The sequence below is a fragment of the Eleutherodactylus coqui genome, chromosome 6, assembly GCF_035609145.1.
Source record: "Eleutherodactylus coqui strain aEleCoq1 chromosome 6, aEleCoq1.hap1, whole genome shotgun sequence".
NCBI classification, from domain to species: domain Eukaryota; kingdom Metazoa; phylum Chordata; class Amphibia; order Anura; family Eleutherodactylidae; genus Eleutherodactylus; species Eleutherodactylus coqui.
The window spans coordinates 134,620,787-134,692,875 of NC_089842.1; the positions used below are offsets into that span (position 1 = coordinate 134,620,787).

Genomic DNA, 72,089 nt, shown 5'->3' on the forward strand with positions numbered 1-72,089 from the left:
CCATGTCAGCTGTAAAGCACCGGTACTTGGAGGGTTAATGCAACAAAAGACGGGATCTTTACTTAAAACATAAAACACTGCGATGAAGCATTGCTAGCTAGGATAACAGATGGTTATTCATAATAGGCATGGAAAACACATTTTGGTAGCTGGGGGTTAACAGGAAACTCATCTAGCAACTAAATCAGTTCCTCCTTTGCTTTCCAGGGGTTAATAGCTCCATAAAGCAGCTCTGTGCCATGTGACCAGCAGCTGTCAGTCTCCAGTGGGGAGGCTGAGGACACCCCTCCCTAAGCCGACTTCTGTACTTGTGCAGACTTATGGGGAGAGGTATAGCTATCCCCAAGTAAGTGACAAAGCTGCTATATTCCGGCTGGTATTTGTTTTCCTAAGCAGTCGCCTGGAGCTTTTCTTTAGGGTTTCACATGTACCCTTTTGATGCCAAAATTCGGGTTCGGATTTAAAAAGAAAAAAAAGAGAAATAGAATATTTCCCATATAATTCACTCCCGGCAATGGCTTGCCAAACTGCCTGAAATCGCAGTGTGTGAAGCAGCAGCAGACACACACACATGCCTGCACACACACATATAATCAGCAGAGAGCACAGCCAGGTGACACATGCCCGTCCATGTGTACCTAACCCTCATCAGCCCGCCCAGCCTCGCCGTTCATTGGTTATAACTGGGTCAAGCCCCTCCTGCGCCGAAGCTGATTGGACAAAAATAGGTCAGGGTCCACCTGCCTCTCCCCATGTCACTGCCACATGACTATCCCAGTGAAACTTGGAAAACACAAACATATTCAGGCAGGCAGCACTGACAATACAGTGGAGGGAGCCGCGGCTGAAATAAGAAAGAACAAAATAAATGGTGCAAAGAAAAAACACTGCAAAGCTCGGAGCTCATTGGCTGCCCAAAACGTCTTGTTACATGGATGTAGCTGCCGCAGACTCCTCCTGTGTATCCACTGCTGGAGAGCAAAAGAAGAAAATAACAAAACACTTTTCCATTGATCAGGAAATGGGGGAACTCCTGTCCTCTCCCCCTTCCCAGCACATCCCATGCCAGCTGCGACCTTGCTGAACTGCTGCCATCCTGCCTGCTAACCCCTTGGAGACAGGATTCGGATTTATTATTTTTTTTGTTCCTTTCTTCTAAGTCTTTCTGATTTAAAAAACAATTAGCGGCTGCACATCTGGAGCAAAGAAGACATCTTATACTAGGAAATATCATTTGTGGTCAGTGTATTCTTCAGTAAGGGTCAGAAGAGGAGATGGCACGGCCAACAACCCAGCTGGCTGGCAACGAGAAGCTCCAGGGCCAACAGCAGCTGCATCCCACGCCTCCTATAGGGGTACCAGGGACTGGGATGGTCAGCTTGAAGAGCTTGCTACAAGGGCCCATCAAGGGGCAAGACCGCAGGGCAAAGGAGCTATCCAATTGTAAGTGTCCTACACTATAATATATCTCCGGTAATCTGTGTGAAGACTTCAGTTCCACCTTTCTATTTGTCATTCTAGCAGACCTGTCAGTCCCACTTCTGTGTATGCACACTGGATCATTGGCTGTATTCTAGCCAAGTGTCAGTTTTTAGCATGTGACACATTGGTTGATGTGGAAGCTGCTTCTGTTTATTTTGACATTTTGTATCTTAGCCTTGTTTATAAGATGTGTTAGTAAATTCTTCAGCATTCTCTGCTCACATCCCTGCCTCTTTCTCTGTGTGCTGTAGCAGCCATTTGAACACTATATGAAAAATCCACATTTTAATTGAAATGTCTACAGCTATCTGTTTATTATATCGATATGCAGATTGAAAAAAGCTGCAAATGTCCTCATAGAGTCAATAGATTACAATATAAACCATAGGATGGGTCTAGTATTTGCAGAGCCTCTTTTCCTTATTCTCCTATGTTACAGAATATTTGTACGTGCAAAATGTAGTTGATCATTTCAGAGGGCTAATTGAGTAGCTGCAGGCAGAATTTGCACTAATTACTTAAGATATGAACATGTATAATCCTTATGTGCTAAAACATGGTCACAGATGTAAATATTTGAAGGAGGTACCCCTGACCAACCACAGAAGTCTATGGATGGACATAGTTTGTTGACTGTCCCCACTAAATATCTAGGGCCATTATTCGCTATGCCCTGGACCTAGCTCCTAAGAATTGAATGTGTATAATTTATGGGACCAGCACATAGGAAAGGACAGGGTTGTTGGTATGCTTTATACCTCCACCCTCCACCCCCCACCAGGATGCCACCCAAAGATTTCTGTTCATCTTGATCTCAGTTCATAGTAACAACCCTTACTTATTAATATTAATTATTACTTATTAATATTTCAGTAACATTTAGATATCTCTTGGCCTTTCCCAGTACGATGGAGCCTACACACACCATCTCACATTATATACAATAACGACAGTTGGCCTCATATTCCAGTGGTAATGGCATCAATGTTGATATGAAGCCTATAGATACAATGGGGCTGGTAATAACCATAGGTAGCAATGTAGAAACTGTAACATGAACAAACTAAATTTCAAATTTTAACTGAATTCATCTGATCTTTGCCATAATTACATTTTTAATGTACACAGCACCATCTCAGCTAAATATAGTGCTGTTTGTACGTAGAAGGACGATTGGAAAAATATGCATAGAAAAATTCTGCCATATACATGTACTATGACTGTAGCTTGCTTTTTTTGCATTCAGATTTGGAGTTTCCATGCAATTGAAATGGGGAAAATCCACAATTTATTTTCACAGCATGTGAATGGGATTTTCAAAATCCTGTTCACATGCATTATGGAGTCTTTAGTGAGAATTTTCAGTGCACATCTTGCCTTAGGACTTTTGCATACAAGCATATTTAGAAACCGTATCAAATGGATCCCAAATATGGTGGTAATGCATTTCACTATCATGCAATATAAAAATATTTTCAGCTATGCAGTTTTCCCATTTAAGCAGTATTTTCAGTGATTGTAGGGAAAACTCTCTGAGATATGGCACAGCACATGAAATGTAGTGGTCCATAATACAGGGCAAAATGTGGTTCCGCATTGTGAACAATAACACAGGCTAAAATGCACACAGTTGTGTTCACAAGGCCTTTAGCCTCAAGCACACGACAATCACATGCTTTCATACAAGTTCCAAGTTGTACAGAACCACAACTTACAATACAATACAGCAGCTGTTTCATACTATGGGCCCATATTATACCAATATATGTCTCTAATTTCTTATTGAGAGAAAAAAATCATAGTGTGCTTCTAGATAAGATGATATTCTCTATATGGTACCATATGAAGGCAGCATACTGAATCCCTACTGCTAGTAGGGACTCTGTGCGCATGATACCTTCACACTAGGTTTCCCTTCGCCCTGTTCTCCGCTACATGGTTCTGTCTCATATGCTGAAGATGGCATTGATACAGAACCCTTGACAGACCACTGGGGTTTAAAGTGTCAAATGGAGACCACGTTGGTCTCCATTTCACAAGGTTTTCGCCCCGTCAAGTCTTTTTAGCTGGATAGAAAAGCACTATGAAATGCGCTTTTTTTTATCCAGCTAAAAAGACTGACGGGGATGGAGATCTTGTACAACGGGACCAAAGTGGTGTGCGTTTCACACGCTAAAACCCTATGATTCTGTCCAGGGTTTGACCAAATACCATTTTCAGTGTAAAATTTGGAAATACGAGATGGAGAAGGGGAATGGAGAGGAAAACGTCATCTGAAAGAATCCTTAGGCCTCATGCACACAACCAAACTGAGTATATGGCGGCGTGCAGAGATCCTTGCAGCTCCATACTAAGGAGCATTAGGCGCTCTATGTGCAACATTTTTGGGGTTACTCTCCCCTAATTCAATGCTTTTATTTCTATCATGTTTATACAAAATCTAAGAGAAAACTCAACTTATGGAGTTGCAGTAAGCAGCCATGGAAGTCCTAACTCAGATTGTACAAAGCCATAGCAGAGCGATATGCATGAGGCCTTACTCTGTAGACAGCCTATGTACATGCATTTCTCTGGTATACTAACCATGGATACTAGGATGTGTTTGGTAAATGTTGTATAAAGTAGATTGGAACTCTTTTCCAGGTTCTATTCTGCAGCATTATTTTTCACAGCATCATGCAGAAATCTCTGTCCCCATAAGGACATCTCTCCTTAGAACACTTAAAGGACATATACATTTGAAGCTGAATCTCCACGTTCCAAAGAAAAGGCATGCAAATATGGCAAAGGGTTTTAAAATGATTTGTAAGGTCAGGTTCACTTTTTTAAAGCCAAGCATTGAGCTGGACACAACAGAGAGGGGACATATCAGTCTTTCCTTAATTCTTCTCCTCCCTTTGGGAATCATTCCTGGATTTGGCTTCAAAAATCTCCTAAGAGCTGCCACAAAGACAGCATGTACAATTCCAGCCCTGTGCTGGAGCACTCGCCTGCTTTCCAAAAGGAAATCTTTATCCTCTGGGATTAGTTCCTGCTTTTCCTAAATAATTTAAAAAAATGAATCTGTACAGCAAGCACAGTGTCCAAGCATGGCTTCTATTTCCACCACTAGATACACACCATATTGTTTTATGAAACTCAAAGAGATCTAAAGAGAAGACGTTTCCTCCACTTTATCCCAATAAACTATGTAGTTGCTTTCCAGTTGTATTGATCGTATATCGTTAAGAATCATATTGCATTCCCACCCCCAAAAAACCAACAATTTTGGACTTGCACTTATGGTAATTTTTAGTTGCTTACACAAATTGGTGACATTGAAGTTTTTAGCATTTATTAAAATATTCCTTATCCATTGGCTGTGAGTCCATGACATGTTAGACGAACTGATAGTTCACAACATAACATGCTCAACTGTTTTCAGCTGCCCAGTATGGACTACCTTGTCATTTGCAAATTCACTCTCTATATCTATTTCTCAGAATTTCAGAGATTACAGTGGAATATTACATAGAATAATCTCGGAATATGTTCCCTGGATTTAGGAAGCCTGTCTCTACTTAATATTCATCGTGATCTGTCTGGAGTATACAGGAGAACTTTATTTCACAATTACATGGAGCACTGCCCATAAGCCATAGAAGGTAGGGCGTAGGTAGAGGGCATTCCAGGTGAGACAGGAAGCTGAAGCTAGGAGCCATGTCCTGCCTGTCTGACACCTGGCTGGATGACTTGCTGCATCACGTGTAGCGCTAGGTGCTTACAGGACAAAGCATGTGGTGACTGTTATGTGCCTCGTAGATAAATCTGAGCATTGTTTACAGTAGCATGCATTTAACAAGCTAGTCATGTGCGGCACAATATCCGTAGAGGAGGTGTCATTATAGTAACCATAGAATAAAGCTTGGTTACGTTAAAATTACTAACTATTCGCTTTTGGAGTCTAAAACCTAAATGTACAAGATGCCTAATAACATAATAAAGTTTCAAAATGGGAAAAAAAGTAAAAATATTTGAATCTGGTGAAAACGTTCCAGACCAAGATGTGATAAAGCAATTTCACTTCCCAGCAATATAGAATAGATATGGTGTGTTGTATTTTTGCATTCTGGTAAAGGTTCTAATTTGAAAGAAACACAAATACAGGTACCCTTGCAGACAGGTCAGCATGAGATGGAGGGGGTTTCACTGGATATTTATAGGTTAATATATTTTGGGGCAGAATCTTTTGCATTAAATATAGTTTAACTTCTAACTGGACTTGGACAGGGACCTTTAAAGCTAGGACTACATGGCAACTTGGGTCGTGCGACACAAAGATTGTGGTCTAAACTAATTGGAAATATCATTGTGTTGGACCACAACACAACTGTTGCAACAGTGTTGGATTTTTGGCCACAGGTGACTTTGCCAGCACAGACCACAACGTGCCTATAACCTTGTCTGTAATTTGGCCTTTTTTTTTTTTTTGTTACAGCCAAATCGCAGCAATGTTTTTGGTCACGCAACCCGAGTCACCATATAGCCACAGCCTAAGTTTGGCTTTCCCACCTAAAGCTGTCAGTTATGCTAAAGTATTGCACCATATTGAGAAAAAAAGACACCTTTTAGTCAAATATTGGGCACATTATAGAATATGGGTAAGTTCGGTGTATTTCGTGAATGTTCATTATAAACTTAGTATGGACCTAATCTATATATCCTCATGTTCACTGCCATGATCTCAATCCTATCTATCCTATTTTGCCACAGACAGGGTCAGTATTAGATAAATTGCTGAACCAGGCCAGTTGATGCTTGTGGTTCCCCATCAGTCCCGTGTAGCCAGTCACAGCCACATCTGACACTTACTGTATACTCTACTGCTAAGTACACCACAACTCTCAGAGGCGTGTAAAGCACGCCTGATCTCTGACCTCGCCCTCTATGGACCATGTGCTGGGCCACGCACCAACATCCACACCCATATTCAGAGAATGGTGTGACCTATATGTCCACGTGGAAGCGTACCAGTAGCATAACCAACTGTGAATTATTAAAGGGACAGAGCACCTGTGAGGAAAAGTGGTTACAACATCCAATAATGCACAGCACACAAAATAATAACACAGAAGGAAAGAAGTTTATGCAACGTATCTCAGTGATCTTCACTGGAACAACTGCAATCCGTTACACAGTAATATCACTCAGTTCAGAAATCTACTTGGTAAGGAGGTCCGGTTCATAGTTGTTGGCGGTTCATCTCAGGCACTTTACTAGCAGACCCAATAACCAGATGTAGGGGAAACTCTTTGACTGCATTATAGGAGCTCATGCGGTTAGGCATGTTACTGTTGACAAGATTGTTTATTGTCTCCAGTAGTGACCATTCCGAATGCAGATCTGGTGTACTGTAACTCGGATCAGTTCAAGACAGGTAAAGCAGTTTTTAAAGTTACTTTGAAACAACTGCAAAAGTTAGGAGCTAAAAAATATGGTCGGATTAGTTTTGCATAACCTGGTTGAGGAATGATTGGCACATACTAAAAAATGCCTAGCAAACATGCTGAAACTAGAGATGTGCAAGCCTGGTCTTACATGGGTTTAGTCTTCCCAGTAGTTGGAATAGCGTACACAGGAGCCCCCCCCACTCCCCACTTCTCAAGTACGTATAGCAGGTGACACCCTTCAAACTTCCCCAGTAATCATAGCAAGCTCTCCACCCAGATTCTCCCAGGAGTTACAGCAGGTCTTCACCAGCACTCCTCTGGGAATCCCAGAAAGTCCTTTCCACTGCTAAGCACCCCATAGCAGGACTCGTCTGAGAAGTAACCTGTTGCTGACTGCTGTATGTAGCTTATAGGGGGGACAACTCTTGCCGAATGATACTGACATTTTATGGTTGGCACAACAACTTTTGGAGTGGCCGTTGACCGATTTACATGAACACAGCACCCTGACATGCATTGGCATATCCTATTTCACGAAACGGATGGGAATGGGACATGCCATGAGTTTTTTCATGTGGACCATCTGTATGTGTGAAAAAACATCAACGTGTATAGCCTCAAAGGCCTATAATAGGTCTGTGTGCTATCCATGGATGAACCCAGAGAGCACATGGTCCCAAATATGTTAGTCTGCACCAAGCCTTATGGTCATATAAAACACAGAAATAATCACAGTCTGGGACCCTGAGAATAGTGTTCAACATTTCTACCTTGCCAGTGACCTATCTGCTGCCCACCTGCAAAACAGTTCTCACCACGAACCAATGAGTGGCAGCAATTTTACTCCACCCAGGGTAGTGGGGGATCTGCCAATTCTTGCCCCCCTGTCTAGTGCTACTATCGCTCCAGCCTCTTCAACAGGCAGCATTGCCCCTCCACCCATCAGTATTGGTAGATCAGACTGGATATCTTCCAAATGTCAAAAAGTTGAAAACTTCTAATGTTTAAAATGATGTTTGCATGTGCATATAATACTGATTTGCTGCAAACTAAGATAAGATCATTTAGAGAGAGAATTACGCCTTTAAGACTTCGGATTTAGTTCTTATGGCCTTTACAGCCACTATAATACATACTAGTAGCAAGTGTTTACTGACTGAGCCATTTCACTGAAATCTGAAAAGCGCCTGAGCCACGACATGGAAAAAATGAACTAGAAGGAAAGCTGGAAGCCTTTGGTGTTCCAAAAGGAAGATGGTGTTTCCAGGCACTAAATACAAAACAACCGTCTCATAGGTGACGATAAACCAAACTGCAGCGCTTCTACCTGAGCCAGAGTTATAGTATTGCAAACCTGGCCGGATTACTACGATCACACAGCCCCATAGCATTTGTCATGAAGGTGTTCGCCATGTACGACACTCTGAAATGATAACTTCATCTTGGACATATGAGCCTTAAAGGGGCGGTGGTGCTTTATGAAGGCACGTTGATTGCAATATCATAGGTTGTTTGTAGACCCCATTCACATGTGGTGTAAAAAATGTCATTTAGGCTGCATTTACATCACTGTGAAAATCTTACGAGTTTTGGCAAGTTGTGCGGTGCACAGAACCTGCACAATGCATTAACCCATTGTTTCCAATGGGTTCATTTACACACGCTTTCTCCCTCTGAAGGTGCCTCCACACAGACGCTAAAAAGCTGCATTATTTGCTTTATGCGAGAGTGAGTAAAAAAGCAGATTTATGAAGCCAATGTCTTCCAATGGTTTCAGTTACATCTGCGATGTGTTCTCTGTTGCGATGCTGCGACAGCAAAAAATTGTGGCATGTTCTATCTTTCGGCTTTTTTTTTGCCTTTTTATGCACCTATGTTTCCATATGAAGCCATCATTAGTTCGATTTGAGTAAAAAAAAGGCACGACAACACAACTTATAAAGGAGACACATATTTGCCCTATTGCTGCGTTTTTCACCCGCCCAAAACTGCAAATGGCCGTGTGAAGGCACCCTGACAGCGATGCTGCAAGATGGAAAGACTGCAGCATGAAAACTCACCCCCTACTACGGGTGAGTTTAAAATCGCATCACACTTATGTGAGTACAACGTGTTTTTAAAAATTTTCGTGCGCATGAAAATTTCAATGTACTGTGATCCCAAGAGATTTTTTTGTGCACATAAACGTTGCACTCACATGGAAATCACAGATTTAGGGCTTATTCACACGAGCGTATATCGGCTGGCATTTTCACGGCCGGCCAATATACGCTACTATCTGATGCATTGGATTCCAATGCATCAGCTCACACAAGCGTATTCCTGCGGTGTAAAAGCACCCGGCCGAAAAGATAGTCCTGGAACTATCGTCCTGGCTGGACTACGGCCGCAGCGATAGACTCCTATGGAAGCCAATAACAGCGGCCGGAGAATGGAGATGGGAGGGAGTTTAGGAGCGTGACTGTTAACCTTCCCCCCCTTCTCTTCTCATCTATACCCCTTGCCCCTATTTGCTAAGCTGTCCCCACCCCCGCCCGACGGCATATACGCTGAGCCCGTGCATCAGATGGTTGCGTATATTGTCTGGCTGTGAAAACGCCGGCCGATATACGCTTGTGTGAATAAGCCCTTAAGAGTATAATATCAGTCTGAGTTTCTCAAACTCCTATTGCACTCGCCTGTGTAAATCCAGCCCTACTAAGACATTTCCACAGATTTCACCCATTGTGTTCTAAGAGGTGAATACTTGATATGTATTTAAGTAGATTACAGTTATTGTGTTACACTAATTAGAATATTATATGAACTGGAAATTTCCAGATAAAATCTTCGACTACAGGCAGGCTGAGCACACTACTCCACTGTGTCTGCATTAAAGGGGTTTTACCTATCATGCAGACGCCCCAGCCATAGATCGTCCATTAATATATGGCAGCAGATGACCATGCTGTAAGGCAACCCCTTTAAGGTGTGGATGCCATGGTCAAATTAAAAATACACATGCTAGTAAGCCACAAAGAAATTGCCATTTCTTTGTCAGTGACCAGCATGTGTTGTTTTTTTTATTTGTGATATATATAGGTGTGAATTTTAATTAGCATCTCCCATGAGCTGGATCAACACGTTTATTTTGCATGTGGCTTCACCATCTCAGGTCCTGGTGGGATCTGTGCAGCAGGAGTACTACACAAAGAGTGAGCTGGTTTGATTTTCGTTGGGTAGCAAAGTACCATATATTCTGCTGCACATTAGCGTAACTTTAGGGAATGCAAGGGATGCGGTTACACCCGGGCCCAGGACCCATAGGGGGGCTCATAAGGCCTCTCTTCTCAATATAGAGAGCTCAGTACTATGAATAAAGTATTATAGTTGGGGTCCTGTTACAGATTTTGCATTGGGGCCTCCGAATTTTCAAGTTACACCTCTGCGTTAAGGGGTTAAGAGAAGTTGGGGGGCCCCACGATAAACATTTGCACCCGGGCCCATGAGCCTTTAGCTATGCCCCTGCTGCTGCACAATACTTAGTGTCATACTTCGAGCTCAATTCAATCACGTATGGACTTGTAATGGATCATTCACATTTCCTTCAGGTTTGGTTGGTGGTTTTTGCAATGGAAACCTGAGAGTAGTGGAGGAATATGCTGAAAACTGTTAAGTGGTAACCATTTTTATTTATTTACTTTGTTTGAAGGTATCGCAAAAGATAAAGAGAGAAAACTGGAAGATGAAATGGCTGGGCCTCGTCCTTCTCATTGTGCGTTCCTTGGATCACTTCTATGGGAACGCACTTTGCCATACAATGAAATAGAATATGTTGATCTGGATGAGTTTTTATTAGAAAATGGCCTACCATCAAGCCCATCTCACCAGCCTTTTTCACCAGCTAACTTGACTCCACCACCATCTAACCAGTCAGTTGTTGACCTCAGTCGACCAGCCTCCTGCGCCTCCTCTACCTCTGCTTGTTCCTCGCCCGAGCAGAGCATGATCGGTAGTGAATACGAACATCCAAGTGGCAAAGCAGGTACTACTAAATGAACTACTGTGCTGTACTATATTGCATAATATATACAAAGTAACTGGTGAGAACAACATGTTTTCTAGATTGTTTTCACGCCCCTTTAGCAGTTTGCCATGTTCAAGTAGCAGCGCTATAGCTCAGCGGGGTTCTTTTTAGAGATGGTTTAGCAAGTATGCACTGTTTTTAGCCCCATGGCTGTATTCCCTACTATGTTATATGGACATAATAATGAGGCCGGCTTCACATGAAGAAATCATGCAAGATTTGAGCGTTGCGAAACGCACAAATATGAATCCCTTTCCTTTGAATGAGGTCATACACATGAGCAATGTTTTCCCACATGGCACTGCAATACGATGCTATGCGGGAAACAAATCACGGCATCTTCTATCTTGTGCGTGCTCTCGTATTGCACCACCTATTGTTAAAAACATTGGGAGAAACTCTGCTATCCTCCGCTGCAGCTGACAGCCAAGAATACGGCGATGAAGTTTTAATTGTGCAAAGGTAGTTACGGCCATGCCAACAACATATGGCTCTTGCAATGTGATGATAAAAATCGCTTGGTCCTTTAGAAACAAAATATGCTGGTCACAAAAGGTTTAAAGATGAGTATTGCCTGTTTTGTTATTTCGTGCCATGGCCAACTTTTAAAAAAAATGTTTTTAAAGTTGGACAACCCCTTTAAGGCCCATTTACATTGTTCAATCCCTACCATAATTCGCTGATTTGTAATCAACAATCAATGTCTCAATAATTGACCGGTCTAAATGAGAGAGAACATAATTCATTACACTATAAAAAAAACTAACTTCAAATCCATGTAAAAGTCTATGTAACATCCAAGACAAGGGGTCAGTTTTTCCCTCCTACGGGTCTCTGTGGAAGCTGAATTTAAAGCTTCAGTGACCAGATTAAGTTTCTTCTTCGGATCATAAGGTGCCCACACTTTTTAGCAAAAATGTTGCTTGCTAAAAAGTGCGTCTTATAATCAAAAAAATAAGGTACTTTATGAGATGGGAATAGCACAATTAATCTTTTCTTGTACCCATGAACTTGGCTTGTTTCTTGGACTAATACCATGCAGTGTAGCTGACCATAATCTGAATTCTGAAGTCATTATCATAACTAGCTCAGTATATCTTGTTAGTTTTACGTACACATCCAACAGTTGTTAGGACTGGCAGGGGCAGATGGACAGAGGATCCCTACGCCAGCCCTCTCCCGTAAAATTTGTAATCTTACTTTATTCAGTCATATTTAAAATTGCCAGGTATACAGATTTCTAACCAGACGCGTATCGGCTGCACAGAGCCTTCGTCAGTGGCCCGTGACCGTACCTACTTGCCCCCCTGGGCTAGGCCCAAGGGCGACAACTGGAAGACGATCCCTGCGCTGCACTAGTGACAGCGACCCCTAAGAAGGAGGGACAGGGAGACCGGCAGGTGAGCACCGAGTAGTAGACAGGAAGCAACAACTGAGCAGACCAGAGAGTAGTCGTGAAACAAGCAGGGTCAAACCGGAAGACACGTGCGGAGTACAGAAGGGCAAAACAGAGGCAGAGTCAAAGGAAAAGGCCGAAGTCAAAACGGTCAGGTCAATGATAGCGGGTGTAGGCAGACAAGTCAAAACCAAACACTGGCAACCAGAGTCTGGGCCAGCAAGGTATATATGCAGAAGTCACATGACGACCGGAGGGAATCATAAAGCCACCTCCTCCCCCCCCCCCGGCAGCGCGCACCAACCCGAGCACCGTGTGGCCGACCAGTGGACAGGCGCGCACGACGCGGGACGCGCCACCAGCTGCCGCGACCAACCACCATAGTGGGGGAACCCCGGACCGAGCCGCCAGCCCGGGCCCCCCCAGCGCCAGGACGAGCAGCCGGCACCAACCGGACACCGGCGTCCCCAGTGGTAACCCTATATCTAACAGCAGTTTTTTTGTACAACCTTACCTTTTGTATTCAAGCATATGCCCTAACTGATTGTAATCTGTGTTCAGGACTTGGCCAGTTATTGCTATTTATTTCTCCTTAGATGGCATGATCAGGCTCCACAGCACTGTACACAAAATGCGTCTACTCACACCAGTTCCCGACTTTATCTGGGACCCAATTGGAAAGGTCACTGTGACCACCAGTTTTCACTTGGTTTTGCTCATAGGTTGATCAGTGAGTTAGGGACTTTTAGATAATGGTACAAAAATGTCACCTTCTGTTTATTTTTTTTTTAGACAAAGTTTGATTTTACCAGTATTTAGAAACTATATTCCATGAAATGCACTATAACCAGACATATAAACTGTTAAAACTGGGTTGAGATAGAAGTGAAACAATTATCAATAATTGTATCCAGTTGCAGTGTGGAGGAAACACTGTGTGTTCCTGTTCCCCTGGCAAGCACATGTAGAGGGGAGAGAGGCCAAAGCGCTCTCCCTCTTTTGAGTTTAAGAGAAGGACACCCGCCCCACCCACAAACATGTAATTGGTTTGCCATATTTTTCCAGCCATACGTATGCTGGTTGAGAGTCTAAGAACTTGAATAGGCACATGAACAAAAGCCATATTCTTTTTATGGTTCTAGAAGGATTTATTTGGAGAGCATGCATCCACGTAAATAACAAATATCAGTGTTCAGTCTAACAAATAGAGAGGTACCCTTCTGCAATAACAGTTGTCATGAGAAATGTCATACAGAACCTAGTTTATGTGAAATACTGATAAGACAACAGCATATCAAGGAATAGAAGATGGGTGGGTGAGGTATGGTACTCTCGATGGCAGCCATATCCTTTCTTTTAATAGTTTTTGATCTTATATTTCCAAGTTAACAAAAACAACCTTTGACCACATAGCATTAATATAGTATAAATGAAAGTCAGTTTGCATAGCTACGCAATAAAGTGGGAACATATAACAATTGTATTGATGTTAAAAGGGTTTTTCGGGTAAAAACTATTGATAACTAATTCTCTGAATAGGTCATCAATAGTTAATCACTGGGGACCAGCCAATCGGGATTCTCAGTGATGAGCTGATCGCCCAGCCTGCTGTCAGTGCAGTGGGCCGGATGCGTGTCATTGGTGATCGGAGAGGAAGTGCCCTAGCTGGCTTCACTGTCATTGACATCAATGGGAATAGAAACCAGCTATTACCCTTCTGGCACTTTTGCCTCCAACCCCAAGGGCGGATGCAGTAGTTTAACAGCCACTTCGGCTCCCATTGATTTAAATGAAAATGAAGTCCGCTTTCAATAATAATTTTAATCAATAATTTCAGTGCAAAGATATTACCAAAAAGTGTAAAAAAGAAGATATACCTGATGGAAAAGCAATTATGGTGTGGTTCCAGAAGTTTCTCGCGACTGGAAGTATTCGAAAATGATCTGTGGGAGCTCTTTGAAGTGTTTGCAATGAGCAAGTGGAAGAAATTTGAGCAGCGTTGTAGGGAAGTCCAGGGATAGCAATTTGCCAAACATCAAGACAATTCAACATACTGCCAACGACAATGCATCGAGTACCGTATAAGCGGCTTTGTATGTATCTTTTATAAAGTGCAAAATTGTCCAACAACTGAAGCCAGACGACAAGCTGTGTAAACTGGAATCTGTTACCAGAATGCTTGACTGTATCAACACCAACAGTCCCTTTCTTGGAAACATCTTGTTCTCAGATGAGGCCACATTTCATCGGTTAGGATATGTCAATTGGCATACTGTGTGGCTAGGGGAACTGAAAATCCCCATGTCTACAAAGAACATGTCTTAGATAGCCCAAAACTGAATGTTTGGTGTGGTGTAATGAAGGAGAGGATTATTAGTATGTTTTTTGAATGGTGAACGTACAATAACTGGCCTCATATACCTTGACATGTTGGAACAGTTCCTGTATTTCCAAGTAGCCGATCTGCAACCTAACATCATCTCTCAGCAATATGGGACTCCCCACAATGCACTATAGATCTTCAGAGGTCCCTCAATGACATTTTCAGAGAGCTGGATTGGACGCGGCAGACCACTTTGGTGGCCACTCCATTCACCAGATCTTACTCGACTGGATTTCTTCCTCTGGGATTGCATGAAGAATCATGTACTATTGACTAAAGTGATCTACCATAAGCCTGTATCCATGATACAATTGCTATTGTAACAGTGGACTTGTTAGAACATGGCAAAAAATTGTATAGACAGGAAATTGTTCATGCTGCCAATGGGGCACATGTAGAGGTTTATTGGTGTGCCCAAGAGAATTTTTGAGTTGTTGTTACATTCCATGTAGTTTGATTTTACTACCAGTCGTATTTTCTGTTCTGCCAATTGATAAAATGTGGGAGGTTTGAACAGAACACCCTGTGTATGCAGCAAATAAGCAGCATTGCTATAGCTATTTGGGCATTTAGCCAGCGGTTCCATATTATGTTAGCTTATAAAGAGAGGTTTAAGTATCAATCAAATATACCCAATGGGATACAGATGGTATCATAGGAGGTTTCCAGTTTAAGAGAATGAATCTCCTAGCATAAAACATCAGGATTCCTCCATATTCGGTAGCGATCAGATCAGGCACTAGACTGCATAGATTGACCTCTGGGGAGCAGGCTGCTGGGAAACTTAGTTTAGTGTTCAAAAATCAATACACATTGGACCAGTAGCGTTTTATAATTGGACATTCTCAAATCATGTGTTTAATGTGACAAGGCGATGTTTTTCCACTTCAACCAATTTAATTTTTGTGCTCTTTTGCCCACTGGAGTCTTGCTTTTGTGTTTCTCTTGAACTGGTCATCTACCTGTTATTCATGCTACTGAATGATAAGTTGTGCATTCGGACATGTTAGTTGGAGCAGTAGTATGGTACTTGGCTGAAATTTCCTTGACGGCACACCTGTTCATCAGAATGATTCTTGACACCCTCTTCTGACCCCTTTCTTTGTTGTTAAAGTCCCCAAGATCCCTGGATATTCTTCCTTCGTCACACTAGTCTCAGTTTATTCTCAACAGCACTGCATGAGAAAAGCCCACAAGCTTGGCAGTTTTTGAAATACTGTCCCTGCTATTGTGGATTTACACGGAAACCGATTCACGGAAGGCTTGCTCACTTAATTTAATGCCGCACTCCAGGGTCAAGTCTATCATTTTCATTTCAAAAATCTCCAATCGTGAAAGGGTCGGTGTCTTTAATAAGGTGGCCGTTCAGTGTATATAGTCTAATGGACTTTCCGCTTTTGAAGTTAGGTTAACGATGTCTCACAAGATTTACTAAGGGTCAATGTGAAACACTGGTTTATCCAATTAGGTGAAACGTGCAAGTAGAAGGCTGGTATTATTTGGCTGTTGCTTCTAATGTGTTATTGAATTAACTCAGAAAATGCTTCCCCTTGACTCCTCCCTAAACTCGTGTCTAAAACGTGAAAGAAGAACTTAGAAGACTCCTGCTGGCAGCAAGAGTGCACAGTACACGTGCCGTCTCCGCACTCCTTCTCATGATGCAACTCCGAGTCCCAGCCTGCATTTATAGTCATACTGCAGGGTGGAACAGATGGCAGGAGGCTTACAGCTGTGTGTGTGTGGAACTTCTCCCTGTGTATACTTTTTTTACATACTTGTTTTTCTCCCACAACGAATGTATGTGGAACACTGAATTAATGTTTGGCACCATGCAAGTATCTACCTGCCAGCCTGAGGTGCAGTGTATGCTTTATGCTTCCTTTTTAATATCCAAGAAAATACTTCTGCAGAGGTGATGCAGGGTGACTTGGCAGAAGTAATGCTCACCAGTTGGTAACCAAAATCGCTCACAAATATAGCTTTATGGGTGAGACTTGCATTATGCTTATAGATGTTCCCAGCTTTCTAGTCAGTTCTGAACATACTAATAACATACTAGGTAAGGTGAAGTCCCCTGGTGCAAGTACCGAGTCATGGTGACGTCCCATTGTGACGTTTTCTTGGCATACTGTTTTTGAGTCGTGGTTTGCCATTGTCTTCCCAAGTCATCTTTACCCCCCAGCAAGCTGGGTCTCGTTTTACCGACCTCGGAAGGATGGAAGGCTGAGTCAGCCTTGAGCCGGCTATCCTGGGGGGATTGAACCGGCAACCTTCAGGTCGTGAGTGAGAGTTTAGGACTGCATACTGCTGCCTTAACACTCTGCACTTGATAAAATACTAAGAGTTCCATTATTATCATACACTTAAAAAAATTGAATATATACCAATTAGTCAGACATTAAAGCCATAGACAGGTGAGGTGAAGAACATTGATTATCTTGTTACAATGGGATTTAATCAAAGGGTGAAATATAGGCAGCAAATAAAGTCTATACTTGAAGGGGATGAGTTAGGAGCAAGGAAAATGGTCAGGTGTAAGATCTGAACGACTTTGAGAGTTGTCAAATTGGGAATGGTCGACGACTGGGTCACATCATCTCTATGGGTATGTTCACATATAGCAAAATTGCTGCAGATTTTCCACAGCGGAAAATTCTGCAGCATTACTGCATCAAAAACAGAGTCAAAATCCACACCATTGGTGCAGAATTTGACTTGGAATCAACTGCTCTTCCTCTCAACTAACAATGAGCAGCAGTGCTCACATCCCTTACCAGTCAAGTGATGCAGAAGTGGGTGCATCACCTGACCGGCTGCTGTAGAGCTGAGTAGCGCTTGCCAGGTGAGGGCTCTTTATGCGCTGCAGTAAGGGGCTGCTGATTGCCAGGAGATTTGTCTTTTTTATGACTGCCAGGACTTAGGATTTGAAATGTTGTTTGGCCATTTCTAGGGTTTTTTAGTGTCATAGTATCCAGTTTATTGTCACTCAGTTGCTAACTTTCCTGCCACTTATGCTTTGGATTTCATTTCTTGCCTGACTGTGCCAGTAAAATGCCCTGATCATACCCCCAAGGCAACTTCTAATGCACAGCTGGGAAATCCAATAGGCCAGGTAACCCATGTGCTCAGGAGTGGATATGTGAAATTGGTCCTCTGGGTCACAAAGCCTACAATATTCAGTCCCCCACTATCCAAACCTCATCACAATGAGCATCTATTGTTTTACTGATCCAGTAGGAATTAGCTTTCAGTCCATACTTGAGCAAACAAGAGCACCAAGTCCCTAATGACCTTGTACAATAAAATACAGTCCCAGGTGATCCAGTAATTTACTCACTAGTCAATATATGAGTCTTTTCCAGATGATCCAGGATAGGATTTATTCTAGTTTTGTTTCTAACTTATGGAGATTCAGTTTGTAATAGACAACAATCATCATAGACAACACCTTTCAAAAAGCAGCAGCCGGGGCAATCTGCTGATCACACTTGGCCGTGCCATTAAATGGCAGATCATATACTCAAGGCCTACATAAGAGCCCTCGTGTTATTCTTTCATAACAGCTACAAACTATACTGCAATGTGTGTATGTGTATACTGTATATGATTCATGTGGATATTCCGCATGCTATTTGTGCTGCTCAGCATTACATAAAGTTTTAAGTGCCTTGTGGTGAGAGATTTAATATCTTACTCATTTAGCAAAGCTATGTAATTGGAAAAACTGGTAGCGTCAACTAACTATTCTGGTAGTTGCAGGTACTGATTTTGAGTACTGGTTCCATCCATGGTCTCCAGTGTCTAATTAACTAGTGGTTAGTAGAACTTTCACCATTTGTGACCGGTTGAACGGTAAAGCCAGCATTACACTACGAAGTGCTTGAGCCCGATGACAGTAACTCATGTAGTTATACAGTAGCAATACAAGTCAATGACTTTACATAAAGGACATTACTAGACGTGACCGTTTTACAAACCTTATATATCAGAGGGCTTATTCAGACGAGGGTATATCGGCCGGGTTTTCATGCCTAGCCAATATACGCTGTCCCTCCCACTCACCAGCTCTCTGCTTCTTTCCTCCTTTCTGAGCGATTTGAAATGGGAGTGGGCGGGGAGCGGAGCTAAGCTCCCACCCCCTCCCCTTGTCTATAGCCAGCAATGGAAGTGGGTTCCCGCCCCCTCCCCTTGTCCATAGCCAGCAATGGAAGTGGGCGGGACAGAGCGGAGCTTAGCTCCGCCCCCTGCCCCCCTCCATTGCAAACACAGGAGTGGAGGAGAGAGGCAGAGAGATGGTCAGTGGGAGGAAAGGAGGGACTGTTTAGATGGAAGCGTATATCGGCCGACCGTGAAAATGCCGACGTATGTACACTCGTGGGAATAAGCCCTTAGGAATAGGAAACTGTGGTCTAAAAAAATGGAGCAGTTGCTCATATCATCCCAACAGATAGATCTTTGTAGGGTGAAACAAGTATCCCCCAAGTGTTCCTTAATGGGAACATCATAAGGCAGTTACCTACTACCAAGGTTGTTGGACACTTTTGAATAACGGTTGGAAGTTGCTGGAATCATCACAATCAGCCACTTACTAATATATACACATACTATTACAAACTCAAAGCCAATGTCCCCCGATGAGCAGTGACACTCCGTTATTTATTATAGTCTTCACTGCACACGGATCCCAACATGGACATTGATGGAGGCGCACGTGACCAGACCTATCCATCTGTAGCCTCCATTGAAAGACACAGCACAGTAGACTACATGGTGACAAGCATTTTGTGACAAAGCCATTGGGGAAGCAGAAGAGAAAACCACAGGCAGGATGGATCAGAAGAGGACACCAGATCTGTCTTTTACATTAGCAACGTATAGTCATTTTAAGCTGGAGGGTTACTCTAAAGAAACAATTTTGAGGTCCATCTCCTAGACACTGCCGAGCAGCCCTTCAGGATGTAGAGGCATTGATAAAATCAGATGGGCTGGATATTAAATGGGCGGACCGACGTGGTTTTAAATAACACGGGTGCGGCAACATGTGGAATTAATGACTGTTGTTATATATAGCAGGTTCCATATAGCTTAGCACGTGTGACTCGTTAATCATGTTTGTGCACCCATGTATAATATTACTTTAGTGCTAATACAATAACATATATTACCTAGTGACTTCCTCTCGCATTACCAAATATCACACAGTTTATTCCAACCTTTGCTTCACATTTGGCCCATACACCTGCATACCTGGCCAATGACTTCTACCAGTAGCTTCTAGCTTTCCGTGATTTTTAAAAAAGCAGATATTAACTTGTCAATATGGGATCCTATCTACGTGCAAACCAAAAAGCTGAAGTGTGCCGCTCACTTTAGAAGAGGACTTAAGTTATACCTTGTAATTGCTAAAGCCGTGTGAACACTGCTGTGGTGCGCCTGTTCCAATGGGGTAGTTGGGCTCCGCTTGGAGCTGCCGGCACAAAACCTGGGATGAAACAGTATTTCATCTAGTAAAATGCCAACTAGCATAACGAAAGTCCGACAGACCCCATTATAGTCAGTGGGTCTGTTGAACACCATTCATGGCAGTCAGGCCGGGCTCATATGGCTGTATGGGCTCCCGCAGCGTCTTACAGCTGTGAACCCGGCTGTGACCCTGGATATGGTGGCGAAATTGTACTGCACATGACCGCGTACACATGCAGGCGGTCATGCGCAGTACAACGGTTTTGTTTCTATTTCCCACGATGATAGGTATACCCGCTGCCCGTACACAATATAATTGTGTATCGGTATGGGCTGCGGGTATACACACAAGAATAGAGAACAATGGGCTCTATCTCACGTATATATGCTGCAAAAGAGAACACACTGCGTTCTATTTTGCAGTCGTGGATTACACAATTCCAATGCACTAATGTATGCAGAACTGCATAAGGCAATGTAATTGTGATGCCTGAGAGCTAGTGTATCACATGGCTTACAGAGCCTGCGTAATATGCAATTCCCATGCGGTTGTGGGTGCCCACCCTACTATGCAGGCTATAGGTAAGTTTTGCTATGAAATTTGCAGTGGAATCCCCCCCATTCTGCATCGCATTCAATTGAATGGGAATCCGCACTGTACATCTGTATAGCCGCAACAGAAATCAGCTTTTAGAGGCGCAATCCATACAGAAAAATCTGTTAGATTCCGCCCTACATGCACTAAGACAATCCCATAATTTTGTTATTTACCCTCTATGACCGACCTGAAAAGTGAAAACAACGCAAATGTGAACCTTGCCTTAGAGCCCATTCAGACAGCTTTTTGTTTTGGTTGTGTGCTGTGGGTGTAATCCAGACATCACGTGGACCCATTGTAGCCAATCAGGCTAAGCGCACCAATAGTCTGTGCGTGTCCTACTCCCATTCATTATCACGGATGAGCATAGCGTGTGCGAGACGCAGGGTCCATAAATATCAGACAGCCCTCTGCGGATTTTTTGCGCCCTGTGGGTCGTGGTACCCTGCGAGTCTCGCTGTGATTCCCCTGATCTCCATGAGTGCAGGGCTACACGGTCATCTTTGGTCATGCAGCCATAGTCGCCTTGTACCTTTAGGCCGCTGTCACACTGGCCACTTCTTATGGCGATTATCGTGGCGTCCTGAGCGTCTCGCTAATTGCGGTACAATGCTATTGATTTAATTGGGGCCTCACAGACCTGTGCTTCAATGCGCCGCAATTTGTGAGCGCTGTCTGCTCCATTTGTGTTTGTTTTTATACACCTTATCACCCATCACAATGATGGGGTGTGCTAAAAAGCGCTGTCAAACCCAGTGACACGTGTTCAAAAGCGCAGCTCAAAATCACAGTAAGGCTGGGTTCACACAGGGCGGATTTGCTGCGTTTTTTTCGTTGCGGTTTTGCCGCAGAAGAAATGCTTCTGCGGCAAAACCGCTTCAAAAGTTAATTTTGGCTTGCAGATTTTTTTTCCGCAGCGTTTTTTACTTTTTGCCGCGGATTTTGCTGCGTCCATAGAGGTCTATGGACAAAAATGCGCTGCGGAAAAGACAGAAGAATGGACATGCTGCATCTTTGAAAACCGCGACGCAGTTGCATTTCCGCACTGCGGCTGTGCGTAAAAAATCCGCCCTGTGAGAACAGCTTTTTTCCAAAACTCATTTGAGCTGCATTGCACTGCAAACGCAGCGGTTTTGCCGCAGTGCAGATATGTAACGGCAAACCGCGGCAGAACCGCAGCAAATCTGCCCTGTGTGAACCCAGGCTAAAAATGACGCTATTTCGAGCAGCGTTTTCTGAACGCATGTGTGACTTTTATTGCGTTTATTGCATTTTGTCCCCATTTTCAGGGGACGGGTTCTGTAAGTAATTTGGCCATGCAGGATAAATAGTGTGACCAATTTACTGAAGGGGGTTGCTGCAGATGTGACGATAACAAACATGTGGGGGTTTATTTTCTTTAGAATTTTTTTTTTATAAAGCGGGGAAAGTGTGCAAAAAAGGTTTGCTTTGTTCCTATTCTTTGCATGTTCCCGTAGGGGACCTGAACCTGTGAGGCTAGGATCACTACGATATGATACACTCATTGTCAAAAAAATCAACATTCTAGGAGTTGTCAGAAAAAGTTTTATTTGATTCCATTTGTGATTGTAACATGGATAGAAGTGATATCAGAGCAAAAGGATTCATTACAGAAAACTGAACACTGAAGGGAGGCTCTAGTACCCTGTTGGGCCGCCTCTAGCTAGGATACAAGATGTGATACGGGTGGGCATGGAGGCTCTAGTACCCTGTTGTACCGCCTCTAGCTTGGATACAAGATGTGATACAGGTGGGCATGGAGGCTCTAGTACTCTGTTGTACCGCCTCTAGCTTGGATACAAGATGTGATACGGGCAGGCATCATGCTCTAATACCCTCTTGTACCACCTCTAGCTTGGATACTAGATGTGATATGGGTGGACATGGAGGCTCTAGTACCCTGTTGTACCACCTCTAACTTGGATACCAGATGTGATATGGGCAGGCATGAAGGCTCTAGTACCCTGTTGTACCACCTCTAGCTTGTATACAAGATGTGATACGGGCGGTCATGGAGGCTCTAGTACCCTGTTGTACCGCCTCTAGCTTGGATACTAGATGTGATATGGATGGGCATGGAGGCTCTAGTACCCTGTTGTACCGCCTCTAGCTTGTATACAAGATGTGATACGGGTGGGCATGGAGGCTCTAGAACCCTGTTGTACCGCCTCTAGCTTGTATACAAGATGTGATACGGGTGGGCATGGAGGCTCTAGTACCCTGTTGTACCGCCTCTAGCTTGGATACTAGATGTGATATGGATGGGCATGGAGGCTCTAGTACGCTGTTGTAATGCCTCTAGCTTGTATACAAGATGTGATACGGGTGGGCATGGAGGCTCTAGTACCCTGTTGTACCACCTCTGGCTTGGATACAAGATGCGATACGTGCAAGCATGGAGGCTCTAGTACCCTGTTGTACTGCCTCTAGCTTGTATACAAGATGTGATACGGGCAGGCATGGAGGCTCTAGTACCCTGTTGTACCGCCTCTAGCTTGGATACTAGATGTGATACAGGCGGACATGGAGGCTCTAGTACCCTGTTGTACCACCTCTAGCTTGGATACTAGATGTGATATGGATGGGCATGGAGGCTCTAGTACCCCGTTGTAATGCCTCTAGCTTGTATACAAGATGTGATACGGGTGGGCATGGAGGCTCTAGTACCCTGTTGTACCACCTCTGGCTTGGATACAAGATATGATACGTGCGGGCATGGAGGCTCTAGTACCCTGTTGTACCGCCTCTGGCTTGGATACAAGATGTAATATGGGAGGCATGGAGGCTCTAGTACCCTGTTGTACCACCTCTAACTTGGATACAAGATGTGATATGGGAGGCATGGAGGCTCTAGTGCCCTGTTGTACTGCCTCTGGCTTGGATACAAGATGTGATGCGGGCAGGCATGGAGGCTCTAGTACCCTGTTGTACCGCCTCTAGCTAGAATACAAGATGTGATAGGGGAGGCATGGAGGCTCTAGTACTCTGTTGTACCACCTCTAGCTTGGATACAAGATGTGATATGGGAGGCATGGAGGCTCTAGTACCCTGTTGTACCACCTCTAGCTTGGATACTAGATGTGATACAGGTGGGCATGGATGCTCTAGTACCCTGTTGTACTGCCTTTAGCTTGGATACAAGATGTGATACGGGTGGGCATGGAGGCTTTAGTACCCTGTTGTACTGCCTCTAGCTTGGATACAAGATGTGATACGGGCGGTCATGGAGGCTCTAGTACCCTGTTGTACCGCTTCTAGCTTGGATACAAGATGTGATACAGGTGGGCATGGAGGCTCTAGTACCCTGTTGTACCACTTCTAGCTTGTATACAAGATGTGATACGGGTGGGGATGGAGGCTCTAGTACCCTGTTGTACCACCTTTAGCTTGGATACAAGATGTGATACGGGTGGGCATGGAGGCTTTAGTACCCTGTTGTACCACCTTTAGCTTGGATACAAGATGTGATACGGGTGGGCATGGAGGCTTTAGTACCCTGTTGTACCGCCTCTAGCTTGGATACAAGATGTGATACAGGCAGGCGATGGAAGTGTGACAATGTTATGGATACATTCCTGTGACCCCCTTGTTGTATGTGGCTGACCATTATCCTGCTGCATATTGCCTCTTGAAAGCCCTTTTTGGTGTGTTTTATATTATATTTTCCTTTCCTGGTGATTTTCCAGTCCCCACCATCACACACTGCATTTGTTAAAAAACAGAGCCGCTGACCCAAAACCGATGCAAACCAAACCGTATTGTATGCAGCCCCCTTTATGCTGCACTATCCACCCAAGGTAACATCTACCCACACTAAAAAGGGAAAGACCCCATTAAACACTGTCAAAGGAGGAGCCTGATTTTGTGGTACTTGCGCCTGCTGCGCGTATTCTGGCCGGATTACTAGAGTAGTATGTGCAGCAGGAGGATGGGGATTGCAATCCCCCATGCTGGAGAATGGGGTGTGTAGTTCCCCCCTGCAGGAGGATGGGGTGTGTAGTTCCACCCCCTCTGCAGAAGGATGGGGCTTATAGTGTATGTGTGTCCCCCACAGGACGATGGGGCTTGTAGTCCCCCCCCCCCCCTCCTTGCAGGAGGATGGGGCTTGTGGTTCCCCTGCAGGAGAATGGGGTGTGTAGTTCCACCACCCCTGCAGAAGGATGGGGCTTAGAGTGTATGTGTGTGTCCCCCACAGGAGAATGGGGCATAGTTCCACCAACCCCCCATCCCCCCCTTTGCAGGAGGATGGGGCTTATAGTTCCCCTGCAGATGGATGGGGCTTGTAGTTCCCCTGCAGATGGATGGGGCTTGTAGTTCCCCTGCAGATGGATGGGGCTTGTAGTTACCCCCCTGCAGATGGATGGGGCTTGTAGTTCCCCTGCAGATGGATGTGGCTTGTGGTTCCCCCTGCACGAGGATGGGGCTTGTAGTTACCCCCCTGCACGAGGATGGGGCTTGTAGTTGCCCCCCTGCAGGAGGATGGGGCTTGTAGTTCCTTCCCCTACAGGAGGATGGGGCTTGTAGTTGCCCCCCCCCCCCCCCGCAGGAGGATGGGGCTTGTAGTTGCCCCCCCCCCTTGCAGGAGGATGGGGCTTGTAGTTGCCCCCCCCCCCTTGCAGGAGGATGGGGCTTGTAGTTGCCCCCCCCCCGCAGGAGGATGGGCTTGTAGTTGCCCCCCCCCCTGAGGGAGGATGGGGCTTGTAGTTGCCCCCCCCCCTGAGGGAGGATGGGGCTTGTAGTTGCCCCCCCCCCCCTTGCAGGAGGATGGGGCTTGTAGTTACCCCCCCCCCCCCTGCAGGAGGATGGGGCTTGTAGTTGCCCCCCCCTTGCAGGAGGATGGGGCTTGTAGTTGCCCCCCCCCTTGCAGGAGGATGGGGCTTGTAGTTGCCCCCCCCCTTGCAGGAGGATGGGGCTTGTAGTTGCCCCCCCCCCTTGCAGGAGGATGGGGCTTGTAGTTGCCCCCCCCCCTTGCAGGAGGATGGGGCTTGTAGTTGCCCCCCCCCTTGCAGGAGGATGGGGCTTGTAGTTGCCCCCCCCCCCCCTTGCAGGAGGATGGGGCTTGTAGTTGCCCCCCCCCCCCGCAGGAGGATGGGGCTTGTAGTTGCCCCCCCCCCTGAGGGAGGATGGGGCTTGTAGTTGCCCCCCCCCCTGAGGGAGGATGGGGCTTGTAGTTGCCCCCCCCCCTTGCAGGAGGATGGGGCTTGTAGTTACCCCCCCCCCCCCTGCAGGAGGATGGGGCTTGTAGTTGCCCCCCCCTTGCAGGAGGATGGGGCTTGTAGTTGCCCCCCCCCCCTTGCAGGAGGATGGGGCTTGTAGTTGCCCCCCCCCTTGCAGGAGGATGGGGCTTGTAGTTGCCCCCCCCCCTTGCAGGAGGATGGGGCTTGTAGTTGCCCCCCCCCCCCTTGCAGGAGGATGGGGCTTGTAGTTGCCCCCCCCCCCCCCCTTGCAGGAGGATGGGGCTTGTAGTTGCCCCCCCCCCTTGCAGGAGGATGGGGCTTGTAGTTGCCCCCCCCCCTTGCAGGAGGATGGGGCTTGTAGTCCCCCCCCCCTGCAGGAGGATGGGGCTTGTAGTCCCCCCCCCCTGCAGGAGGATGGGGCTTGTAGTCCCCCCCCCCTGCAGGAGGATGGGGCTTGTAGTCCCCCCCCCCCCTGCAGGAGGATGGGGCTTGTAGTCCCCCCCCCCCCCCGCAGGAGGATGGGGCTTGTAGTCCCCCCCCCCCCCCGCAGGAGGATGGGGCTTGTAGTCCCCCCCCCCCCTGCAGGAGGATGGGGCTTGTAGTCCCCCCCCCCCTGCAGGAGGATGGGGCTTGTAGTCCCCCCCCCCCCTGCAGGAGGATGGGGCTTGTAGTCCCCCCCTGCAGGAGGATGGGGCTTGTAGTTGCCCCCCTGCAGGAGGACGAGCAGCTTCTCCCCGTCTTATGGCAGCAGGCTGCAGCATTCCTTCGCAGCACACAGCTCCCTCACAAGCCAGGAGGAAGAGGAGGATGGTGGCGGGCTCTCTGCTCCCTCCCATTTCCCCCCCCAGGAATTTGGGATTTCACATCCATTAGTGTCGCTCGGCCGGCTTCCTTTGTACGAGTCCTCTCCGTGCGCCGCCCGCCCTCCTCCTAGCTCCGCCGCCCTCCTTTGCATTCCCTTCCCTGGGGCCACCTCACACTCCAGCTCCATGTGCGTGCTCACCGCTAACAAACCCCTCCCTCCCCGCCGCCTCCAATAGAGCGTGGCCGGCCAGGGAAATCCGCTCTCACGGGGAGCAGCTGCAGGAGCGGCCATGTGCTCGCCCTGTGAGGGAGGCGGGGAGGACGCGGCACATGGCCTGACATGACTGGCTCAGCCCCGGCAGTACTGCGCTCGTCCAGCAGGGGCGCTGGCAGGACACGGCATTCTTCGGTTTTATCTCCTGCCCTGTAGGAGGCGCTGCAGTCAGCCCGATGGACGATAATGGCTGACATAGTGTCTCAGGGCAGATGAGCAGATGCTTGTGCACTGGGGTGGACACGGGGCAGGTCGTCGGTACAGCTGTTAGCTGTAGTACAGATCTGGTATCTAGTAGAACACATATTATATCTCTATAGAGCCCTACACGGGTCCATTGACCTTAACGGGGCTTTTCAGACATGCTATTTTTTACACAAACCCGCAGTCCGTGCCAAAAAAATCCCAGCATGTCCTATATTCATCCTAAATGGGTAAGAATAGGGCATGATGTGTGTGATGCCCGCGACAAACACACGGACGTGTCGTCAGACGCGGATTGTGTCCAGGACGTAACACCCATCCAGCTGTGTAAAGGAGCGCTAAAGCAGAACGGCGCCCCCAATTGTGTGACAAGTAGTGGTACTACATCTACTTTTTGCTATGTTATGCCCGCATGCAACTTTTATTTAAGTGAAGCAAGCAATTCAAAGAAACCGGCATTAATTATAGTGGAGATCTGCACCAGCTCGCAGCTGGCATAGATTTCAGATTTGGCGCATGGGCGGCTTAAAATGCGACTTTGTTCCCAAAGAAAGAGATGGCACTGCCAGGGTTACCTAATACAAGCGACCCTCTTGGTAGTGAGATCTCATGCTTACTCAGCCAAGCGTGCAAATGGATGGGGAGATCTCCCCCCTCTCTAGTGAGATCACATGCTCACTCAGCCAGACGTGTAGGTGAATAGGGAGATCACCCCCCTCTTTACTGAGAGCACATGAACACTCAGCCAAGCATGCAAATCGATAGGGAGGTCAACCCTCTCTCTAGTGAGATCACACCCTCACTTAGCTAAGCATGCAGATGGATGGGGAGATCTACCTCCTTTCTCTAGTGAGATCACATGTTCACTCAGTCAAGCATGCAAATGCATGGGAGATCTACCTCCTTTCTCTAGTAAGATCACATGCTTTCTCAGCCAAGTATGTAGGTGGATAGAGAGATCACCACCCTCTCTAGTGAGAGCACATGCTCACTCAGCCTAAGTGTGTAGGTGGATATGGATATCACCCACCTCTCTAGTGAGAGCACATGCTCACTCAGCCAAGCATGCAAATGGATGAGAAGATCTACGCCCTCTCTAGTGAGATCACATGCTCACTCAGCCAAGTGTGCAAATGGATGGAGAGTTCTACCGCCCCTCTAGTGAGATCACATGCTCACTCAGCCAATTATGCAAATGGATAGGGAATGGGAGATCTACGCCCTCTCTCGTGAGATCACTTGCTCACTCAGCCAAGCTTGCAGATGGATAGGGAGATCTCCCCCCTCTCTAGTGAGATCACATGCTCGCTCAGCCAAGCGTGGAGGTGGATGGAGAGATCTACCCCCTCTCTAGTGAGATCACATGCTTGCTTAACCAAGTGTGTAGGTGGCTAGGGAGATCACCCCCCTCTCTAGTGAGAACACATGCTCACTCAGCCAAGCGTGTCGGGGGATTTGCAGATCACCCACCTCTCTAGTGAGAGCACATGCTCTTTCAGCCAAGCAAGCAAATCAATGGGGAGATCAACCCCCTCTCTAGTGATATCTCATGCCTGCTCAGCCGATTGTGTAGGTGGATACAGAGATCACCCACCTCTCTAGTGAGAGCACATGCTCACTCAGCCAGGCATGCAAATAAATGAAAGATCTACGCCCTCTCTATTGAGATCACATGCTCACTCAGCCAAGCATGCAAATGGATGGGGAGATCTACGCCCTCTCTCGTGAGATCACATGCTCACTCAGCCAAGTGTGCAAATGGATGGGGATATGGGGGAGGAATATTCTTCGGCCAGCATGTTCACACGCATCAGATGAGGAATTCCATGCCGATTTCCCCGTTGAATAGTATATATCGGCGGGCATGGTGGACTGCGGATGGGATGCCAGGGGGCTTTTTGAGTCCTGATGATCCGGCTCTCGGACAGTGCTTTACTATGTTTGATATAAAACAATGGCTTGTGCTGTGTCATGTTGTCGCACACACCCAGTGTGCTGGGAGCCAAGTACAGCACGGTCCCGGGTCTCTATCCAAGAAGGGAATGTCCTTAGTGTATGGGTGTGTGCGGCTTTATTGGAGGCGGCATACTGTACAGTAAGCTGAGGAGCAGCTCATCCTCGCTGTGTGTCGGAGCCCGTGCAGAGTAGTGCCATGGTTTCCTCCCCCACACGTGCACTTCCATGTCTCCCAGTAATATGACAGCTCTCCAGCTGTTCATCCGCACGCTGCAGGCTTGCTAATCACTAAAGAAGTTGGAATGTAACGTGCAGGACATAAGCTGCCGCTGCGAACCCGTGCTGCACACACAGACTTACAGGAGGACAAGCACACAGGCTCTATTGTTAGTCATGTGCGTCAGGGTGACACAAAGGGACCTGATCTCTGGGCTTTTGGTACCGCTGATCCTAAAACTACTGCACTACTTGGGAAGTTTAGTGCGTGTTCACGCTCATTCAGACACGGCTTCTGGTACATTGCACATAAGTTAGGGCCCATTCACAAGGCTGTATTTTGGTCCGTGCATTTCACGGCCAGCACACGGACCCAATATAGTCAGTTAGACTAGACACACAGGCTGATGTTCCGTGTAAAGAGCTGCAGCCTGTCCCATGCTTGTGGGTATCGGCACATGAATGTATTTCCATATGCTATCCAATGCAAGTTGCAATTTGTTTTAATACTACTTTTTATAGAAATTCTTTTCTCTTTTTTTTTTTTGCTTTTTTACGGGTAATTTGTACAAAAAGGAAAAAAACCATTTTTTTAATAGTTCTTTAAATTTGCTAATTTACACTAAAATAAAGTATTAGAATGGAAACCCAAATTTGTATTTATTTAAGCATTTTTACTTATTTTTACATACCTTTTTTAACATAAGGAGCTCAGAAAAGATTTCTCGTGGACATCTACGCTTTACATTTGTTTGTTATGTTGCAGTCTTTCACTGTACATAGTGTATCCATCAAACCCACCAAGGAAAAACTGTCCTCTGTGGTGCCGCTAGTCATCGGCGGGGGGGATCTTGGTCTACTGGTGATCACATGATCTCCTTGTCCATTGAGCCATATGCAGTGTGGATAAGTGAAGACTGAAGTGTTTGTAACCCACCTGTATCTTTTACTCAGTACCCCCAGCTGCCTCTGATATAAAAGCCCTCGTCCAGGTGACGTATATGTACAGCAATTAGTTGGGTTAAAAAGTTGTTCATTGACTTCTAAAGTTTTGTAATTTTAAAGACTTCTTAGCAATTCAATCTCAAGAAGAATCAGCAGCTTTCGAGTGGCTTTTTAGCATTTCAAGTGTTCCCTTTTATGATGGTTGTGACAGACTCAGAGTGGTCCACAGGGGAACGTGTGAATCCCCTGGTGAACCCTCACCCAGGACTGGCCCCAAGCTCCTGACTCCCACACAGTACATTCGCTGTACTACATATTGATAAGTAGCTCTACAGCGTATCAACCAGCCTGTACATCCACAATAATAAACTGACCAGTTAAAGACCCCTCAACTGACTGAGATCACATCCAAGCAAATTGAGAGGTCAGTAAGTATCTTCCCACCCTGAGCCCATTTTCCTTATGTCACTACTGGGGCCCCCCATCACCAGTCACCAGTCAGCTGCTGTCCATGGCGTGACCTCAAGAAATGAGAGCACCTCTAGTTCAAAGCAAGAGCCAGACAGCAGGATACAGAGAGGGCCCCCGGGACAGAATCGGTCCACAACCACGTTTTGGCCATCACATATGGTATTGCCCTATTTAGGATATGTCATAAATGCCACCATTGGGATCCGCACTTTATGAGTAAAAAGGAGCCCACCAATTCCCACTTACCGCCGTCTTCATATACTTCAGTGGAGACAGGTCTGCTCACAAGCATAGTCATTTTTCTGACTAACACTAACACTGAAAAGCAAAAGGGCTCCTTAAAGAAAAGCTGATGGGAGGCCATTGCATATATCGCCAGCTAATACAGGGTCGCTAGTGCAACAACTGCGATGTAATTCAGTAATACACAATTGGCATCATCAAAATACTTAGGATATAATGTAATAACTGGTCCCTAAGATCGCTATAAGGTCTAAAAATTGTTGGCAGATAGTGGCACGGGGTTATGTCTTTCCTTGATGGGATCTACAAATTATCATGGACTTGGTCCAAGATAGAGAAGCTAGGGGTCAAGAGGATGGCCAATGCCATAGCTGGGGCAACATATGGTACTCTGAATGAGACTCATAGGCCGTCATGTTGTAGTTATACGATCACAACCAAGGGGCATGGTATGGCAGGAGCATGGTGACCACTAAGCAGAGTATGGTAGAACAGCAGCGGCTGGCACTCTGGATCAGCACTCTTCTAGCTGTCAGACCATAGTAATACCAGACAATGGCTGTGTGTCAGCAGCTGGAGCTCCTCACTTGCACTCATGGACTGGTGTGTTGTAAGTGCAGAAGCAGAATGACCATCAGGTAGAGAGTCAGAAATGAGACAGGTTATGAGCAAGCCAACCCTAAGTCAGTGAGGCAAAGTGTTGGGTCAAAGATTCAATCAGCAGTTTGGCTACAAGCACAAAACACAGTCTTATGTACAAGACTTCTCTCGAGACTTCAGCCAGTGCAAAACCATGGACAGCCAAGAATAGTGGCACCTGTATTATGAAGTCATAGTGGTTTTTGCATTTTATACTGCCATGAGTGGACTTTTGATTAGTCGATACTAAATGTTCTACTAAATGTTCCAAAAACTGTTTATTCAAATCATCTCCAGGGAGCAGGAACTAAGGTTCTAGCGTTATAGAAGAACTGGGCTTCATATAACGAGACATTATTTTCCTGTGACAGATTTTATAAATACTAATTGCTACAATATCATAGTTTCCAACATTCCGAAAAGGTTCCCAACCATCAGTCATAAATGTGCAGATTGCAACATTTTTTATGAATACTCTATATATAAATTGGAATGAAAAGTACATTACTTTCACAGTTTTTCTCAAGTGCTGGAGAAGCCGTTTTAAAGGACTCCTTTTTGAGACAGGTGCACAATTAACGGGTAGCTGCACAATGTCAACTAGAGATAAACGGTGGGTACTTTTGGGGTCTGTATTTAAGGGTAGTCTGGTCTAGGTTTCTGTGTGGGGTCTATCTTAAAGGGATGTGTGATCTGGGATCTGCGATTTAGAGGGAGTGTAGTGTGGGGCCTGTATAGTTTTTAGGGATAGTTTTGGTCTGGAGTCCTTATTTAGGGACTGTCTGAGCACTCCGAGCTGGACCGTTATGTTCTTCATACCCCTGCTGTTCACGGAGCGCTCAGCTGGTATACAGCTGAGCATTCCGAGCGGGGTATGAAGAACACAGCTGGACCGCTGTGTTCTTCATAGTCCGTCTGTGTTCACTGAACAGGATACAGCTGAAACAATAGTATCAGCTGTATCCTGCTGTGAACTCCTGATAAGGCTCATTGTTCTCTTTCAGCATGCTGAAAGACAACGATCAGCGACTGGTTAACAAAAACTACACAATGTCAGTGCAGTTAGACACAACAATTATCGCTCAAAAGACGGCTTTGAGCGAGAATCGTTGCGGCTAAATCAGCCTTAATAGTGGAAGAAAAAAATCACAGCATGTCCTACATGAGCCAAAAAAATTGTATCACATTTGCATGTAAATGTGATTTTCATGCAAGTACAATGTGTTTCAGGTTTTTTTTTTTACTGCCCCTCAACCGGGACATCTGAATGCACCTTTATAACAGGTACACTTTAAGAAGGCCCAAGGAAACCTATTTGAATCAAGGTGACATCCATATAGACTACGCTACTGCTAATACTAGGTTGCACTTTGCTAATACCTCGGACAGAATGCATTTCATACAGCCGCACCGGGAAAGATAACAGGGGTTGTGTTGGGTTATATTGGCATCTACATTCATATTATGTATCCATCCCAGTAGAAGGAAACCATTTGAAATTTGGATAGCTTTTCCCTTTTCCCTCTCTTGGGATCTGTTCCCATTTCTGTTACACATAAATATAGAGCAGGATGTGGACTTAATACGAATAGCGTATAACTATAGAGGCTTCCTACGAGGGTTAAATATATAGGTCCTTTCATGCAGAGAAAGCCTCTGGAAGCCATTGAGTTAAGCTGTGTGATTGCTAAAGTGCAGCAGTACTGTACTACTCCAGCTCATCAGCTCCTTAGTATTGTTGGCGTGGGAGTATCTGCTTCAAGCAGAAGACGATGCGAATAAAAATAGACATGTCTTCCATTTTACGGGCTTTATCTGAATTATGCACACTTGAATTACTAGCATAGCTGCAGTAGAGCTCAAGCATAGAACGTTCTCAGCCTAGCTCCTCTGCATGGCACAGATGTATGCCTGCTATCCATAGGATTTGTTCCACCTTAACAAATACTCCCTTTTCACAGTTCACTTGTAGTGTTCTTGCTAATATACACAAGCAAATGCTTACGTGTTTTAACCATTTGTATGGCCATTTCTACGGATAAACTACAATGCGAATTAAAAAATAAAGCTGTTCCTTGAAATTACAGATGTACAATTTATCCATTGGGGTTTTAGCATTTTTAGGTTGTCATGTTTATAGTTTTTGTCATTGAATATCTATTCTAGTTTTCTTCCTTTTTAGGGGTTTATTTATTAAATTGGCAAAACTAGGCAGGTGTTAAGCAGGATTAAACTGTCGATATACTTGGGATAAGAGTGAAATGTGTGGAGGTTCATATGTGTATGGGGTGTCTCAACTATCCCAGAAGAGCAGATGTTGAATTGAAACAGGATTGGGCATGTTGGATTTTAACATGTCTGAGCCTTGGTTTCGACAACAGACGCCTTGTTACCTTCTCAGCATTGAGAGCCGATCGAGCATGTTTATGGCGGAGGTGGGAGCAATAGCTGTAAAGTGGATTGTGCATTGGGCCCACAGCTGTGTCAAGTATATGGTCAGCTTTAGGTGTGATGGAAAGATATGTGTTGGAGACATCGGAATTGTTGAGTGTGTACCCCACCAACAGTTTACAGTTGTTAGACATGGCAGTGCCTTTCTTCCTTCTCCCCCAATAATCACACAGTAATGCTTCCCCAAAACACCTAGATTCGACAAGATCAGTTGCAACAGATTGAGGACTATCTTTAAATTATCGATTTACTTATTAAAGTGAAAGTGTCAACAGGTTATGCGGCCCAAACCACAACCACGGGTCGCACGAACCCGGGATGGATATGCCCATTCAGCCCATGTATGTTTCATTCTGAAATGCTACTTTGATTCAGAGTTTAGCTGGAATGGAGTTCTGAGTCAAAGATGGCGAAGATGTCATCAAGACTGACTGCTATCTCTCTATACACAAGCAAGGAGAGAAGCTGTCACTTTTGATGACATAGGCAGGAAGAGGCTGACATGGCCCATCTCTTTGACTCGGAGTTCCGTTCCAGCTGAGCTCCAAGTCAAGCTCCTAAGTATGTTTTTTATTCTGAAATGCAGCAATATTTCAGAATAAAACATACATGGACCAAATGGGCATATCTGTCTACTCCAGTGTTAGGAAGGTGGTCTATGGTGTTAAAGGGGGTCCAACAATAATATCTGTTGTATGTCCTATCTTCCTTGCTTCCTGTCATTTATTGATAAAATACTGTCTTACTAACTTGTACTGTTTCGCTCAATAGGTCAGGCTACTCCTTCATCCAGAGAAAGTCCAAGTCCAGTTGACCCAGAGTCAGTGGAAGTAATGATGAACTTTGACCCAGATCCTGCTGATCTTGCCTTGTCCAGTGTGCCAGGACATGAGACATTTGATCCTAGGAAACATAGATTTTCTGAAGAGGAACTGAAACCTCAGCCGATTATGAAAAAAGCAAGAAAAATCCAGGTGCCAGATGAACAGAAGGTAAAAATTGGCCACAAATTTTTTTCCCCAATATTATAAAATATGCTTTCTATAGAGCTAGTTAGTGTTTGGATGTCCTAAAAGGGTATTTCCACCAAAACATGTTATCTCCTATCTGAGCACTGGGACCCCCTCTGATGCAGAGAATGCAGTCAATGTGTATCCTGAAGTGTAGGCAGTAGAAGACGCATATGTGCACCTCCATTCACTTCAATGGAACCATTAGAGATAGCACAATTCAAGCACTCTTCTATCTCCAGCGGTCCCACTGAACTGAACGGGGTGGAGGTGCGCATTCGCATCCTCCAGTGCCCACACTTTGGGATGAGATCGGGGGTGCGTTCTTGGCATTGGCAGGAGTTCCAGCAGTCAAGCCCTGCACTGATCAGCAAGTTATCTCCTATCCTGTGGATAGTGGATATCTTGCTTTGGTGGGGCAACCCCTTTAATGAGAACAGGATAATATTGCATGGTGACATGTGGAACTACTAGTCACCATTGAGGGTCTTTGCGTTTCCTCAAAACACCATTATACAATTCAAAATTATCCCCTTAATGACTTGGCCTTTTTAGGCCTCAATGTCCAATTTTGTTTTATCCTTGAAGACCCCAAGATACTGCTCCCTAAATCAATGCATTGCCTAGTATCGGTAAATAAATTGCACATACAAAATCCTTCCATCCCTTTTCTCTTATCATTGTTATTCAGTACCCTTATATTACAATTGATTGGATATTTGAATTTCATAAAGGTTTCCTGCTGTTGGCAAACCTGAATTTAATTCTACAATATATAAGGCAGCACAAGTCAAATAAAATATTAACTTAAATGGGTTGTCCAGGATTTTTTAAAAAGTTGCAGAAGAGCAAGAAAAACAAAAACATTAGTCACTACATCTATCCATTGATTCCTGCTAGATTCCCGCAGCGGTGATGTCACACACATTATTCCCATGACTGCTGCAGATAATCACTGGCATCAAGCTTTATCGCTAAGGCCACTGGTTGACTGCAATGGTCATGTGAATGATGTAAGTAAAGTCATTGCTAAAGAACAGGCGGAACTACCGAAGTTAGTAGGAAATATAAGTAAGTAGTGCTTTTTTTATATATATACACAATTTCCTATTCTTAAAACTTTCTTAAAATTCTGAACAACCCTTTTCAATAACATGCCTTATATTTAAAATCAGTAGAATATACAATAAATATAATATGCAATAATATCTAAAATTATTTTCATGCAAACTTGTAATTTTTAACCCTGTAATAGGGGCAGTAAAGTCCAGGAGATGGATCGCTGCTAAGTGTTCCAGTTTTAGTTGCCTTGCTAGCCAATGGAGCACTCTGTGTTGCCTATCATGCACATTAACATTCAGTTTATATCTGGAGCCTGCCCAAAAACCAAACTGTGAGGTTTCAGAAACAAAACCCCTATAAAGCCGTATAATCAGAACTTAAGAAAAAATTATTTAAACATGCTATTTATTATAGATGACTATCATTCAATAATTTCCAGTTATCTTCTACCAGCTGTAGGGCCATAAACAGATCTATTGCAGGTTTTCAGTGTATTCCACACTGAAAATCAGTAACAGTGTTATGATCATGTACCAGAATGTGCACTCTGTATCTCATAATCTGTTTGGGCTGGTTAGACTGGGATGTGGAGTCTGAAGGCCCATTTACATGCAACAATTATCGCTCAAAATACGTTCAAAAAAATCCATTGTTCAGCTACTGCGAGATAAAGCAAACACATTTATCCTTCAATAGAACGCATGCTGTTCTCTCACATGTGTTTACACTAGCCAGGAGGAGAACAATGAAATGTGCTGGCAGCTGGGTGTGTGTTTAATCCCATGCTGGGGTCTGCAAACGACTCCTAGAGGTCCTTTTACATGCAAGTAAAGATGATAAAGTGTTAATGGCCATTAACACTTTTTGCAAATAGATCGTCAAATCTTTCAATCGTTCAGTCGTTTGAAAGATTATCTTTGCATGTAAAAGGGCCTAAAGGGATCCCCTGGTCTTCACCTTTAACACCAACATGAAGGTATGAACTTTGCTGCCCCAGGTCACAGTCCCAGAATAGTCATGACTTGTATTTAGTAGTGCAGAGGCAGTAGTAGCATTGTCAAGAATGGAGCTAAAGGTCCTTACTAAAAGAGACATTAAGAAGCAACATGCCAGAGACTGATACAAAAGAGAAATCATGAAAGAAGTCATCACCAAGAGAGGATTTCAGGATAGGACAGGCCAGAGGATGAGACCGAAGTATAGTAAGAAATATAGCCAAGGGTCAGACCCAAGAGTAGATCTACAAGTAGGAGACAAGCTGTCCAAGGGGCAAAGTAGAGGCATTATTTAGAAACAAGGACAAAAGTTAGGATCAGGAACCACCAAGAGTCAAATAAAGAACAGTTGTACAGGACATGAGAGCCAGGATGAGAATAAACCTCAAATGCCATGCAATGTATGGCAGGATGACCTCCCCTTAAATAGACCATAAGGCCTACTGTTATTGTCTAATGCCAGTTGCCTTAGCAACTCAATGCCAAGATAAGCCAAGAGCGGCAGAGCCACGACCCAAAACAGTATGGCTGCAGTGTAGATCAGGAGTTGGAACCAGAGGAGGAAGCATCCGGTTACTTAGTAACTAAACGAGGAGGCAGGAGCCTCACCGGAACGTGGGCTCTGGAACCTAGCGAATTGAGTACAGTACAAAGTATAGTATAATGCTCGTAATTAGTATTTGGAGATTCAAACAATATATGTATATAATTACTATATACTTCTGTAATTGTTAGCAACTCATGTTGTATTCTTTCCTTTTAGGATGAGAAATACTGGAACCGGCGGTACAAAAACAACGAAGCTGCCAAACGTTCACGAGATGCTCGTCGACTGAAGGAAAACCAGATCACAGTCCGGGCTGCCTTTTTGGAGAAGGAGAATTCAGTTCTGCGCCAAGAGGTAGCCAAAATTCGCCAAGAACTCTCTCGCTACCGAAACATTCTGTCAAAATATGAGTCTCAGCATGGAACCTTGTAAAGAACTGAGAAAATGTGTAGTTGTCCCACCTGGTTGCACGAACTAACACAACTTCACAAGAATCTTCTCCCACAATCCTTTTTTTTCTTTCCTGAAGAATGGCCCTTACTCACTCAGAAATATCACAAGATGTAGAGGGCATGAGGGACACATGGGAAGCAGGCCGCTGTACAACGCTTCTATTGCCTTGCTTACTTCCTCCAATTGTCAGCATTCCATCCTGACCTCCTTTTCTGCAGGACAAAGGTGCTATAGTGACTAATAAACACTATGGGGTATCACCAGCGATAGCAAATAGACGCAAGGAAAAGGAAGCCAAAGCTGATTCTGAACACAGGCACCATTCAATACACCAGCCACCACGTAAAGGCCAATTTCCCTGTATCTGACAATCCTCGCACACAGCTGTCCAGTAGCGTTGCATCTTTTTATCATTGTTCTGTCAGAAAAGGATCGATTGGATATAACATGGATGATAAAGAATTGTAAAATATGTAAATATGTGAACCGAATATGCTAAATGATATGGTATTACAATTAAGCAAGCAGGAAAGGGGTGAACAAATCTCGTAAATATATTGAGTTAGGTCTGCAGGGATTTCATATTATAGTATCTTACTAAAACAAGGATGGACAATCCTTCAGCATCTTAGCGATTGCATTCTGCATGCTCCACCTCGATAAGCCAGACACTGACCACTACTGTGACAAATGACAACTGAGCACTAGTCATTATTTTGTTGCTAGTCAATTCTAGGCCTACAATGAGAACTAAAATGTATGCATGACAATGATAGTGGTGGGGATGGCCATCCTGCTTATTCACTTGCTAAGCAAAATTCCGAGAATATATTTGCCTTTTTTTCCCGGGTTTTATCTTCCCGGGTATTTTTTGAATTCGGCTCAGTACTTAGGTGCTGTTCACGTCATGTTTTTGCTCCACACCAAGCCTATACATTTGAATATGAAAAAGTTATTCAAATAGTCTACTCTGCTATTGTAGCAAAAAATGTAAAGGGGATCCACAATGGCACACATTTCTTTAAGTTTTTAGCATGTACGAATGTATAAGCCAAATGTAGGAACAAAACATGATGTGAACAAGAGCGGATCCTTTGCGCTCCATTTCTGGTATTATTGGTCAAAATGGTTAGGGGGAAATGTTGTCACTAAGTGGTTTTCTTGCCCTATTTGAACCATAAATCCGTAATTACTAAATTTCTGTTGTTACTACTAAGTAGTCTTTAATTAGTTTTACCCAACTATCCCCAAATCTGAATAAGGTAATTACAAGTAGACGTGTACTGAACAGCAGGTGGGAAAACTTATGACTGCTTGAGAAAAGTTTCTTCTGCAGCTGCTCTAAAAGCCAAGCCCCTAAAAGGTTGTTCCATATCTATCTGTTTTGCTGTATTAAGCAGACCGCTCCATTGATTGCGTACTGGTCTGGGTTGGTACTGCAAGATGAGTCCCATTCACTTAAAAAGGACTTGGCATGCAGTACCAGCTGAGGCCACTGCGCGATATATGGAGCTGTCTACCTTTTAAAGCGGTTGTCTGGAATTTGAAAGAAACTCTTCACTAGAATGGTGCTGAAGTGTAATATCAGGCAAAGGGCAAAATAGGTGCTTTATTTTTCCTTCCAGATAACCCCTTTAGGGTGAGTTATTCACTCCAAAAATGTTAGGCCCATGCAGTCATCTCTGAACTTCACTACACTATCATGAAAAGACTAGTGTGGTCCAGCAATTACGAAAAAAATCAGAGACTCAGACCTGGAAAACCTTTCTTTGTCACTTTAAGAGCAATCAGTGGATTTACCATAAGATGAAAGCAGATATTTAGGTGTCACATCACATTCCGGCCTTATCCTAGTATTCTGGTTTTGGCACTGTTTTTGCTTTAAATTTTTGTTGTTCTTTAACAAACAGAAAAATTGCTTCACAAATCTGATCAAAAAGTAACTGTGACGGCAGCCTACGGCCGTATCTACACGGGCGGGTGTGATGTCGGTATGAGAAATGTGGGCCAATATCGCACTCTTGAACCTGTGATTTTTGCCTGTGAGTGCGATGCATTTTGTGAGAAAAACACATCACATCGTGTTACATGCGATATTCATGCATATGAAAATCGTATGTTGTTTCAATGGTAAAATTTAAATATTTGCACTTGCATGAAAATCGCTTGTACCTACTAGCGCGATGCCCATAGGAAATAATGGGACATGCTAAAGTGTTACATCTGACAGCATCGCTCCGAGAGAAAAAACGTGCATGCAAATAGACCCATTTAAAGTAACGGGTTCTATTTTTGTGCAACGCATAAAACACAAAAAAATCGGGCGTGTAAATACGGCCTAACTGCTTTGCATTGGACACTATCTAAAGATTGACTCCAAAGGCACAACCTGAGTGCATTATCTTGTTGGCAAGACCTATTGCTACTAATGCAGTGTGCATAGAAAGGTTTATCCGGTTCTAACTGATGACTGAAAATACATATGAGGTCTGGCGGTATATTGTGCGCATTGAACCTGTTTAGCAGTATGTATCAATGCACTGGGCAAATGTTGCATGTTCATTGTTTCTCATGTAAATCTTAACCCTTTCTAATCCAATTTTGGATTCACGGTTTCCTAAAAGGCTTTTCTTTTTGCTGTTATACAACAGTGCCATCTGCTGGCTAAAGCCAGTGGAGTGGCTGGCAATAGATGGTAAGAATACCCTGTCGGACGTCTTCTGACATTGGAGCTGTACAAGCTTCATTTAGAATGTAGGAAGACATCAGACAGTGGATTGGAAAGGGTTAACATATATTACTGGGTCTTTTAGGTAAAATGAAGTGAATGACTCACCTAGCCAAGGGCATAAACTACCATAGCTTTATCCTCTTGGCTTCTGCAGAAGCTGTGGAGGGGGCCTACTTGGGCCGGCCCTATTCCCTTCCACAATGAGAGGATGCCTTCTCTTCGCAGTCGCTGGGAAATTAGCAAACCTGTGTGGACAGAACTAGCCAGAGGGTCTTTCTCTCCTACAAGTACAGTAAATCAGATGATTTTCATTGTCAAGAGCCATGGGATAGGAAATAAGCCTCTATTTTTTACACATGTAGGCATAACCAGTAAGAAATCTACCTAACACAAACTCTAAAGCAATAGAAGTCGGACTACTAGGTGCATAGTAGTAAATCCTCCTTACTACACAAACAGCAGTATGTGTGTTGTATGCAGGTGTGCACCCAGCCATTCTGCCGTCTGACAGCCCTGGATACGGCTTCCTATCATCTCTTATGCATATACTGCCTTAAACATTTTACATCTTTTGCACTTTATAAGACATGTAATGGCATCCATAGTTATAGCTACTAAACCAGAGAAATACCACAAAGGTATTCTTGCACATTGAGAAAATTCAGAAAGCATTCCTTCCACTGCGGTTCATCCCAAAAATTGTCATTTTCTCCTTAGCAACACATTACAAGTTCCTAAGAAGCATCTAACAGACTTCAAATTAGCATGTGATAAATGTGAAAAAAAGACATTCCTTTTTGCTTCCCAAAATACGGTGCTGCCACGGGGACTGAACTCAGCATTTGTCAGTTGTTGGATTTGCTAATCTTGCATGAAGGTGCAGCATTTTACAGCTTCTGACAACCATAATAATCATTCAAAAAGTTATTAATGGGTTATTACATGCATGTGGTATGATGTTACTCCCTGAATTAATTTCCAATCATCAGGCTATTACACAACTGTGCATCCATATAGTTTAATTAAGATTGACAACCAAGGGTGGTTTCTCTAGGTAGGCATAGATTTGAGGACAGAATACAGAGGACAGACATTTGTAAACGTGTGGGATGAACCAGACTGCTACCTTCACAACTATCATATTGTAAACACAGTGGATAACTGGGACTGTGTGCCAGGTTTAAAGGGGCTGTCCAAGTTGTAAAACCTAAGGTTGAAAAATGCACTAAAATAATGATCTTGTAATTGCACATGCTCCAGTGCCGCTTCTAAGGTCCTGTGCGCTTGTCTTTGTTTACAGGACTGCAGCGGTCACGTGCCTGGATACCTATATGACCCTGCAACCAATTGACTGCAAGCTACATGCCCGCAAATGAAAAGTCACCAGTAACATTCTGTATATAGAGCATTGACTATCAGTTCTGAGCCCATGTGATCTGTTCATTGAGCTAGGATGAAGCCGCGACCCTACAAGTCATGTGACGGGCTGCCAATTAGAAAAACAGGTGCATTATGGGAACTATAAGTCAATGACAACATTTATCTTGGCAGATGGTTGATCAGTTAAAAAAAACTAAACTTGGACAACCCCTTTAAGATGACATTTTACCGGACCTAAGAGGGTGTTTCAACGGGCATTTTTGATATTAGAATTTTTGGACAAGAATTTCACGATTAGCGACAATTTTTATCCATGCGATATTCCTTCAGTTTATACATAGATCATAATGAGCCCGTGTTTGGAACTTGATAAGGTGGTATAGCATGTCTAGGCATTCATCTGAAGGGCTCGTTGATGGAAGACTGGTATTCTTGGCCCTTGAGTCATATTTTTAAATGGATCTGATAGATTTCACACTGAACATTCTAGCCCCACTCGCATTTTATGGTAATCTTGTGGCCTATTCCTGGCACTCCTTGCAAATGTATCATGAGATTTAAGAATTTTCGACATCTGAGTCTGGCCTAGATCACGCTTCTCCACGAAGAATTCCTTTATGTGAGAGCTTGTTGTGTGTCTGCAGATTGTGTGCTTTTACCTGTGATTTGCACTAGTTTATATTGGATACGAAATAATGATTATATCGGTGTTTCCACTTTTCAGATATAAATAGAGCATGATTTCTTTTCTACGATATTTGTATTTTATAGATACTTTCTATATTTACAGAAGTCTCGCAGACTTGTCTTTAACTGACAAGTCCAAAAAAAAAAAAAATGATTTGACTAAATTTGTTTTCTTTTTTGCAAGAGGCACTTTTTGAAATATTGTACGTGGTAAATTTGGACGCACCTTATGCACTCTTAACAGTTGTCACAGAGAATGACTTGGTGACAAATACGAAAATTATTGCAATTAAGAAGTACTATACAATAAGAATTTAACTGTTGTATGTTAATTGCCATTTTACAGCTGACTACCCCTTGTGACAACTGGAATTACTGTAATAGCAAAGGATAGATTTATTGCACATTTACTGTAGTCCCTTACTTTTGATACTTATGATAACCAAACAATCCACAACCCTGGGTGCCTTATTGTATGGTACAGATTGTATGATAGTTTTCAGTAACCTTTATGTCTTCTCACCCTATACAAACTGCATTCAACATGAAATCTTTCGATATGAGAATGCAGTAGTGATACATGCTACAAGGCAAGTTCTGGGAAGACAAATGAGGGGACCAGTGTGGAGATATGAGCACCCTCACAGTAGCTGATTCCTTGTGCAGTGTCATTGATAGCACACAGCTTAACTAACTGTGTTACCATACAGGGGTTGCTGTAAACTACTGATGGCCCATGTGCTGGATAGGCCATCAGTAGTACTTCAGTAGGGGTCTGCTGCTTGAGACGCTAGCTGATCAGCTGTTTGCCGGGACAGTGCATTCATGATTGCTGCACTGTGTTTCAACTGCCCTGCCCTTGGTGTTGCAGAGCAAACTCCCATTGAAGTGAATGAGAGCTTTGTCTGTAATACCAAGCCTGGCCACTGCAATGTGAACGGAGCTGTCTGCTTCCTGCAGAAATCATCTTGGTGAATTAGCACAATGGCCCGGAAAATAGCTGATCCCAAGGGTAGACCCCTGCCGATCTACTATTGATGGCCTATCTTATGGATAGGCCATAAGTAGCTTACAACTAGACAACCCCTTTAAGTAAGTTCTATTTTCTCCTATACAAAGCAAAACTAATATCAGTAGATTATGTATATTTTAAATCTCTTTATACCGATGACTAGTCTACCTTTATTATCAGGCAACTGCCTGACAACCTCTATAATTAGTATAAAGAGCACCTATGTGTTTCACTAACTCCAACTAAAGGCAGTGTCAGGACCTGTTCCAGTTCTGCATCCAGGTGGACCTGGCTGCTGGACTTCCACCAATGTGACCCTTGTGTGGCGTGTTCCTTTGGGAAACCCCTTTTAATAGAGAAGGCACTTGATACAAAAGAAATGCAGTTCATATTTACAAATCTGTATGTAGAATACTTTATCACAATGGCAAATAATTGGGTTGGGGTAGAACATGAAAAAGGACTGAATGCCTTGCCATTAATCTTACTATCCTCTGTTAACTATTTCATTGACACTGGCTATCCAGTATAGTCAAGAAATGTAAAATTTAGCATATGTGTAATGCATCTAAAATATATCTATTTTTGATTCCACCATTTTTTCATGTTGCACTATGTAGAAGAAAATCTAGTGTTGCTAGATGGAAACAATCAGTAAGCTGCTGTTGATGGATGTTTTTTCTTAACGTATTTCAGTGAATAATAATGTACTGTTTTGAACAAACTATTGGTCTGATTGTCTCAATGTCTTAACACCCACTGCATTAAGATATAGAAGTCCTGCTTGTTGATGGGCTCCATATAGCAACGGAATTTTTTTTTCTACACAGTGTAGATCTTTTTATTACATATTTTCTTTAATACAACTGAATGATTGGATTTGTTGGACACAAGAGGAAAACATTGGGTATCATTTAAAAATACAATAAAAAACTGGCGAAGTGCGGAAGTTACCTATAGCAAATCAATTTAGAAATGAGAGCTGTCATCTGATGAACAGGTTTTCATACATGAAGTGTTTATCACATTTGAAGCTATTATCTGTTATTATGGGGAATGCTTGAACCAAACCGAAGAGACGCAGTGTTTTATAAATCCAAAACTTTAAAAAACTTTTAAAAATGATCATTTTAAATTCTTCATATTTGTAATTCTTTTACAGAACACATCAAAATACAGAAACATGATAACAGGGCAATGGACCTCGTGGTTCTTGTGGTTTAGGGTGCCTACATGCTAACATGCTTGATAGCTGTGTCCTGTTGCAATATGTGGACAGTAGGGTACAAAAATGTTCTCAGGGAAATTGAGGGCCACAGAAAAAAAGCCTTGAATTATCACATTATTACTGTGTGATATCACTGAAATTTCAAACTATATGCCTATTGATGTACTTGAAACCATAACTGTTAGTTCATAGGTGGCATAGTTTCCCCTCATAATGATCTATTAATGCTTTTTGGTATCTCTGCATTGTAACCATTAAAAACTGAGAACACATTAGACTCTACACAAGGGCACCAGTGATCTGGATTTTAAGTAAACCCAATTTTCCATGCCTGTGGTCAGCCTGCCCCTTTATCTATATCTTCATATTGAGGATGGAATATTAATTAGCACTGAGATTATTTAAAGGAGACCTGCAATGAGAAAAAATAACAAAAGGTCCTTAAGTGTATAACCCCAATTCCAAAAGAGTTGGAATTGAATTTAAATAAATGTAAAGAATGAAAATAATGCAATTATTTGTAAATCTCCAATAAGCATATTTTGTTTACAATAGAACACATATCAGAAGTTGAAAGTGAAACATTTTTCCATTTCATTTGTCAAAAATAAGCTCATTTAGAAATTGATGGCAGCAACACATCTCAAAAAAGTTGGGACAGGGTTAACAAAAAGCTGGAAAAGTAAGTGATACTAATGAAAAATCAGCTGGAGGGTTAATTTCCTACTAAGTCACATGACTGTGTATAAATAGAGCACGTTAGAGAGGCAGAGTCTCTCAGAAGCAAAGATGGTCAGAGATTCACCAAGTGAATTCTCCAGTGCTGAACCGGCCGCCTGCAGTCCAGACCTGTCAACAATTGGCGTTTTATAAAAGACAGTCCAGGACTGATGAGCAGCTGGAATCCTACATCAGACAAAAATGGGACAACATTCCTCTCCCAAAACTCCAGCAATTAACCTCCTCACTTCCCAGACATTTACAGACTGTTGTAAAAAGAAGAGGAGATGCTACATAATGCTAGACATGGCCTTGCCCCAACTTTTTTGAGATGTGTTGCTGCCATCTATTTCTAAATGGTAATTTTATTTTTATGGAGTGGAAAAATGTCTCACTGTCACCTTCTGATATGCGCTCTATGTTCTCTTGTGAATAAAATATGGTTATATGAGATTTCCAAATCATTGCATTCTTTTTTTCTTTACACTTCTTTACATTTTTCACAGCGTCCCTTTTTTTTGAAATTGGGGTGTAATATATTCTGTACTGAGGTACATTAGGCCTAAAGCCTGAGCTTGTATTACTGATACAGTGGCCCACATAAATGAAGACCTATATCTTACACCTGCTTGGAGGAATATGCCACCAATTTTTTAAAGGCACACAGCTTTTTAAAATTTGGTGCAAAAGTCAAAAAATAAAATCTATGCTTGCTATGAGCAGATGTAGATTGGCACCCAAATTTTCATTATTATCCGCTATTATTAATAAATTTGTCTAAAATTTGGAGATCACGCCTACTTTTCTTGTCACTTTTCAAATCTGGCAAATGTTAAAGGGGTTGTCTCGCGGCAGCAAGTGGGGTTATACACTTCTGTATGGCCATATTAATGCACTTTGTAATGTACATTGTGCATTAAATATGAGCCATACAGAAGTTATTCACTTACCTGCTCCGTTGCTAGCGTCCCCGTTGCCATGGTTCCGTCTAACTTCGGTGTCTTCTTGCTTTTTTAGACGCGCTTGCGCAGATGCATCTTCTCCCTTCGGCTGGTCTTGGAAGCATCGGCGTTTTGGCTCCGCCCCCTTGTACGCATCATCGCGTAGCTCCGCCCCATGACGTGTGCCGGTTCCAGCCTCCTGATTGGCTGGAATAGGCACATGACGGGGGCGGAGCTACGCGATGATGCGTACAAGGGGGCGGAGCCAAAACGCCGATGCTTGCAAGACCAGCCGAAGGGAGAAGATGCATCTGCGCAAGCGCGTCTAAAAAAGCAAGAAGACACCGAAGTTAGACGGAACCATGGCAACGGGGACGCTAGCAACGGAGCAGGTAAGTGAATAACTTCTGTATGGCTCATATTTAATGCACGATGTATATTACAAAGTGCATTAATATGGCCATACAGAAGTGTATAGACCCACTTGCTTTCGCGAGACAACCCCTTTAAGAAAAGTCATAATTTATTGGTAAAATTTGGCATACATCATTATTTATGATCTATTTTGGCACGGTTCACATCAGAAAGGATCCCATCTGCGTCTCCTTTCAGAGCCTCCCTCACAGATCTGGCAGAAATAGTGCAGTTTGCACAATGTTACCAATTTTGCTGAAGTGTTGTCATGAAAGCTTCTCTATGTCCCAATGCTTGCTGGAGAGGCCTTTTTGTTGTGTTTAGGGAGTTGAATCCCCACGATCTAGGAAATAGGAAGGGGACATGTTATCATGAAAAACGGCTTCAGATTTTGGGCCTGAAAAAAAGTAATTTTCATATTTTTAATGTATGCTAAAGGACCTTTTTTAATTCTTCTCTGGTACTGTGGGTCTCCTTTATAGGGGTTTTCTGGGACTTAAAATCAATAAAACTGGAATACTCCCTTATCCCGCCCAGCACTGTGGCCCGGTGCACTTAAACCGGAAAAAGCATTGGGAAGTCGCTTGCCTTCATTGTACACCGCTCAGCCACTCACAGGCATCAGTGGCCATAGAAGGATCACTGTGAGTGGCTGATTGGTCACATGCTCCTTCCAGGTTCCGTGCGGTGGGTGATGGAGCTGCAGTGCTGTGCTTAGCCACTAGGATAAGTGAATATTCAATTTTTATTGATTATAATCCCTTTTAACTTTTCTTTTAAGTCATGGAAAGCCCCTTTTAAGTGACTTAATTCTAGCCAGCGTCTCATGTTTAGTGCTATCATAATGCCTTCAACTGTCACCGGGTATCTACCATATTCATTAACAGATTACGTAACCCTCTTTATCGCACTACCTTTCACGCACCACTGATTTCTATATTTTAGGTGTAAAGAGTTACCTGAATCACTTTACTTTTCTTGTTTTACTAAGCTGCCAAATGACGGTTATATTTAGCACAAGATAATATATTCAGAGAAGAGAACAATATATATATAGAGATATATAATATAGATGTATAGATATATTTATTTTATCATCCAAGAATTATATTTGTAAGCAATAAAGGTTACAGATAACGTGGGTCATGTTTTTCCTTTGAGATAAAGATGTGTATGGTTTGGTGCTTGTGTCTTGTGTTTTTTTCCTTTTGCTGTTGTTATTGCTGAAGAATATTGTGGATGGAGCATTTTGTACCAATTATTGCAACCTTGTAATACATAGTAAAGCTTATGTGTTTTGTGTTTTCCTGAGTTATGCTTTTATTTCTATAAAATCCTATTTACGTTGTTTGATGTCTATATTTCAACTAGGATTTTGCACTAGAAGTTCGGCACGAAGTTCGGGGAGAACAGTGCTATTTTTTATTGCACAGGCTGCAATAAAAAACACCAATACTGAATACTGCTGCAGTGTGTCCTAAAGAAATTGGCTGTAGGTTTAGACAGCGCTAGGAAGAAGCTAGTAGGAAATTCTTACAAGTCTGTGTTTTAATAACAGCTCTTCCATGCTACCGTATTACAGTTCTGTATGACATCCAAGTTGTACATAGCCATGATATGTAGCCAGCGACTGCTTTTTTTTAGCTGTACTGTATATAGATACTTTCAATTTCATATGGACGTAAATAGGTTTTTTTGTCCGATTCTGAACAAATGATCGGAAAATTGGCTCACGTTACATTGTAAGGGTGCACTTAGGGGTTTTCCTAGTACCTGAAAACCTGCCTATGAACCATTTGTGAGACGCTCAATAGACCCCTTACTCACATCTGCCATTGATGTATGATAAAAGCAGTGACTGCTTTTAGCATCATGACATCAGTAATAGAGATCAGCGAGCGTACGCGCTATGGCAAACTACTCGAGCAAGTAGTGCCTTATGCGAGTACCTGCCCGCTCGTCTCTAAAGATTCGGGTGCCGGCGGGGGAGAGGGGGAGAGCGGGGAGGAACGGGGGGGGGGGGGATATCTCTCTCTCACTCTCTCCCCCTGCTCCTCCCTGCTCACTCCCGCAACTCACCGCTCTCCCCCGCCGGCACCCGAATCTTTAGAGACGAGCGGGCAGGTACTCGTATAAGGCACTACTCGACGAGTAGTTTGCCTTAGCGAGTAGCTCGCTCATGTCTAATCAGTAACCTAAGGCTGACACTCTGCTGTAAAGGCCAGAATTGGAGATGACTCCAACTGTCTAATCCCTTAAATGCCATGGTCAATAGTGACCACAGCAATAAAGTGATTAGAGGGAGGGAGTGATTCAAGGGTTGATATGGCAGCTGGGGTCTCATATTTGTCCCCACAACTGCCATCTTATTACACCTCTTAGTACAGCCGAGGCAGGGCCTCATAGGATGCCTGTCAGACTTAACATGTGACTTATGGTGTACTACATGATAAATGGTGCAAACGTAAAGTCTAAAAAACAAAAATAAAAATCCCCCTAAAAAAAAAGTTACGTTTTAAAATATAACATACCCAAAAATGGTTCTGTTAACAATGCAACTTGTCCAGTCAAAAACTAGCCCTTGTATGACCACTTTGGTGGGAAAGAACAAAAGGATATGGCTCTTGGAAGGCGGCATGAAAAAAATCATCATGTTCAGAAGGCCAAAACGTGATTGTGGCAGTGATGGGTTAAAGGATTGAAGGGATTGTCTGAGATAAATTAATTAAAAAACACAACAGTCCCCTGTGACGTACTGTTTACAGGCTGCTGCAGCCAATCACAGAGTTCAGTGATCAGACAGCCCCTTTAAAAAAAAATAAAAAATCAGCTGGCAGTAGTGGGAGTCCACTACATAAGCATTTTTTATAGAGTTCAATAGGGGATGTACAAATGTGTGGTGGCTACAAGTATGGCTTCACAGGGTGACATTTTCCTGAAGATTCTGCCATAAGGAAAACGGATTCTCCTATGGATTTCCCATAGAATTCACGCTATGCATTGAAGATTAGGACCTCTGTGTCAGAAAAACCAAAGCTCTGAACTGTATAGACAACTGCAGACCTATTCAGATTGAAGCAACTTTCCGGTCCTGGACAAACAAAGATGGCCGCACTGCTTCTCTGATCACCGGATGCACATTGGGCATGGTATGCATTGGTAGTCTAAGACTACTGATCTGAATGGCCAGCTCTGCTCACATGGACATCAAGATTTAATTAAAGCAGGTGTAGTGTCTTAGACTAATGATGCAGAGTGTGCATCAGGTAGTCAGAGAAGTGGTGTAATGTTTGTCCGGGACCGGAGGGTCATTTTATGTAGCAATACAATTTGTATTTTCATATCTAAACTTCCCCCTTAAAGACCTGCATCATCCCAAACCATCAGTATTATTTGTGGACATTTTGCTTTCTCCACTGTGGCCACCAACAAGCTTGGAAACCCACTTGAAAAACTCGTCATTTTCCCCTGCGTTGGACAGCAATAATATGAGGCATTGTATAGGGTTATTCAAAAAGAAGGCATAGATGTGGGGTTTTAATTGCAAACAACCTACAATAGACAAGTCCACAACCTGCACATCGCTGAAAAGAGGAACTTACCTATAAGTTGCATTTGGCTTGGTTGACAGCCAGGCTTCTGCTCTAACTGCCAGGAACAGAGAAACCTCAGATTCTGAAAGCTTAACCGCTTACATGCCCCAGTCAATAACAACTGCAGCATGAAAGCTGCTGATAGAGGGAGGGGGCTCCTACGGTCACCCTTTAACACCCCACAGTGCAGGGTACCAATGGCTTCCCAAGGTAGCTGCAAGCCTTCCCGACGTCCACGAGCGGAGAATCATAACGATTCTTCGCTCGCGGGATTTAAAATCGCCGCATGCCGCGATTCTCCGCGGTGAGCCTATCTGTCAGATAGGCTCAGAGCAGAGACCTGACAGCTTTCCCCCCTCCCTCTCACAGCGGAATATAGCTAGCGATATTCCGTCACGGCCGTGGACAGGGAGCCTAAGTAATCAAATAATCACATCTTCAAGTTCTCTTCAAGGACTAAAAAATAGTGTCAAAAAAGTTCAATAAAGTTTAATTTAAAGAAAAAAATCCATTTTTTAAAAAAGTAAACATTTTTTTTTACCAATAAAAACCTTTTTTAAATGGATGAAATACCCCTTTTAAAAAAATAATAAAAAACAAGCTCTCACATGTCTATGTCAACAAGTTATGGCCATAGTCAATGTTTTAGTCCTCAGGCACGTGGCTGTATGCCATCTCTGTGCAGCCCCCCAAGAGGTATATGGAGCCCTAATCCAGCACCCACAGTACAATGCACAGCTCTACTGCACCTCCATATGTCTCTGGTATAAAACAGAAGGTTTTCCTGTCAGATTCGCTATGAATCATATATAAAGGACAAATCATGGCATGCTCAGTCGGATGTTGTATGGAGCTATTCTCTCCTAGAAGCATTGTTACTAGAGGAGAATAACCTCATAATAAGACAGAGCACAAAGCGCCATACGGGAGGCACACAGTGCCAGCCACAGGGACGCCATGTGCTGCCATACAGCCTTCTGCACACAGCTCTGCCATGTGCACGAGGTCTTACACTGACAACACAATGGAAGAGAACCAGAAATGCCATGGCTCTCATATCATGATGTTCGCTAGGTTGTTCTTTTGCTCCATTGATTTGAAAGTAAATGCTGTTCTCACGTTTGTGTTCCTGGGACCTGCAGCTCTATGGGTGACAGCTGTATAGGAAAATGTGGTTTATACACATTAATACCCAAGAAGAGACCCTAGAAGTAAACCCCTACGATGGACCACAATGGACGCTTCTTACACTTGCATTAGTTTCTACATAAATGTTCAGTCTATACCCCGCAGCTAGAACTGGAGATGTGCCAATATCAGATTTTAGTCTCACTTAAAGACCAAGGTTAAAGTAAAATATGACTTTTACTCTTCGTTTATAAAGAATCTATTTTTTGTACCAACCCTTGAAATGGACAGATTGTATGACAAGTTGGTTAAGTGTTTATCAACTGATATAAAATGCACAGGTTTTGCACAGCATTGACATATAAAGGTGGTTTCTAGTGATGAGCGAGCACGCTCGTTTAAGGCCGCTACTCGATCGAGTAGCAGTCTTATCGAGTAACTGTGTACTCGCCCGAGCAGCATGCGGGGAGGCGGCGTGGGGGAGCAGGGGGAGAGTGAGAGAGAGCTCTCTCTCTCTCTCCCAACCCCCCCACCTTGCTGGCCCCCGCCACCCTCCCGCATGCTGCTCGGGCGAGTACACAGTTACTCGATAAGACTGCTACTCGATCGCGTAGCGGCCTTAAACGAGCGTGCTCGCTTATCTCTAGTGGTTTCTTATTCTTAACGCCTCCTTTTTTGTATTCATAGACCCCTTTCTTTGTGTCCAGCACAGTTGCCTGCTGGCAGTTGTGGTTCTTTTAGCACAGTTCTCCAATAGTATTTGAAAAAAAACTGTATTAAAAAAAAAATAATAAATATCCTATGCCTGAGAATAAAAAGTAAAAATATGGTATTATGGATTTTTTTTTATTACCGTTTTTTTCTTGGTCAGAATCTTTTTTCAAAAGCTGTTTACAAATGTAACGAAACATAGAAGACCTATTAAAGCGACCTCTGAAATAACACTGTCTAGCTTTATTTTATGTTATAGACAGGAGGTGTTGATACCCGAGATCCACAGTAGGGCAATATTCACACAAGAACCATGGCAACTATGTCACGTTTCATAGATATAATGGGGCTCTAAAGTTTCTGTTGGCGTTGCAGCTTTTTTTACATCAACAATAGCGTAGTAGACTCCACTGTTCTTGCCGTCAAAAGTATTGGAAACTCAGATTGTTTGTCAGGAGGGGTAACATCACTTCTTAAGGAGAGCACCAAGAAGGTGAGTAAGGAGACTTATAAGGCCATGCATGCTCCTGTGGGTAACATGCAAATAAGGAAGATGTAACAAAACTTCTACAGCGCCACCTAATGGATGGCAGCATTCCTCGAAATCAATGTTTGACCCTTTATACAGGTCTGTAGAGCAATGATAGGTGATTGTGCACATACTTGAAGAGAGCAATGACTATTATAGGCTGGGCTGTATTTAGAGTCCATGGTGCCCTAGGCACTTTCAGCACTCACACCCTCTATTGATTAGTCAGGTTATGAGCTGCTGCTCACATATTTTAGGCTGGATATGTGAGTTACACTTGAGAAACGCAACTCGCTTTGGACAGTGCACGGACCTGTGTCTGAGTGCTGCCTGATACCCATGGACCCTGCACATTGCAGGTCTTATTCTAGTCCAGGACATTCATCAATGTTTTTCGCACAGACCATTATATATACACATATACAAAATGGCAAATAGCGCAGCATGACTTTATATTTTATATATTATCGTGGTAACAGCAACAGGTTGTATGTCAAATCTATCAAACTTTACAGGAGAGACAAAAAACATTCCCATTTTGCTCCCATCATCTTTGCTGCTTTTCTAAATGTATGATAATGATTGATTTTACTCTGGATTAAATGACATACGACATATTGCAGTTAGTGTAGTTCACCAGATCGGCCACCAGGGTGCAATAAACCAAAATAAGATTTTTTATTTTATTTTTTTAACATACAACCTATTGCAGTTACCACAACGATATTATATATGCGTGCACACAAATACTATATAAAGCCATGCTGCACTATTTGTTATTTTGTCATGGAAGACGCCAGGTTGCATGCCAGAAGCCTGACGGGCCCAATATTGGTCAAAGCGGTCTGTTGGGCACTGTTTGTGTCTTGCGTGCACCAGATCCAGCAATTCTACATTTTTTTTATTGCTCATCTCCTACAGTGAAACAGAATAATGGACATAAAAGTGCTAGTGTGAATGTGTCTGAATACACAGCATTTGTGACATTGTGGTGCATTTTGAACCTTTTCCAATCCACAGTCTGACGTCTTACTACATTCTGATTGAAGCCTGTGCAGCTCTGATGTCGGAAGACGTCCGGCAGGGTATTCTTACTATATATTGCCGGCCGCTCTGTTGTCGGAGGCCTCGCCGGCATGTCACATACTGCAGTACTGGCTCTAGCCAGCAGACGGCGCCATTGTATAATGGCAGAAAGAGAAAGCTCCCTAGAAAACCCTGAATCCAAAATTGGATTGAAAAGAGTTAACATAATTTCTTGCCACATGCTTGCTGACTGTGATTGCTATTCAACCAGTGAGTGATATGGATGGTTTAAATAACTTAAAACTGTGGATAAGACCATTTACTTAAAGTTCTAGGCATTGCCAGTCACATTTGGGGTCCAAGGCGCAGTCCCAGCCAATATTCATCTCCCTCTAATTCCAGTGCTATTAATGAAGAGGGAGCCTTTACAGTAGGGAGTAGTCACATCAGTCCATCTGGAGGTCAGAGGCTACATAGTGTGGGGGCGGAAATTCTTGTGTGTTTCCTAAGTGTCCTGGCTGCTGCATCAGATAATTTAAGACCCTGCTAGAGCATCTGTGGCAGTGCAAGAAGAGCTGAGGCAGCAGCCACCTGGTACACCTCCAAATCAAGAATTGTAAGTGTGCTGGCCCGGCTGGTTTATAAGGATAGGCTGCATGTTCATCCATGGTCCAAAGACCTTCCGCCCTGCCTCTATCTAGCTCTGATTGGTAGAGCAACAGACTGACTGCTGCTCTACCAATCAAGGAAGTGTTCATTCAGGAAAGCACAGGGAAGGGAGGGGAGATAATCCGTAGCTTGTCTTGGCTGCCTGCATCTGACAGTGGCATGTGGACCAATTGCTTCCTCATTTCCTGGTCCGGCGGGAGGCAGACACCGGCACCCAACAAAATGAACAGGAAAATAAATGTATTTTTAAAAAACACCACATTAATTGTCCCTGGCGACGCCACTTTTAAATAGACACCCTAGGTACTGGACCTGCAATGCATAGTTGAAAATAGGATACATCAGGGTTTCCCAAAGTATGCTCCGATTATCAGGGGCTCAGGTGCAGTATCTAGGTCCCCACTCTACTCACTACTGTAGTGGTGTCTGGGCCGGCTGTAGTAAGGTGATGAATGAACAGGACCTGCGGTTAGCATGGCAACGCAGATCACATGAGCCAGTGACGGTCATTTGATCTGCGTTGCTATGCCAACCGCAGGTCCTGTTCGCTTATTTCCTCACTAGAGCCTGTCCGGACACCGCTACAGCAGTGAGTAGAGCAGGGACCAATGGTGTGAGGTGGCAATGGGGGACCCTAATACTAACGACAACCTATCCGTCCATGTGTAAGTGAGTAGGTTTGTGAGTGACTTATATGCTCCACCCCTGATCACATGATGGTGAAGTCATCAAAGGTCCTTTACCCTAGTAAGAAAGTTACATGCTCCACCCCTGATCACATGATGGTGACGTCATCAAAGGTCCTTCATCCCCAGTAAGAAAGTTACATGCTCCACCCCTGATCACATGGCGGTGACATCATCACAGGTCCTGTACACACACAGCTGCTGTCCGGATAAGCATTTGCTAGTATTCCATAGCAACTGAGGGAACAGGGGGTTTGTAGTTCGCTTGTAGTCTGCACAAGGATGCAGGACCTGTGATGATGTCACCGTTATGTGATAAGTGGCGGAGTATTTAACCTGCGATTAGGGGCAGAGAATGATGGTGATGTTATCACAGGTCCTTCATCTCCAGTGCTGTGCTGCTTCTGATCCCTGTTGTATGGGATGAACAATGTATGTAGCAGTGCTGTGTGATGTGTAAGTAGCACAGCTGTGTGGTGCATTGCGCCACCAGAAACACTGCTACTATAATTTACTAATAATTACTAGTCCTTTTTATAACGACCATGGTAAAAATCATATTTTGTGATAAGCCACACCCTAGCCCCTTCCCTGACCACACCCTCTGTCCCACCAACATTTCTTGGGGCTATACAAGGGCTCCATGGCTGAAAAAATTTGGGAACCACTGGGATACATGATGTACATGGATGCCCCAGCTACAGTGGAAAAATGGGAAATAAAAAAAACCCCAAAACATGTGAATGTCCCCCAGAGGTCTTCTATGACAGCATTGGGGACATAGCTAGTAAAAAAATAGTTGCATAAATAAATAAAACAAAATTACAGAATAAAACAACAATATATAACGTATATACTCGAGTATAAGCCGAGTTTTTCACCCCCAAAACGTGTGCTGAAAAGGCCCTCCTCAGCTTATACTCAAATGAGGTGTAAAAAAACCCAAAAAACGCAATACTCACCTCTCAGCCGGTGTCGCTGTCCCTGGCGGTGCGGCAACTGCTTCAGTCTTCTCCCCGCTGTCATCTCCCTGGCTCGTTCAATTCCCCCGCCGTCAGCACTGTGATTGGACCAAGCGCCAGCCAATCACAGGCATTTACTGATGTCACTGAATGGCTGGTTTATTGAGCACCGGCTGTGATTGGTCAGCGCTCGATTCAATCATAGTGCTGGCTCCTTCTCTTGCCGCACAGCCTCGGAGGAGCCTGGAGGTCTTCTCCTCCTTCGGCTGCCGGAGTCCCCCTCTCCGCCCCTTTCCACTATTTGCAATAGAAGTCCTGTCGCTTAGCTCCGCCCCCATCCCGCCCCTCCCATTGCAAATAGTGGGGGAAGGGGCGAGAGCTCAGTTCCTGCTCCTGGCTCTTCCATCCTACCCCCCCCCCCCCCCCCTGCAGACAAGACACCATATATCGGCTCGGCGTGAAATCCGAGCCAATATAGGGTCGTCTGAATCCACCCTTAAGCTACAAAACAGCCTGGTTCTTAAGGGGTTAAATTCCCAGAGAACCCTTTTAAGCCTAAACATCTAACAATCAACCACTAACCTCCTCAAACACCAGAGATATTTAGTACTAATACTTAAAGGCGATGCACAGCTTTGCACTACTTATTTTTTTTCTTTGATCAATGTGTCTTTGGAAATGAAAACGTTTTAATAAGTTTTTAATATAAATTTCTGATCGTTTGGTTTCTATGCTTGCATTATTTTCCAAGGCACTCAGATTGGACTGACATTTCAGCAAAATCTATCAGAGAGCATAAACTGAGAGTAAACTTCTCATCCCCTCCCCAAAGAATGAGCATGGTGGGGGTGCACATTACACAGTACGGGATTTCTGAAAAACGACCACTCAAGGGCTTTCTGCAGTGACAAGAAGAAGCTAGCACATTGTCCTTTTTAAGTTCATGTGAGTCTTGCACACGGGAAAGTGCAGTCTATGGAATGCAGCTTGTCATTGTTACTACATTTACTCCAAGTTATAAGTAGTAAGAGAGGATAACAAAACAGATATGTTTGGAGGGAGGAAGAAATCTTATCACCACGAGCTGTATGATAGTGTTGGGAGATGCTGATCCCCATGCCCTAACATGCTGCACCTTGTAATACTACTATTTTGTCATGCTCTGCTCTCCATCCAGATACTCAGTATTAGTGTATCTTAACGCCACCGGAAGGTAGGGGATTGACAGGAGAAAACGCCGCTCTCACAATCCGAGCTACCAATTGGTGCAAAAATGTAAGGTCCTGTAAGGTGCTAGTATGCATTAGTTAGGTGCTCTGTGACTGTCCTCCCCGGCCTCAGTGTTAGTTGGCATAGTTGTGCATACACCGGCTGTCACTCACCGCCCCTCTCCGCTGTGGGCTGCCTGCAGCACTGAGTTAAGTGTCCCCCAATGCGCTCTATGGAGTCCCTGGTGTAGTCTTGCAGCGCTACTGTTCCAGCGCCTAGTCGGAGTACTTTTTCTTCGCTGCAGTCCTCTGCCGCCGCCACTCTGTCACTTTCCTCCTTCGCTGTATGGCCTCCCAGCTGTCCTGCTCCAATTGCGGGCTGCGGCGATAACTATCTTGCCTAAGGCGCTGTGTGCTCAGTGCTGCTGCGGCGGCGCCAGGGAAGGCGCTTCACGGTGCTCTGCTGTGCCTGCTGACGCCGCCGGGGAAGGAGATTCAAGCAGTGGTGCTGTTCCTGATGCAGAGGCCACTGTGTGCTTTGGGGAACGATGTTTGAGCTCGGGCCACAGCTTGGTGCCGCCGTATGTTTCTCAAACCAGATATTTTGGCTGCCCGGCAGGGAAGCACCTTGCACATGGGGCTGGCTGCATCGGGAGACTGTGTATGCTTTCCCCATGCATCGTTGGTGAGCTACTAGGACCTGCAGCCTATCCACCTCTTCCTATCCACCTGGGGTTGTGTGAAGGCTAATTTTCAGCGGGAAAACTTGTAATTTCTATTGACAACATTTTGGGATACATATGGCTTTTTGATAACTTTTTCTTGAAGTCAGGGTGACTGAAAAAGCTCAATTTTGGCATTGTATATTTTTACTTTTCTGACAGTGTTCACCGTATGAGATAAATGATAAGTTATTTTAACAGATCAGACTTTACATGTCTGGGATTGTAGAGTATAGTACACTTCTTAAACTTTAAGGCTGGGGTCACATGGGACGTATTCCCGGAGGATATCTCGCAGTTTTGCCGTAGCAAAAAAACCCCGCAAGGTTTCAGCCGGGAAAGCGCTGCTTCAAAACCAGTGGCACTTAGACGCAGGTTTTGGAGTGGCTTGGCAGTATGCTTTTGCGTTGCGGCCGGTGCTGCCATAGAGGAGAGCGCGGCCACAATGGAAAAAAAAAGAATGGACATGCTGCGGTTTGGGAATCCATGCCGCAGCAACGGCTTCTGCCGGTTTGCCGCGACTGATTCGCCGTCCCGTGTGGACGAGATTTTTGACAAATCTCGTCCACATGGCTGGCAAATACTGGGATTAGCGGCCACAGGTGGATTTGCTGCAGCAAAATTCCGTACGGAATTTCTACGGCAAATCCGCCCTGTGTGAACCGAGCCTAACTCTTTACGTAACTAACAAAATGAAGCACAGAGACAATGGATTGGATTAAATTGTCCAAATTTTATTTATAAACTGAACATAATAAAAGTGAAAGCAATGCGAAATATAAAGTAGAAGATTTCACACAATCACACGAACTGGAACATTGTCAATTGTAGACAATGGAGGAAGTACTTGTAGCGACAATATCTGGTGCTAATCTGCTCACATACCCCATTTACCCCCAGCTGTTTACCAGACTGGCTCAGGAGCGCCATGACTACTATACCTTACATCTACTCACCAGAACACTATTAGGCCTCATGTCCACGGGCAAAAGAAGAATTAAAATCCGCAGCGGATTTTAACTCTTCTCCCGTGCGCGGATACGCACCCCATAGGGATGCATTGACCACCCGCGGGGTAGATAAATACCCGCGGATGGTCAATAAAAGGGATTTCAAAAAAATGGAGCATGAAAAAATCTGGACCATGCTCCATTTTCGTGCGGGTCTCCCGCGGGGACGGCTCTATTGAAGCCTATGGAAGCCGTCCGGATCCGCGGGAGACCTAAAATAGGAATTTAAAAGAATTTACTCATCCGGAGCGGACCGGGAAGGTCTTCTCTTCCTCACGGCCGGATCTTTCTTGCTTCGGCTCGGCGGATGTGCCCGGCGCATGCGCGCGGCCCGTCGGCGACGTGCCGCCGGCGTGACGAGTTCATCCGTCGGCCGAAAAAGAAGATCCGGCCGTGAGGAAGAGAAGACCTTCCCCGCCCGCTCCGGATGGGTAAATTCTTTTAAATTCCTATTTTCAGCGCCCATGTCCGCGGGGCAGGAGGGACCCGCTGCAGATTCTCCATGTAGAATCCGTAGTGGGCCTGATTTTCCCCGTGGACATGAGGCCTTAAGCAGAAACAGAACATAAGCCACACCAACCAATATATAAATTGGGAGAGACAATACCCATTAATCCTCCCCTACGTGTGCCAGTTTAACACCGACTCCAAGGACCACCAACCTTCCACAATGAGCATAACCTAACCTCTCAGGTATGCAGGTTAACATACACCAGCAAAGCACATTCCATGCCGCCAATCCTCAAGCCTCATACATCAATGTCCACTACATAAAAGTAACCCCTGGATAAACAATTATGGGTGTAACTTTTGGGCCCCAGTGCAAAACGCTTTCCTATTGAAACTTTCACGTGAACGATTTTTAGACGCGCAAAATACTCACACTTGCTAAAGATAGGACATCTAAAGGTCTGTGGTGCGTGCAAAGATAGGACCTGACCTATCTTTGGTGTGTGCCTTCCATAGACTCATATGGGAGCTGGAAAACATGCACCTCGGATCACGTGAATGGGCTACTTCACCCGTTTACATGATTTTTGGAGCAGCATAGAAGAGATCTTTTTGAGTGCCTAATCTGCTCAAAAAGCACGCTTGTCTAAACAAGGCCTTAAGCTGAGGTCCAGGAAGCCCAGCATGGAGAGGTTCATCCTATACTGGACTCTAGGCACCATTTCAGGGCTCAGATGCACTGGTATTCCCTGCCCATGGAAAACACCAAGGCTGAGAGGATGTAAATGGAAAAGGCATAGGCGAGGAAGTAGGACCCCACCATGATATAGAATTCCCATCTGTTGCAGTCTGGACCATTCCTGGCCATTCTCACTAGCAGCAGCACAGAGCTACTGTAGATGGGCAGGCAGGGAAGACATCATCGATAGAGAACGGCACTGGTGCACACAAATTACACTTGAGGGAGTGTCCATTATTAGTATTCAATTACTAGAAATGGGATGTTAATCCAGGGATTTATTCAGTTCCAGGAAGGCATTTTTCCTTTAACTATGAGGCAATTGGCATCTACTTCCTAGGAGTTTTTGTCTTCTTCAGGATTACCATATTAGGGTTTACATGTAGGTTGGTCTTGGCAGACCTGTGTCTTTATCAACCTTATCAACTATGTAAATATGTATGTTGATCATAACAATGGGTTGATATAATCCTATTACCATACATGAGACAATCTATGATGACGGTTCAGACTATGCTATAACTCTGGGGCATAAAATATATTCTTTGCTCAGAATTTTTTCTGTAGTCAAGCGTACACTTCACCCTATGAAAGCTCACTTAAGACATACAATATGCCATGTCAACCGTTTAATAAATGAAATGGGAGAACTAGTGTGCAACGTTATGGAGTCCAGTGATAATATGCAAACAATAGATGAATGTATCTCTTCATACATACCTACAGAGGGCATTACTGTCCCTTGTGTTACACCGAAAGTACTTAGCATCTAAAGAACATACATGATTTTCACTGCCATCTACTGGCAAATTTGCTCATTACATTTACTTCCTAATCCTACATCTTCCATCTTTTCCTATGATACTATATAAGGATACATTGCTCCATTTCTTCAACACAGAACGTCAGTCCTGTGTTCCCCTAATACGTTTTACTTGTTTGCACATTTTCTTTTTGCCTAAGGCCTCATGTCCACGGGCAAAAGAAGAATTAAAATCCGCAGCGGATTTTAACTCTTCTCCCGCCCGCGGATCCGCACCCCATAGGGATGCATTGACCACCCGCGGGTAGATAAATACCCGCGGATGGTCAATAAAAGGGAATTTTTAAAAATGGAGCGTGAAAAAAAAACGTGACATGCTCCATTTTCGTGCGGGAGACCTAAAATAAAAATAACTTACCCACAGTGGACCGGGCACCTCTTCTCTTTCTCACGGCCGGATCTTCTTGCTTCGGCCCGGCAGATGTGCCCGGCACATGCGCGCGGCACGCCGCCGACGTGCCAAGTACATCTGCCGGCTGAAGAAAGAAGATCCGGGCGGGAAGAAGAGAAGAGGTGCCCGGTCCGCTGCGGGTAAGTTAATTCTTATTAACTCTGCTTTTCAGCGCTCATGTCTGCGGGGCAGGAGGGACCCACTACGGATTCTCCATGGAGAATCCGTAGCGGGCCTGATTTTCCCAGTGGACATGAGGCCTAAGGATGCATTTAGGTAAGACAACCTGTTGGCGCAGATACCCAAAAGGTCTCCCAGTGATGATTGTTCCTCTGCTTTTACACAGGAATGAGCATCACTAGTGAATGGTGGTGGAGCGGGCCGGGGATCGCGACTAACAAAATGGTATTTAACAAGCAGAAATGCAAAGTCCTACATCTGGGCAAGAAAAATGAAAAAAAGCACATACAGAATGGGAGGAATTGGGCTAAGCAGCACATGTGAAAAAGACTTGGATATACTAATAGATCATAGACTGAACATGAGTCAACAGTGTGATGCAGCAGCCAAAAAGGCAAACACAATTCTGGGATGTATTAGGAGAAGCATAGAGTCTAGATCATGTGAGGTAATTATCCCCCTCTACTCTTGCTTAGTCAGACCTTCTCTGGAATACTGTGTCCAGTTCTGGGCACCCCACTTTACAAAAGATATAGACAAACTGGAGCAAGTTCAGAGAAGGGTTACCAGGATGGTGAGCGGTCTGCAAATCATGTCCTATGAAGAACGGTTAAAGGATTTGGGAATGTTTAGCTTGCAAAAAAGAAGGCTGAGTGGAGACTTAATAGCTGTCTACAAACATCTGAAGGGTTGTCACAGTGCAGAGGGATCAGCCCTATTCTCATTTGCACAAGGAAAGACTAGAAGCAATGGGATGAAACTGAAAGGGAAGAGACGCAGATTAGATATTAGACATGGTGGGTGATCAATGAGTGGAACAGGTTGCCACAGGAGATGGTGAGTTCTCCTTCGATGGAAGTGTTCAGAGTCTGGACAAATGTCTGTCTGGGATGATTTAGTGAATCCTGCACTGAACAGGGGGTTGGACCAGATGACCCTGGAAGTCCCTTCCAACTCTACCATTCTATGATTCTAGGATAGCCAATGTGCTAACTAGCAAAAGTGCAAATCAGTTTATTTACCTAAAATGATGTTTTTGTGCTAAAAAAAAAAAATCTCTCTAAAGTGCTAACTACCAGGGATCTACATTAATAATAATCTTTATTTGTATAGCGCCAACGTATTCCGCAGCGCTTCTAATTTACTGTCCACTGCCTGTTGTCAAGTGAAGTTTGTCTCTAGTAACAAAGATGACAACATAGATAACAGGAAGAGGAGGAGGGTAATGACTCATACTGCTCATATACATCTATGGATAGGAGAGGAGAAGAGAGAGAGACTCACACAGGCGCTTGTTGGAGGCCAAGAACATTCTCTTGGTCATAGATTTATTCTTTGCATTATATAAAAACAGAAAACCCCTTTGTGAAAGGACATGCATTAAGGACTGAGGAGATCAACTATGCAAGAGTTCCCACTAGAGTTCGTGTGCACCTAGACAACCATGGAATTGACATACCTCCATAGGGATCAAAGGAGACCCTCATTACTTCATAAAAAACCACAGCGTGCCCCATGGTACCTAGCCACTACCTCTCATTGATAGACTCAGCTGTCGATGACCTAAGGTTTATATAATCCGGTCAATTTCTCTTCCCAGGATCAGTCCGATATGGTGATATACAGTGTTTGTAAATGCTATTATGACAAAACCGATTCTCATCCTGGATCCTCAGGTAACACAACAGATGTGAACTACAATCTGTTCGCCTTGAAGGTACACCGGACAGTCACCTATGCCAGCTTACGACAGGGCCAAAAGGTGCAGGTCAGGAATCAGACTCTTAATAGGATCAACTTAGCGGAAGAAAATTGCCTAGTCATTACCCTACACTATCACTAGGTGGCAGTGTTGTCTTTAGATCAGAGCTCAGCTCTACAACTACATGCAGTGGGGTAAACAGCTTGTAACATGACCTGCAGGATAGCTCCAGCAATTCTCTTCCCCACCACAGTGTCTCTCCACACCGCACACAATTTCCCAAACTGGTGTCAACTCTCCTATTTATATCTGTCCTTCCACGCAAGGTCTGGGGGTTGCATCACTACAAAGCACTGACTATGCTGGAAAACGCCCTTTTCCTTTGCATGCTAGCAGCTGACTCCCACAGCCCCTACAGTCTCAAGGAGCCACTGTCAAGCTGCCCCCAGGATCTTGATCACAAGCCCCTCTCACCTCCTCTCCAGATCTAGCAGGAGAATCTCAGGTGCCAAGTAATCTGTTATTAGCAGGAAATACTTTCACTGGGGCATCTTAACTGTCCTACATGTGTAAAGTGGTGGAGGATCACATCTGCTCCACAGAAGAGACAAGCGGCATTAGCAGCTTTAACAAATGCTCCAAGCGGCGGGATTGAAGTCCTTTTCTGAGCTGTGATGCAAGTCTGTTGCATTTAGCGCACCATGGCCCAAGGGTCAGGTACCAGGCTCTTGCCCCTTCTGTGTTGTGGTTTGTGCATCAGAGAAGAGGAGGCTATATGAAAGGGCCGGACAGCGACATTTGCCAAAGTAGGTGAAGTGGCGGAGGCCAGCTGGCACAGAAAGACCGGGAAGCATTAGCCACATATGTGGTGACATCCCCAAGATGCCTTTAGAATAGCCAAAGGAAGGCCCAAAAGATCAGGGCCGAAGCCAGTGTATGCAGCACGTTGGAAGAGGGGAAGGGTCCCTCCCGGCCATTAGTCAGATTGGGACTCAGCTTGCATTACCATACCTGGCCACTGCTCAGTGTACGAAGTTTTCTGCTTTCGGCAAAAAAAAGCAACTCCATAGATTAGTACACCAGACCTGGGTAGCACACCCCAGCACCACCCCATAGCAGCTGTTGAGGACCTATCCTGAGGATAGTAAGTCAACAAAAACAGAGCGAGAGACTCAGCACAATATTGTATGTATTGATGCAGCAAAGTCGAGTGTAGGAGAAAGAAAAGTATGCCTGCCCAATACTGATGCTGCGGCTTCCAGCACTTCAATAAGATGTCCCACATGTAAGTCACTGAGTGCCAGCTCTCTAAACTAAGGGATGGGGTGATTTTGTGATTATATGAGCTATTTAAATTCTAGGATCAAATATTAGTGGAAGGATAAAGAAAATTAACATGTCATTATAGAAACCTATGGAATGCAAGGAATACCAGAACTTTCAGGAAACCAGGACAAAATGAATTTGGCAACCAGGACTTGATTTGGGACTAAACTTTACTTGTAAGCTTCAGTTCACATTTCTGTTCGTTCATTCCATCATGGTTTATAAAAAACTGAAAAAAATAGCGCTATTTTTTCAGTAAAGTGATGGAAACTAAACTGAACCAATTATACTCAATGTGTTCCATCAGGCGCCGCTGATTTCTATCATTTGATAAGTCAATCTTGCCACTGTAGGGGGGTAGATTACCTACAGTTCATTTCTGCTGCTGCTCCAAACCATCGATTCCAGGTCCCATTTTTGGCAGTCCAAGATGGCTGCAACAATTTTCTAATTACCTAATGCACACTGTCCTCTACTCTGATTGGTCAGTGCTGATCACATGACTAGTTTTGGCGAATCAGAAGTAGGTATAGTGCATCGGTAGTCTAAATCTACAAATGCACTATGGGGATTGGTAGTCTGAAAATTGTTGGCCATCTTGGACAGCAGAAAACAGGGTCTGGCAGAGAACAACAATTCCAGGTAATAGACCCCCTCCATCTCCGGTACAGAATTGTGTCCTAAAACTGGAAGGGCTTTCCTCTTTACTATGACTCACGTGAGATTGATCTGTCTCTCCATAGCTTTTTCAAAATGGAATCTGTTAGCTCGAACATGCTGTCTAAACTGCAGGAAGCCGTTTATCTATATACAGTCATACACAGATATCTGTCAATCACTGATAGCTCCGCCCACTGGACTGTTCAGCTCAAAGTGTGCAGAGATATAAATGAATAAAATACTAGTTATACTGAATGTTTCCCCATAAACTATACAACGATCAGCATTTACGAGCTGACAGATTCCCTTTAAAGGGTCACTCCAACAAAAACACATTTTTCAATCACTGCACACCAAACCTGATTCTCTATCACATTTTAGGCTTCTCTATATATATCGCACTAATCTCTCCTTAGTGCTGCCCCCTTTCTTATACAAGTCACGCACCATTTTGGGTTTAAGGCTCTTTTTACATGGAGCAATTTATCATTCACAGGAGCAGCTCGTTTATACAGGCAGATCGATTGTTCACTTGTACATCGTTCAGTCGTTCACATTTTCTGTACCTGTGAACTAACCGATCGCTGTTCACATGCAACGACGTACAAACCAGTGAAAGATTCTTTTTTGCATGCATAAAATGGATGGACGAGAAGTGAACAAATTCTACTTCGACATTCAATTGTTGGCAATGTTTACACTCAACCATTATCGTACAAATTCACACCATCCAAAAATTTGTATTGAATGATAAACCGTTCCTTGTGAAAAGACCCTAAGGCCTCATGTCCACGGGCAAAAAAAGAATTAAAATCCGCAGCGGATTTTAACTCTTCTCCTGCCCACGGATCCGCATCCCATAGGGATGCATTGACCACCCGCGGGGTAGATAAATACCCGCGGATGGTCAATAAAAGGGAATTTAAAAAAAATGGAAAATGAAAAGAAACGTGACATGCTCCATTTTCATGCGTGTCTCCCGCGGGGACGGCTCCCGCAGGTTTCTATTGAAGCCTATGGAAGCCGTCCGGATCCGCGTGAGACAAAATTCGGAATTTACTCACCTGCTCCGGTTCTTCCCTTCGCCGCGGCTCCATCTTCTCTCCGTTGCGGCCGGATCTTTTTTCTTCGGGCCGGCGCATCCGCCGGGCCGAAGAAAGAAGATCCAGCCACGACGCAGAGAAGATGACGCCGCGGCGAAGGGAAGATCCGGAGCGGGCGAGAGGTAAGTTTATTCTTATTTTTATGCCTCATGTCCGCGGGGCAGTAGGGACCCGCTATGGATTCTCCATGGAGAATCCGTAGCGGGCCTGATTTTCCCCGTGAACATGAGGCCTAAGAGTTTTCCCTGCTTCCTCTATGCTGTGCTATCGATCCTGTGATGCATCAGCACAGCGTCATATGACCAGCTAGAACCAGTACCGTCTCTGCCTGCTGGGATGACAGTATGATCATTAGTAACTTCTATATTCACCTAAATAAGCTAAACTTATGTATATTCTCAGGGAGGATGAGCTGTCATCGTCTTCATTATAATTGTCTGATAAGGGCCTCTAATCATCAACATAAACTCTGATAGGAGTTTCTGTCCCCAGCTGTGTGGTACAGTCCTTCCAATTTAATCACAATGGTGGCCCAGATAGTGACTCCTGGAGAGAATGGAGAAACAAATAATCCCCTGAATGTCACAATGAGATCACATGATCCAACTGAAGAAAGGAATAACTAAATAAGGGAACACTAGCTGACATATACATTGGATGACTAGTTATATAATGAGTGAAAATATATATTTTTTTCTTACAGAGTATCCCTTTAACATGTACCTCCAGATCCTAGTTTTATATTATCTTCTCCAACATGGATTTTGTATGCAATCAAAGGAGTTTTCTCATAGAGAAAACTCCTTTTAAACAGAAGACAGCTTGTCCGTTAGAGCCTGGGGAAGCAGGTCGCCATACATTTCTCCCACTGCAGAGAAAATTTAGTATTTCATGATGGCCATTCAAATGATAGGGGAAGTATATTATTTGTAAATCAACATGGCCAAATCGGGCACTCAACATTCCTCTTTCAATAAAAGTTAGAGTCTTCCTTCTCTTCCTATTAGACCACTCATTCCTTGAATTATCTGGGTGTCCTATTGGCCCCCAACACCTCCAAATCTCCTAGTATGGCAGTTGCAATTTCTGTACTACTGTCAGGAGCTACCAATCTGGCTTCCAGACAGTTTCTTAAAGGAACCCTGTCACGTCTTCACAGCACCATAAACTAAGTTATGGTGCTGTTATGGACAGGGAGCCAGATGCTATATTTTTTTTAAATACTCATCTGCTTCCACGATCCAGCGGTGTCCTCCTCTGCAGCTGTCTCGCGGTACAAAAATCTGACTTTTCAGAGTCACATGCACACGCTCCACTATACAAGTCTATGGGAGAGTGTGCACATAGGACTCTGAAAAAAGACAGATTTTCGCAACACGCTCCAACTTCAGAAGGGGACACCGCTGGAACCAGGGAATGACTGAGTATTAAAAAAAACCCAAAACACCCGACTCCTTGTCAGGTCCCCTAACAGCACCATAACTTTGTTTATTGACTCTAACACTAGACCCCACTTTCTCTAACTAGCCCTCCGTTATTTCTAGGGGCGATCCTGTCTGAAATACTGTCTTTGGAAATAAGAGGGTGCTAGGACTCAAACAAGTAAGCTGAATAATGAAACAAGGCTAGGCAGATACAAACAAGGAATGCGCAGACAAAAAAACAACAAAACAGAGGCTAGGAAAACAAGACTAGACTAGACAACCATAGGAACAAGACCACACTGACAAGAACAAACTAGACTAGAACAAAGTACTAGAACTTAAACAAGGTAGACTAAATGTAAAAACGTTCAGTTACTGCTAACACCAGCAACCACACTGCAGAAGCCAGGATACTTAAACAGAGGCTAGCCATTGGGGAACCCCTCCCCAATAGAGGTTGGCTGATCAGGGAGGTCACTTAATTCACAACTGTTTTCACAGCTGATCCATTGGAGTGGAACAACTGTCCCAACAATAATTTAGAAAACATGTAACAATCCAATAGAATAATTTCTGCTGGTTGTAACAATGTCATCCTTTCCATATGGAAGCAGGACATTGACCTTTCTCACAGAGGAACAATACAATTAACTTTTTCTCCCGATTTATGGTTCCTCTATCAGTTTTAGATGTAGAGATAACATAGAAGGTTATATCCAGATAGTATATGTTCCTTCAGCACCATATCCTCCATCTGTCTTATACATGCTCTAGTTGTAAAGAGAGATCCATGTTACACATAATAGGCTACACTGGATGGACATATGTCTTTTTTCGCCTTACATACCATGTTACTATATTTACCATACCCAGTTCTAACTTGGCTTTGATCTGAGGTTTAATAGATATCCACTCACCTGATCTTGGTCCTAATGGCCTTCCCGTCTTCTCCATTACAAATTTCTTCTCCAATGATACAACAAATCACTTCTTCAGCTTCGCTGAATACAAGCATTGTGTATATTCTTCTTGTGTAGAGATGAAGGGAGACAACATGCCTAACCTGTGCTTTTCCAAAGTTTATTGGAATAATACATATGGAAAATCTGAACTCCTCTATGCATTGAGCAGCTTCAGCCTTTTCCAAGACATTCCACTTTAAGACTTTGAGGAACACTCATTTCCCAACCATGTGAGAATTTCTCCAGCGACCGTGAAAAATAGATGGGTCTGTGAATTTCTCCATGAACCACATAAACAGACAGCATAACTATCAGGCGCCTAAGTGCTCAACAGTTGTCCCGTCTCTTCGTTATGTGGAATTAGAAGGAAAACAGCGAAAAAACCTACAGGAGACCTACAAAAACCTGTCATTTGTCCACTATAAGAAAAACACTGAACAAGAATGGTATTCATGGGAAGGCATGATGAAAACTAGATTTTGTAAGAACTTACCGTAAAATCTCTTTCTCGTCTTGTTCATTGGGGGACACAGCTCTAACCTTGGGTATAGGTTCTGCCACTAGGAGGCGACAATAAGCATAAAAGTGTTAACTCCTCCCACTAGCTATACCCCCCTGCAAGCATCGTGCTAGCTCAGTTTGTATGCAAGCAGTAGGAGCAGCCAGTAGGATAATAATAGATAATAAATAACAATACTCACGAACTGTAACTCATTCCAACACCGTGTGCGACTACACCGAGGATCCTCCCACTAAGGAGTATATGTTACAATCCTATACCAGACTGGGTGGGTGCTGTGTCCCCCAATGAACAAGACGAGAAAGAAATTTTACGGTAAGTTCTTACAAAATCTAGTTTTCTCGTCTGTTATCATTGGGGGACACAGCTCTGATCTTGGGGCGTTCTAGAGCAGTACCCAAGGGGGCGGGAAAATATAAGAAACCGCATGTGAAAGGAGCAAATCCGCTCCTTAACTGCAACTAACATTAACGGATGCCTAGGCATCCAGCATGCTCAGAGAGGAGCATAAAGGGGCTCAAGCAACCGGCCCATCCATCCTCCGGAGAGAAAAAAAATGATAAGGAGCTTCCGACGAGGCACCCGTCGTCCGATTACTATGAGCCATAACACAGCCTGAGGATATAACTGCCTGGCCCTGTAACTCTGTACTGTCGCGAGCAGAGCCAGTGCAAGGAGTCGCCTCAGATTTGCAGATATTACCAGCAGAGCGCCAGTGGGACTGAAGAATGCTACCTGAGAGAGGTACTCTTGCATAGTCAGACCGTGCCCACTTGCCACCAGAGCGTTCCTCGGAACGAGGCACTACCGAGAAAGGTGCGCACCTGAAACTTCACTGAAGTGGATCCTGGTACCAACGGCATCCATAACCGCTTCTGGTTGAAGTCCCGTGTTGATCATCACTGAACAGAACTTGCGACAAAAGGTTCCTGGTTACCTTTTGACTATCTTGAAGGGGTTATCCTTGCAGCTGACTACCACCAGAATGTGGGAGACTCAGGACCCAAGGTCTGAACTCTGGACCCAGGCCACATAGCTGAAGCGCAGCCTGGCTCTAATGCCACGTATCCGTACGTCCCCAGCCATGCCGTCGACTACTTGGTTAGCTGTAGAGCCAAAAGGACTTGTGCCAAAAGATCCTTCAACCCCATAATCCTGTGTCAATGCCCACAGCATGCACCCCTTGCATGGAATCTTGGGCTTCCGACAAAGTCTAACCTTGGATAGGGACTGACGGGTTAGTTAACTAGGGTTGGGCCTGTACCAACCTATCGGTGCAACCGCATGAACCACTAGGCACAAGACGTTGGCTGCACAGCAAGGACACGGGAATCTCTCTGGTCCCTTTTGAGGTAACCTCAGTAGTAGAAAGGGGTGACCCCCAAGGATTGCCAACAGTAGAAGTCTAGCATGTCTCACGGTCTCCTGCAAGCAATAATGCAGGCAGAACGCAGAAGAATCACAGCGTGTTCCTGGATCCATCCAACTAAACTCCGTTGGACGTGTTAACTTCCTTATAGATCTGTGGCGAATGCTCAAATAGTTAAATTAGAGATTGCTCTAACTTAAGAGTTCTCCTTATGGGCCGCATGTGCCCTCCACAATATAGGGGAAACGTGGGCTGTTCTGCACCCATCAGGGGCAGCAGGGCACTCTGTCTCAACCGGTGTCATGCCTATAGGCTATCCACATCCGAACGTACGCAGCTGATAGAACTAGCTGTCCAGATTCCAAGAAAAAACCCAAGGTGACTTGCAGTTCCGAGACCGCCCGAAAGGGAGCGCTCACAGCATATCAGCATGTCATAGGTCTGACCGGAGGGGCGCTTTCCAGATGTATCTATATTTCCCCATCTCGCTGCCGAAGTTGGGACCCAGATCGCCACTATACATAGACCGGGCTGTGCGAAGGACGAGATGCTCTGACTGAAACTTCCCTGTCGTCTAAGACGAGAGTGAACACAGTATGCGGTTGTGGACGGCTCCAGCCTGCGGCTCTCCTATAATCTGAGATTCAGTAAGGTTGCCTGCAGGCGGTCATCGCGGGAGACATATCCGTTAGGTAGAAGTCTGTTGCTCAAGCTTCCTGCTGCAGAGCAGAGAGGAGGCGCGATGTGTCTGCCTTTCCATATGGAAGGTACCACAGGTCTCAGCAAGGCTGGAGAAAA

The 72,089-nt window shown here is 44.2% G+C and overlaps 1 protein-coding gene across 1 annotated transcript; it reads left to right on the plus strand.

Moving 5' to 3' along the window:
* Positions 1 to 807: 807 nt before the first annotated feature.
* DBP (D-box binding PAR bZIP transcription factor) lies at positions 808 to 46,873 on the plus strand. The gene is made up of 4 exons (XM_066607707.1): positions 808 to 1,443; positions 10,603 to 10,935; positions 34,990 to 35,210; positions 38,049 to 46,873. Exons 1-4 carry the CDS (start codon positions 1,275 to 1,277, stop codon positions 38,262 to 38,264), a joined length of 939 nt encoding a protein of 312 aa, XP_066463804.1. The 5' UTR covers positions 808 to 1,274; the 3' UTR covers positions 38,265 to 46,873.
* Positions 46,874 to 72,089: the final 25,216 nt, after the last annotated feature.

Coding starts and splice junctions, on each gene's coding strand:
- DBP (XM_066607707.1), top strand. CDS start 1,275: ATGGCACGGCCAACAACCCAGCTGGCTGGCAACGAGAAGCTCCAGGGC. Junction 1,444..10,602: donor GGCAAAGGAGCTATCCAATT/GTAAGTGTCCTA, acceptor CTTTGTTTGAAG/GTATCGCAAAAGATAAAGAG. Junction 10,936..34,989: donor ACATCCAAGTGGCAAAGCAG/GTACTACTAAAT, acceptor TTCGCTCAATAG/GTCAGGCTACTCCTTCATCC.